The 61,683-nt window shown below is 41.9% G+C and overlaps 1 protein-coding gene across 1 annotated transcript; it reads right to left on the bottom strand.

Moving 5' to 3' along the window:
* Positions 1 to 13,722: 13,722 nt before the first annotated feature.
* LOC309803268 (aromatase) lies at positions 13,723 to 46,895 on the bottom strand (the record flags this gene model as incomplete). The annotated part of the gene is made up of 9 exons (XM_082619275.1): positions 46,730 to 46,895; positions 40,784 to 40,934; positions 26,953 to 27,107; positions 24,244 to 24,420; positions 21,730 to 21,844; positions 19,498 to 19,612; positions 18,615 to 18,777; positions 15,190 to 15,431; positions 13,723 to 13,971 (listed from the first exon to the last, which is right to left on the bottom strand). Exons 1-9 carry the CDS (start codon positions 46,872 to 46,874, stop codon positions 13,723 to 13,725), a joined length of 1,512 nt encoding a protein of 503 aa, XP_082475401.1. The 5' UTR covers positions 46,875 to 46,895.
* Positions 46,896 to 61,683: the final 14,788 nt, after the last annotated feature.

Here is a 61,683-nt window from a genome sequence, read left to right as displayed (position 1 = left end):
CCATAGATTTTGTAAGTTTGGGTTTTCATTTTCATTTGTCTTGAGGTATTTTCTGAGTTCTTCTTTGATTTCACCATTGACCCACTGGTTTTTCACTGTCATGTTTAGTTTCCTTGTGTTTGTTCTTTTCCCATTTTCCTTTTTGTGATTTATTTCTAGTTTCAGACTGTTGTGGTCAGAAAAGATGCTTGAAATAATTTTTATCCTTTAAATTTGTTTACGCTTGTTTTATGATCTAGTATGTTGTCTATCCTAGGGAATGTTCCATGTGCACTTGAAAAGAATATGTATTTTTTTGGATGTAGTGTCCTAGATAACAATTCAGTCCAACTGGTCTGTAATGTCATTTAGGACCTCTGTTGCCTTATTAATATTCTCTCTGGATGATCTGTCCCTTGATGTCGATGGGTGTTAGTGTCTCCTACTATTATTGTATTCCTGTCAGTTTCTCCTTTGTCTCTGTTAGTATTTGTTTTACATATTTAGGTGCTCCTATACTGGGTGCATATATATTAATGAGTGTAATATTCTCTACTTATATTGATCCCTTTGTCATCCTATAATGCCCTGCTTTGTCTTTCTTTATGGTCTTTGTTTTAAAGTCTATTTTGTCAGATAAGAGTATTGCTTCCCCCTGCTTTCTTGTCATTTCTCTTTGATTGAAATATCTTTTTCTACCCCTTCACTTTCAGTCTGTGTGTGTCTTTCTCCCTCAAGTCAGTCTCTTGTAGGCAGCATATTATAGGTTCTTTGTTTGTTTGTTTTTTTAATCCAGTCTGACACTTTAAGTCTTTTGATCAGAACATTTAGTCCTTGATCTTTAAAGTAATTATTGATAGGTATGTACTTTCAGCCATTTTAAATCTTGTTTTCCATTTGATTTTGTAGTTCTTCCTTGTTCATTTCTTTTTGTTTTTCCTTTTGTGGTTTGAAGATTTTCTTTTGTAGTATGCTTGAGTTCCCTTCTTTTTTATTTTTGTGAGTCTTTTTTGTTTTTTATTTGTGGTTACCATGGAGTTCAAGTATGTTGACCCATAGCTGTATCTGTTTGCTTTAAGTTGGTAGTCATTCAAGTTCAAACCCATTCTAAAAGAGGTACATTTTTATACTTCCCCTCCCATATTTTGTGATATTATGTCCTATTTTACACCTTTATGCTTATCCTTTTACTACTAATTGTAGGTATAATCGCTTTTACAATTTTTGTATTGTTCTTTAGTATATGTATTGGCTTATTTAAGTGATCTTCAATCTTTTTATATATTTACCTTTCCTATTGTGATTTTCCCTTTTCCATAGTTACTTGCTTCTTTTCTATTTAGAGAAGACCTTTAAATGTTTCTTTTAGCATAGGTTTAATATTGCTGAATTCTTTCAGTGTTTACTTGTCTGAGAAATTATTTTTCTCTTTTTCTATTCTAGATGTTAATCTTACTGGGTAGTGTGTTCTAGTTTCAAGTATTTCCCTTTCAGGAGTTTTGAATATATCATGCCACTCCCTTCTGGCCTGCAAAGTTTCTGGAAAGAAATCAGCTGATAGCCTTATGGAGGTTCCCTTGTACCTGACTTTGTTTTTCTCTTGCTGCCTTTAGAATCCTCTCGTTAACTTTTGCCATTTTAATTGTGATATGTCTTAGTGTGGATCTGTTTGAGTCCATCTTGTTTGGGACCCTCTGTTTTTCCTGTACCTGGATATGTTTCCTCCTTTAGGTTTGTGAAGTTTTCACCCATAATTTCTTCAAATACATTTTTGATCCCCTTTTCTCTGTCTTCTCCTTTTGGAACCCCTATTATGTGTAGGTCAGCATGCTTTGTATTATCTCTTACATCTCTTATGTTGCTTCTGTGAATGAAAAAATGTTTTCTGCCATATCAGTAAACAAAGGATGTTGCAGCTATCAAGCCCCCCCACACCCCCACCCCTGACGGTGAGCCCTGAGGGAACTCAGGATGGAGACAAAAGGGATGCCCGCTGACAAGCCCTCAGCCACTGCAGCGACCTCCATCAGTGCACCCTGAGGAGACTCAGGATTGGAAAGAACAGGATACTTGTCCTAGATAGCTAAGGAGCATATCAAAGAAATAGTTTCAATGAGCCCAGACTCTTGCATCTTCCCATACATGGAAAATTCCTGAGTTTATTAACTTAAGGTATCTGGTTTTTTAAAAATTAATACTAATCTTTTGAAGTTCCAACTACCTGGTCTTTATTTCAAGAACTCCTATATATCCTGGCTCATCCCTTACTTCTTTGGAGCAGTCCCTTAGAGCTATCTGAGAGGCTGCGTCCTGGGCCTAAGTCCTCAGTTTTGTCTGCCAAATAAAACACAAGTCTCAACTTTTAGGTTGTGCTTTTTTTTTTAGTTGACACTCATTTTCTTTCATCTGTCTTTCTGTCTGATGTTACATTTGTGTGATTTTCATCATCCTATCTTTCAGATCACTTGTTTGTTCTTCTGTGTCATTTAGTCTGCTATTCATTGCTCCTAGATTGATTTTTAATCTTGGCAATTGAATTGCCTAATTTTGATTGGTTCATCTTTATAGTTTTTAGTTCCTTGTTACAGTGATCTGCTTTTCTATTGATAATCTTTCTTAATTACTTTAGCAATTTAATTACCTCTTTTTTGAACCCAGGGTTTAGTAGAATGGTGAGATCTGATTATTTGTTCTTCCAGGTGATTTCTCTTTTTCTTTTAATTAGTAGTTCCTCTGTCTTTTCATTTTACTTAACTTTCTCTGTCTCTGTGAATTTAGGAGAAACAGTTATCTATTGTGGTCTTGAAGTGGTGTTTTTATATGGGAGGATACCTGTGTAGACTGCGTGTATCTGATATTTTTGGTGTGAGGGCTGTTTTTGGTTCAGATGCCAGCCATGTCTTTCCTCAGAGTGTGCTGGCTGTTAGCCCCTTGATAGAGTATGTGGTTGATATTGTAGTATCGAGAGGCTATATGGATGTGAGGTGGGTATTCCTCTTTGCTCCATGGTTGTCACCACCATGTCAGGGGCAGGGTCTGCTCAATAGTTGTTGGAGTAGAAGCCCTGAGGGTTGGGTTTGATCAGGCTCCATTGCCCTTGAGTGCACCATTTGCCCTGCCCCAAAGGAGATGATTGCTGAAGCAAGTGAGGCCCACGTGGTCACAGAGGACTTATGTGCCACCTGTGTAGGCTTCTGTGGTTCCACTCAGAAGCTGCCCAAGGTCACGCCCCTTTCTGTTATGTTCATCCCAGATCTAGTACAAGGCTGTGGTGTGGAGTAAGCTGGGGTGGGGGGTCAGGCCATTGTGGCTGCAGGAATTGAGATGGCTGTGCTGCCACTTGAGATCTGGGTTGCCTCTGTGGAAGACTTCTCCCATGACCTGTCTGCTCCAGATCTAACACTAAGAGCCATGTTGTGGAGTGGACAGGCACTCTGCCTGGAAAATAACCACTGCATACTCCTTCCCAGTGCCTGTCTGCTGGAGATTTAGCACTTAGCTGCTGCACATTGTTGTAGTGCTACTCCATGTGCACTGATGCTGTCCACTGCATACCCACCCACTGCCCCATACATGTGCTGACAGTGGCTTTGCAGCTCCACCTGGATCACACCCCAGGCCCTCCAGGCTGTCTCTGCATAGCTGAACCTAATCTTTGCTCAAATCTCACATCAGGTTGTGTTGTGGAGTGAGTAGGGGCCAGGGTTTTTGCCTCTTCAGATTGAGAAGTACAGTGAGGCTTCAGCCACCAGTGCAAGGCTCTCTCTACCCTGATTGTTAGCAAGCCAGAATGTGCACACTCTTCATGAGTAGTGTCTAGGCTTCTCCAGCCTTTTTATCTGTCTCAGTGGATGTCCCAGCAGGCAAGGGGGCTTGTCTCCTCCATGTGGGATCCCAGAACTCAGATGCCCAGATTGTGGCTCAACCTGCTCACTCCCCTGGGTGCCAGTCCACCTGTGTGGACCTTCCATTCCTTACAGATCCCTCCCAGGAGCACAAGTCCCAATCCAAAGCCTTTTTATTCCATCCTACTCGGTCACGTGGAGATCTTTCTTACAGCTTTGGTTGATAGGAGTGCTTCTGCCAGGTTCCAGTTAGTCTTCCATGAGAATTGTTCTACATGTAGATGTGGTTTTGATATGTTTGTGGAGGGAGGTGAGCTCTACATCCTCGTACTCTGCCATCTTGATAATGCCCAATGGTAATTTTTTGGTGAAGAGGAGAGCTTTTTGCTGATTGAAGGTTTAGGGAATTAACAAAAGGCAAAAGGAGCAGAGTTTCTATAGGCTCTGGAAGAGAATACTAAGTACAGACCTCAGTTGTGACAATAAAATGAGCACTGGACTTAGGGTCAGAAAATCTGGATTCGAGTCCTTCTCATTGGGTCCCCTGGTTTCCACTCTTTTTCTTCATTCTTTTTTAAATGTTTTAAACTTTTTATATAATTTTTAGAGGTTAATTTCTATTTGCAGTTATTACAAAATATTGGCTATATTCTCCGTGTTGTACAGTACATCCTTGAGCCTATCTTATACCCAATAGTTTGTACCTCCCACTGCCCCCACCCCTCCCCACTGGTAACCTCTAGTTTGTTCTCTATATCTGTATGTTTCTTTCTGTTGTATTCACTAGTTTGTTGTATTTTTTAGATCTCACATATAAGTGATATACAATATTTGTCTTTCTCTGTCTGGCTTATTTCACTTAGCATAATGCCCTCTAAGTCCATCCGTGTTGCTGCAAGTGGCAAAATTTCATCCTTTATTTATGGCTGAGTAGTATTCTGTTGTATGTACACGTACCACATCTTCTTTATCCATTCATCTGTTGATGGACACTTAGGTTGCTTCTGTATCCTGGCAACTGTAAATAATGCTTCTATGAACATTGGAGGGGGGGTGGTGCATGTATCTTTTTGACTTAGTGTTTTGGGGGATTTTTGGATATATACCCAGGAGTGAAATTGCTGGGTCCCTGGCTTCCACTCTCATCCCCCCCAGAAACCATTCTCCACACAGCAGCCAGAGTGATTATTTCAAAAAGTAAATTAGATCAACTTATCTTCCTGCCTAAACCCTCTATTGACTTCCTGTTGCACCTAAATTGCACATAACTTCATTAGTGTTTGATAACTGGTTTTCTTGGAAGGGGGTTTTGGGAGGAAAGATAAGAGCCTTGATTTGTAGCATTTGCCAGTTTCCATGGTGTAAATACTCCCATTATGGCCAATATAAAGATACCAACTTGATGGTTAATAGCTCACTAAATTCCTGAAACCAGAACAATTCACTTTTATGAGCTGAAATGAGCTGGACTCAACATATCCCCTGCTGAAAACCCAGCTTCTTACTGTGGCCCTCGTGGCCCAGCATGGTCTGCTGTCTTGGTTCAATGTGCCATAGCCAAATACTACAGCCTGGGTAGCTTGAAAATCAGAAATTAATTTTCTTATGGTTATGGAGGCTCAAAGTCCCAGATCAGTGTCTGGTCAATTCAGTTCTTGGTGAGGAACCCCTTCGTGGCTTGCAGACGGCTGCCTTCTCACTGTGTCCTCACGTGGTGGAACGAGCTCTCTGGTATCTCTTCTTATAATGACAGTTATGACCTCACTTAACCTTAATTACTTTGGTAAATATCCTGTTGTCACATATAGTCACATTGGTGTTTAGGGCTTCCACACATGAGTTTTGGAGGGACACAATCCTGTCCATAACATCTTCATTCCTCATCATTTTCATGCTGTTTCACCTGTTTCATGCTCCTCTCTGATCATGAGAATGCAGTCATACCACCTGTGAGCCCTCAACTACTCCAAGCTTGATCCCACCCAAGGCCTTCTTACTTGCTGTTCCCTCTATCTAGAATTTTCTTCTCCTGATCTTGACTGGTTACTCTGTCAATCTGATCTTAACTTAAATATCTCAGATGATTTACCCAACCATCTAACACTAAAATAGAGCCCCGAAACCCATTATATCTCATCACCTGGTTTATTTCTTTCTCAGCTCTTACCACTATCTGAAATGGTCTTACTTATTATCTGTTAACTTATTTTCTGTTCAACATATAGGTAAAAGGAAATAGGCACTTAGAACAGGAACTGGCTACCTAGCGTGTGCTCAGTATAAGTTTATCAAAGAAAGAAATGAGTAATAGGGCAAGAATAAATTATTTTTGTTGCAAGACGGTAGTTACTTAAGCATTAGGAAAAACTTAATTCAGTTCTGGACATCTATAAAATTGGTTTCAGCGGTTTTGTTTTTAGTTGACATAGTTTAATTTTGATGTGGAAATGAGTGTAGATAGACCTCTTAGGACAAGATTAGGACCGTCTTTTCTTCAAAATGAACTATCTGAAAGACCACTGAGCCAAGAAGAGAGAAGTGGAGGAAGAAGAAGGAAAGATGCACCGGGCCATCCATTTTCCTAAGGGCCGTGGGAAGAGAGGACCAAAGGAAGAGCAAAGAAAGATCATGGACACTCTCTGAGACCCTTCGCTGCCCCTTCCATGTGTGGTTCTATCCAGTACTTGAGTCTCTGTCTAATCAAAGGATCCTGGGGGGCAAATGTTATACTCACTTTTACAAATGGGTCAAACTAGGCTCTGGGAAGTTAAGCCACTTGCCCCCTGACACATAGCTGGTAAATAGCAGAGCTAGGATTTTAGTCTAGGTTCAACTAGGTTCAGCCTTTGCCTGACTGTGCACGTCCACTGGAGGGAGCAGGCTCTTTTTCAGGGAAAACTCTCTGAGCAAAGAAACCATAGAAGTGATGATGGAAGATGCCTGAGAGAAGAGTTTTGTCGTGGGATCCTTCTTCTTAAGATATTGGGAGGCACGAAGGGACATATCGCATTGTCTGACTCCTTGTAAGAGTTTGCTGTGAGCATCAGAAGGGTGGAGAAAGCACATGGAATTGATCCCTATATCAGGAAGAAAGTCCAGGATTCCCAGGAGAGTTTTGTAGCACTTTCTCTGAGAAGGACAAGATGCCCTTTGGTAGCTTCTGTGAGCGTCACAAGTGCTGTGGCTCTTTGGAATCATACAGCGTGGTATTCACAGCCTTGGGGCAAGTGGCTGCTTGGCTTGGGGCTTCAGTGGACTGTTTGTGCAACAGAACGAGTACAGGGGAGGACGGGGTGCATTTTCTTCCAAGGCCTTCCCCTCAGGGTCCGAGGGGAGTTACAGCCATGCAGGGAACTGAAGACCTGACCAAACAGGAATGAAGAATCTATAAGCACAGGTGCAGAGTATGGTGAGTGAGGTCTTGGATGTGAAGTAGGAATATAAAACCCTTACCTGATCAGTGCTTCTGGAATTTTAACTTGCAACCAAACTGCTTGGGGATCACATTGCAATGAAGATTCAGGCTCGGCAGGTCTGGGTTGGGCCTGAGAGTCTCCATCCTAACAGGCTCCCAGGTGCTGCTACTGCTTCTCCATGAACCTCACTACTATACTCTTTGCTCACCTTGGACCACCTAGGTCTGCATCAGCATGACCTGGGAGCCTGTTGGAGATGCAGAATCTCAGCTCCACTCACATCTACTGAGTCAGGATCCCACACACGTACTTAGTAACAAAATCCCCAGGTGACTCAGATGTTCAAGTTTAGGAAACATTTCTCTAGAAACTGAGAAGTGCCAGTCATGTGCTGGGGAGTGGGGCGTAGTGGGTTGAAAAATGACACCCAAAATACATTCACATCCAAATCTCTGGAACCTGTGAATCTTACCTTATTTGGAAAAAGAGTTTTTTCATATGTATTTAAGGATCTTGAGATGAGATCATCTTGGATTACCTTGGTTAACCCATATTTACAGATAGATCTACTGAGGTTCATATTGCTGAGAAGACACCCAAATAATTTTCAGAATATGCACAGCTATGAAGGGAAGTTTGGCCAGGTGATATCAAACAGCTGCTGGATTTGGAGCTGGAATCCCTGGGGGGCAATCCTAGATGTGGCACTTATGGTGTGACATTGGACAAACCATGCAACCTCCAGTAGTTCAGTTTCCTCATCAGAAAAATGGCGACTTCTCTGCCTTCCTTACTTAGTGTTCGGGTGACTGGGTGCATAGGGGTACAAATGAAATGATGGATGTGAAAGGGATTAATGTTAGAGACTGTAAATGTCATGGTCCATGGTAAGCCCTTGGAGATGGAAAGCTATTAGTTGTGGCACATTAACCATTTATAACAATTCTTTCCCCTTCACACTTGCCTCAAAGACAACACACAAAGAAATATCACCCACACCTGCGTCATCATGGGCAGGGATTTCTCCAAAGTGACAGTTGATTTCTATTTGCCTGTTTTTGGTTGTTTCTAGAGCACTATGAGTAGTAAAAGCAGCAAGCTCTGTTTGGGGAAGATGGTAAGCTTGCCTAAGGGAAAGTGTTGGTGTCTAGGGAAAGTGTTAATTTCCACTGGGAAGGGAGGTACTAGTGAGCACAGTCTAGCTCATGGATGACTTTGGTTTGGGTGACACTGTATTTTAGAACATTGAACTTCAAGGCCTTTGGGTGAGACATGCTCCTTTTCTCCCACAAGCTCTGCTTACAGTTGGCCTGATCATAGGTGCCTCACTCCTCTAGACACCACTGTATAGGTAGCACCAGCTTCATGTGTGGGTGAAGTAGGTGCTATTATTTTAGGGGTATGTGGAAGGCAACACCTCCTTTCCTCCCTCCTCTCCATCCACAAGCCCTGCTTGCTGGTGCTTATAATTCTTTCAGGCAATGCCTTGGAAAAACAAAAACCTATGTTGGAAGGGAGGAAAACATTTTGAATATTAGCTGTGCTTTATAACATGGGTAGATAAGTTTAGCAGATCAAGAAAAAATTGGTGGGGGCAGGTTTTGATAAGAGAACTTGAGACACTGAGCCTGTGTGTTGGGGTTTGTGTGGGTAGGTTTGAGAAACTCTATGAAGCAGGTAGCAAAGGAATATAAGTGGATGGAAGGTCAGAATTTATCTGTAAAATGGGGGTGTACCTGCCTCACAGTATTGTTGGGAGAATTAAATGAAATGATTATGTAAAGGACTTAATATGATAAGAAAGTAAGTACAGTTACTATTGTTTTTCTTGGTCTGAAAGAATGAACACATGTCACCATAAACTGGAATGGGAAGGAGGCAGAAGAGTGAAGTGTTCTCACCTCCTCATCCATCCAGGCTGCACTAGGCTAGAAGAGGAAGCCTCCGTGCCTGTGTCTGGCTGGGTCTCCTCCATGCCAAACACCTGGCCATTTGGAAATAACTAGATGAGGGACTGACTATTTCTTTCATAGCTGACATCCTTGCCAAAAGAAGAGATTGCCTAACAGCTGTCTCCATCATAATGGGCTTCTTAGAACTTGTCAGTTTGGCCTAAATGGAAAGAATTTTATGGCCACCATAAGGTCTGGTTTGCCCCCTGTGTGTTTATAGTAAATTACTACTTTTTTCTCCACTGTCTAATTTTTTCATGCAGTACCACATCTGAAATGAATTGAAATTGTGCAAAACTAGAAGTGTTCCTAGTGGTTAGGTAATAGCTTAATGGAATCTGATAATTTCCAGTTGAGGCAGCTGATGGAATCCACAAGTTAATACTACCACCTTACACTAAGTGAAGTTTTACAGCACTTTCCCATGCACTACCTCTCTTGAGAAAGAGCCTCCAAGCACTCATGGAAGTGGGTAAGACAGGTAAAATCATCCAGATTTTCTGGATGAAGAAACTAAAGTACTTCCTGACTTAGATTCCTTGGGTAATGAGGCAGGGAATGAGCAAGACTTGAAAGGGGTTTACCCAACGCCACATGGGGGAGAGCCAGGAACCTGGGACTACACTCCTCAGCCTTCCAGCAGTGAGTCCTGTTGCAAAGGGGTGGCATGATGGAGGGGCCAAAACTTTGGGATGAGAAATGGACTAGAATCCAGCTCCTTTACTGGCTGGGTCCTTGAGGGCAAGTCTCCCCAAATCCCTGGGCCTCTGTCTTGTCATCAATAATGTGGGGCTTCCTGGGGCAATCATACTAACGTGAGAGCTGTCATGAAGCTTAAAATGGGTTTGTAATGTTGAAGCATCTGGCGCATCTTCCACTGCACGAAAAGAGGTTTCCGGGTGTCATGATCAGCCTAATTACTGAGCATCATCATTATCCGGCCTAAGGCTTACTGAAAGGTTGCCCTATACCAGACACTGTGCTGACAGCTTCACATAAATTATCCCGTGTAATCGCCACATCAAACTTATGAAGAATTTATTATCCTCACTGGATTGATGAGAAAACTAAGGTATGAGAAGATTAAACAGTTTGACCAAAGCATGCATTTAAGAAAAGGCTGAGCCCAGATTCAGGTCTTCACCACCTCCTTATTTACAGAGTCATTGAGCTGAAAGGAACTTTAAAAATCACCTGGGCCACAGGCTGAACTTCCATGTCTCATAACTTAAGAACTTTGTTACAAGAAATGTTTTATTAATAAATTAAAATACTAAGGTTTGTGAAACATTCGCTTTGGTTTATAATTAGAGTAGATTTAAGGTTATTTTTGCAGTAATTCTTATATTCTTATAATAATTTTGACTTGTACTTTGAAATGCTTTCTTGGTGGAAGAGAAAGAGGCAGGTATACCTAATGGGCGGGGCTTGATGACCAAGTTGTCTTATGTAAATGTAGTCCTTTTGTCTCTTGACCTGGTGGAAACAGGGTATGGCAGCGACTCCCTAAATGTAGGCCAAAACCTGCTAAAAGCTGCAGTAAGGGAATGAGTGATACCTTGTTTGAGTTGAGCCATGGAGGGTTCAGCTCTTGACTTTGCTTTTTGAGCGAAGTCCAACTGAAAGTACTGCAAATTACATTCAACTCCTTACTTTGACAAAGTTTAATTTAGCAAGTCTTTTTGCAAATACAGGTGAGAGATTCAGTCCCAGAGACCAACTGATACAGGAGATTGAAGAGGGCCCAGCTAACATTCTTTCCAATGGGTCAATGCCACACACTTCTATGGAATATTAGCACCATGAATGGTAAGGGGTGCTGCTTAGAAATAAAAAGTGACAACTTCCAACTGGCATTTCCCATTATGTGGGATCTTTCTGAATGAGATGATTTTCCACTTGTGGGAGTGAGGAGTAAGATGTCAATGAAGGCAGAAGGGAGTTTATAGAACATCCAAAGACAGGAGACTGCAATTGTTCTCACAATTTGAAAATGATAGAGCCCTCATATGCATTCATTTCACTAATAATTTATACATCCTAGTTCTTTGAGAGCTGGTGAATACAGAATACACAGCACATTCAGAGTGACAATTACGTATTTAACAATGAGGCAAAATTCTGAAGAGAAAACAGAATTTTCAAATATATGTTCATCAGCCCACTGAAAAGTCAATGATATTCCAAAATCCTTAAGCCTGTACAAACATATGAGGTTTGTCAATACAGGACAAACAGAGTGACAAGTTGAACAATTGCCCAGATAATTTGTTTCTGGGAGAGTTTGCTTAGATCATGCAAACTAGTACTTTCCCTCTCTCCTTACCCCCCCACCCCTGTTTTCCCCTAGCGCATATATATATATATATATATATATTTTTTTTTTTTTTGCAGTACGCGGGCCTCTCACTGTTGTGGCCTCTCCCGTTGTGGAGCACAGGCTCTGGACGCGCAGGCTCAGCGGCCATGGCTCACGGGCCCAGCTGCTCCGCAGCATGTGGGATCTTCCCGGACTGGGGCACGAACCCGTGTCCCCTGCATCGGCAGGCGGACTCTCAACCACTGCGCCACCAGGGAAGACCCCCTAGCATATTTTTGTATCTGCATTTATCTATATACAACTATATCCACCTTCCATTTCACTTTGACTGTATAGACAGACTATGGCCTTGGCTACATATATGCACATTAAATACAGTAGTTGTTCAAGGGAATTAGATGGATGATGTACACTGGTCCAAAGTCTGTTTTTCTCTACTGTGCAGCTCCAGCCAAGGACAAAGCAAACTGTTTTTTAATAATCAACAAGTGAATTAATGAAGACACACTAAGTCTAAAATCCTTGCTTTTCTTTCAGGGATCTGAATTGTTTGGATACTCATCTAGACCTGACTACAGACATATCCAGATACACAGATATATTTCCACATATGTTTACATCATATAGATGATCCAGATAATTCCAATTTCAAATATTTGCTTCTTTACTAATACCCATCCTTGAATTCTTAGGATACCTGCTTCCCCTTTACTTAGTTTCTGGGTCAGTTAGAATCTCTGAGCCAGAGTGTCAATTCAGTGTTGATCTTGAAAGTAAATATGGGGAGAACGAATGGGGGATGGGCGTGGATTCCAAAAGAAAGAAAAAACCTCCCACTCTCAGGAGTTTACACTCTCATTTTAAACTCAGCTATTGCCCTATTGCAAAGCAGCAGGATAAGAAGAATATTGAGGTTGACTCAATGAAAAACATTTACATGTTTGTAAATGAGTTTAGTTTTTTAGTTTTTAAGTGGCATTCAGCAGATACACTCTTATAGCGATATCAATATAACACAAGGAAAGTAGTATTTGGAAATTTCACTCATCTACTTGATTCGCCCTGGAGAGAAAATTCCAAGGTGTGCATTTTTCCAAGGCTATATAGTGATCCAATAAACTAGATAAATGTTAGATCTCTAAGGTAACTGTTAAATCTGAGGTAGGATAAAATGTGATTGCAGGAGTTCTACCCTAGCCATGTTCTCTACTGATCTGTTGCTTTTGGCTTTTGGGGTCATGGAAAGAAAGAGAGGGGGAGAAATGTTGAGGGAGAAGGATAATGGTATATGAGGAGCACTCCTTAGAAGTTTGAACTCACTGGGTTATAGAATTAGGTATAGATTCAGAGACTTCCCCTCCCCCAAATCACTGAAGCTGTGGTAAGAATTAATAGATGCCATTACCTGAAGTTATTTCTTGGTTACTGTACTCCTGGACCTAAGTAACAATGCAAACATGAAAAAAGGAATGTTATTTTAATTTGAAATGCATTGTGTGAATTTTTTTTCCTACAGCAGATAAATGGTACTAATTATATATTTTACTCAGGCTATTAATAAGTTACTTTGTATTACCTGAATCTACACCTATTGTATCAGAGGTGAGTGGCTGAGGAATAAATTGAGAGACTGGGAAAGGGTAGTCTTCAATTTAACTTTTGCCACAGACAAATCACATGTGGATAAACAAGAGTTAATTGAATGTAATTCATAGGAAAAGTCAAATGCTAAATTTGTAAGCATTTCTCCAAGGGTATGGATATTGTAGTCCCCAACCCACTGAAAACCAAGTGAAAGCGCCTTTTGAACCTAGGTACCCAGATGTTGGCCTGGCCTTTGTAATCGAATTGAGTGCTTCTGCCCCAGTCATTACAGAGCTCCCATCTCAGGGCAGGACAGTGAGGAGTCAGGCATGAGTCTTGCTGATGGCTTGTCTTTTCCAAAGCATGTTTTGTGGAACTGGGCCTTTAGGGCTGCAGTTTCCTGCACAAATCTTGGCCTCCGTATTTTCTCCTGCAGTCTGCTTTCTGGTTTGGATGCGCTCAGATGACCGGTGTCTCCTGGCTCGCTGACAACCCACAGGAGGTAAGTGTATAAAAGGCCAGAGGCCATGGTTGTTCATGGGAGGAGGACTATGTGGCAAAGGTGGGTGGTTTCCATGTGGAATACTGTTGAGAAGTGCTCCAGGGCAGGGACTGACCAAACTTTTTTAGTGGTCGAGGCACTTGTCTGAATTTCTTGGGATGAAAATCATTCCCAGCAGGTCGCTGGTCTCATCCGGGTGCAAGGATAAGTCATGTTTCTTCTGCATCTTTTCAACACATCGACCTTGCAATGTCTGCACATGGAAGCGTCTCAGAAGTGTGACCAGGGTGACCTTCATCATCACCATGGCAATGTATTTTCCCGCACAGGCCCGGGGCCCAAAGCCAAATGGCTGAAAGTACCTGTAAGGAACCTAGGAAAATGATCAGACAGTTAGCCAGAGAAGTAAAGGCTAGAGTCATGCATATCTGTTTGATTCACCCTGAAAACACTGTGAGTCAGAATGCTCGGTTTTGGCGACTTGACCATACTGCTCCTTCACGGAGAGGAATGACTGTAACTCAGATAAGCCTCTTTCTCCCTCCAGTTTGATTCACCCTTTGTGATACAGACACAACTTCAAACAATCCCCTGTTTTGCTTTTCATGTAAATACTCAACTAGCTCTGTGGGAAGGCCATGGCTTTACTGCTGTTCTGCCAGTCATTGAGGCAAAGATTGTTTTTGTGCCAGGCTATATAACATGATGACAAGGACTAATGTAGGCAAACTTGTGGATTCCCTGTCTATTAGTGCCAAGGATCTAAATATTTTTAGATATACAAATATTTAATGGGACACCTCTGCCTGTCTTGTCCCCATTTGGACTCACATAGTGCTTGACACTTAATACACGCTCAGTAAGTTATTTTTGACCAATTGCCAACATGGTGTGGCTTGCTTATATAGAAATGGAATGAATTAGACAACTAGTTTAACTAAGATCATATTTCCATATGCAAATGGTAAAAGGGGGCACAGAGGGAACTATCTGGATAATTCAGGTTAAAAAAATCTTTGCCTAGAATTGACATAATGGAGGCAGAATCTCCAGTACACCTCAATTACAGAAAAAGAACAAGCTGAGGCTCTTCTAATTACAAAGTCTTATATAGAATGAGGCCTAGTGCTTGTGGAGCCATTTGGGAAACCAAAGGCCCACTGCAAAATCCAAATCTTTTCTTCTCATTTGATTTCCATCTGAAGCAGAAGTGGATTTCCTTGACTTAGATGATGCTACGGCTGAATCCACATGATGACAAGGTGATAAGTTTAAATGGAAAAGTTAAGTTTAAATGGGTTAGTTAAAGAAAATTTGCCTCATTTTAAGCAAATTAAGTGCCTGAATTATTCATCTTTTGACCTATTGTGTGGCCTCCATGATAACATTTCTGAGAGCTGGAGAGCCAGCCTCCTTGACTTGAGGACAGACATGGTGGTCGTGTTCCAAGCTAGGGGAAATGTGTTTTCCTGGTGAGGTGTGAAGAGAATGAGTAAATAGAATGAAATATACACGGTGCAAACACAGAAACAGGATTTAACAGTTGACATTTTCAAGAGTGGCACAGTCAGTTTTAAGGAAGGGCTCTTACATTCCTGGCAAAGTTTTCAAGAGTAAATTCATTGGGCTTGGGGAAAAACTCGAGTCTATGCATTCTTCCAATATTCAGGATAATGTTAGTCCCCTTTTTCACTGGGTAGCCATCGATGACATCATCCTCTAAGGCTTTGCGCATGACCAGGTCCACGACAGGCTGGTACCGCATGCTCTCATAAATAAAGTTTTCTACCACTTTTAGTTTTTGCATATCATCAATCCTTATGTCTCTTTCACCTGTAGAAGAAGATAAAAACGACAAAGCTCATGTTAGTTTCAATATACAACTTGTATTAAAAATCCTGCACTTTCCATAGAACAGTTTGCTCTTGGCTGAAAAAAAAATTATATCTATAATTCTAATATAAACCAGCAACCTGCATAAAATATGTTATGTTTGGTCCACAGGGTGTCTTATGAAAATTCAGATTTGAAGTCAATTATCTTAACACCTGGGCTTTTCATATAAAAGTCTAAATTTCTAGAAAAATAAAAAAGGTAAAATGGGACCCACATTCCCACATGGCTCTGCAGTATCATGTAGACCTACACAAACTGCTTCAAACATTTATTTCTGCTTCAAACATTTATTTATCTGCCACCTCTGTGGTTCTTGAGTTTTGTCCCCTACTCTAAATTCTAGAAGACATTCATTCCTTCTCTAGTCAAAGTGAGATGGTAAGTTTAATCAGGTTCAAAGAAATTTTCTCTTCTGGTATCCTGTGCAGTCATTTGTCAGAAAATATCACTGATAGTCTCTCCTCCTCATCTCATCAAGAACAACCTGGTGTGGTAGTGTGGCAAGAACCCCCTCTCCCCACCACAACAAAAGGGGTGCCTCAGATCAGCCCTGGGTGAACTGGGGATTGACGGATCCCTCGATGTCTCAGCTTGGACTCACACTCGTCAGAGAGGTTCAGATTACTCTCAGAATTGGCAAAACTTCAAAGCATCCTCAAATGGGGTACCACTTCTGCAGAATCAAAATCAACCCAGGGTCCTGAGGCAGCTCTGTCTCCTGTGCAACTATGTTATTCAGGAGTGGTCTTACTTAGAGAACTCTAACCACCCAGCCCCTCACATACTGCTCTGTGTACACTTAAGAGTTTAATGGGCTGTGCTTATCTCGGGTGGGGGGAGGTAGAGGGTAGATGATGGAGTAGGTAACCAAAGGTGTACCCTTGGAAGTAATTACCAGGCATGCAGGTCTAGAGGGAACATGTACACATGTGCTAGTGGTTGTTTGGGCTTTCCATCTGTGCAGAGGTCTGTTGAAGCATCAAGGGAACATCATGGGGCACAAGCACTTTTCACCTCTCAGGGAAATTGTGTCAAAGGTTTATTATCTCAAGAGCAATTTCCCCTGTGTTGCCTGTACCCCCATCAGTCTGTGACTCTCTCTCTCACTCCACTGAGCTTGTTTCTTGAATTCTGTTTTTCTCACGAGACTGAGAGCCCCAGGACTGCAGGGATGGCACTGGCTTGTTCACCGCGGTGCCCCTGCACCTGGCACAGGACCCATAACCTGAAAAGGGTGCTTGAGAAAACATTCCAGAATTTGAAACCCAGATGTTATTCTGGCTCCTTGCTATCTACCTTCCCAGGCAGTGGCCCTCCTACGGCAATGCGTCTGCAGAACCCTTTCACATGTTTAATCCTTGTATGAAATTTCCCCTTGTCATCTATTTCAAGCAGCACTCAAATGGTTTTAAAGATTAATAAGATAAAAAGTTTAAAAAATGCATAGTGCCTTTAAACAACAAAATAGGTTGTTTCACAGAGACCTGTAAAGTCAAGAAAGAAAAATCTGTATCATTACTGATACCCCTTCGCATGTGTCTGCAATGTGTCCTAAAGAGATTACTTATGTGAAGCACATTCCAAATAAGGGATTCTGTTTTCTCCGGAAAGCAATTCTGACTTCTTCTCAACGTGGCAGTGTCTCCAGGGAAGGGTGGGGATATCCGAAGCAGTGGCAGAGTGATGCTGAAGCGGAGGCAGAGCAGGGAGGGGAAAGAGTGGGGAAGAGCTGAGCAGGGACCTGGAGGCTCTCCTGCAGAGGAGGAGGGGAGGGTGGGGGAGGGAAACTGATCGCTCCCCTGCCTCTGCTATCATCACCCTTTCCTCCTCCCTCTGCCACCACCTGGAAGAACGGGCTGCTTGAAACCCAGAAACACTGCAAAAAATGATAGCCATTTCCCTGGGTGGACCCTCAAAAGCCTTTTGTCACTGATAAGGTAGTAAATCCTTGTGGATGATCCCATGTTTTTTTAAACACAGACAAATAAAACCGCATATAACTCTTTTTGAATTATGGTTTTCTCAGGGTATTTGCCCAGTAGTGGGATTGCTAGGTCGTATGGTAATTCTATTTTTAGTTTTTTAAGGAACCTCCATACTGTTCTCCATAGTGGCTGTATCAATTTCCATTCCCACTGAAGAGTCATGTACCAAAATGTTCATTGCAGCTCTATTTACAGTAGCCAGTACACGGAAGCAACCTAAGTGTCCATCAACAGATGAATGGATAAAGAAGATGTGGCACATATATACAATAGAATATTACTCAGCCATAAAGAGAAACGAAATTGAGTTATTTGTAGTGAGGTAGATGTACCTAGAGTCTGTCATACAGAGTGAAGTAAGTCAGAGAAAAACAAATACCGTATGCTAACACATATATATGGAATCAAAGAGAAAAAAAAAAGGTCATGAAGAACCTAGGGGTAAGACGGGAATAAAGACACAGACCTACTAGAGAATGGACTTGAGGATATGGGGAGGGGGAGGGGTAAGCTGTGACAAAGTGAGAGAGTGGCATGGACATATATACACTACCAAACATAAAATAGATAGCTAGTGGGAAGCAGCCACATAGCACAGGGAGATCAGCTCAGTGGTTTGTGACCACTTAGAGGGGTGGAATAGGGAGGGTGGGAGGGAGGGAGATGCAGAGGGAAGAGATATGGGAACATATGTATATGTATAACTGATTCTCTTTGTTATAAAGCAGAAACTAACACACCATTGTAAAGCAATTATACTCCAATAAAGATGTTAAAAAAACAAACTGCATATATGTGTTTATGTGCCCATCAAAAAAGACCTTGAAAAATACACATCAAAATATTAACAGTGATTCCCCCTGGGGAATGGGAAGGAGAGTGGAAGGGATCAGGAGATACTACTTTCTGCCTTATACATCTATTATTTGAATTTTTTCCAATGAGCGTGTATTTTTTTATATCAGAAAAACACAGAATCCTGTTCGGCATAATGAAAATATGACACAGTGACTTGCTCTATTGTTCTCTGGGTGGATTCTAATAAAGATTTTGACCTAAGATTCTTAGGACCTAGAAGCTGATATTCAGAAGGAATTGTTTTCTAATCTCTATTGTTTGCTTGATAAAGTCTTACCAACAACAGTCTGGATTTCCTTCATTATTGCCTCTTCAACCTGGTGGTGCTTTGCAATGAGAAACAGCATGAAGAACACAGAGACAGACATGGTGTCCGGTGCTGCAATCAGCATTTCCAGTATGCACTGGTTCACATTCTCTCTTGTCAGGTCACCACGTTTCTGAACAATTGAAATGAGAAGGAACATTGGAAAAGTGAAAGGTTCAAAACAGGAGGGAGGATGGCACTCAAGGATCAACAGACCTCAACAAAATGAAATTACAGAAATTACAAGTCTCTGGAATTGACAATGGACATTTTCATTAGTAATCTTCAGCTCAAAGCTGAACAATTTAGACACTTTTCTATGTATTTAGTGTCTTTGCACTCCCCGGTTTTCATATTTTGTGCAGACACAGAGAAGTTTAAATCTTAAAGTTCAGTCTAATCTGATCGTCTAATAGTGGGCAGTTTGGGTTGGGCATTGTAGAAATACTAAACCAAGGGCTTCCCTGGTGGTGCAGTGGTTGAGAATCTGCCTGCCAATGCAGGGGACACGGGTTCGAGCCCTGGTCTGGGAAGATCCCACATGCCGCGGAGCAACTGGGCCCGTGAGGCACAGTTACTGAGCCTGTGCATTTGGAGCCTGTGCTCCACAACAAGAGAGGCCACGATAGTGAGAGGCCCACGCACCGTGATGAAGAGTGGCCCCTGCTTGCCACAACTAGAGAAAGCCCTCGCACAGAAACGAAGACCCAACATAGCCATAAAAAAAAAAAGAAATGCTAAACCAAATATTTAAAAACAGAAACATGCAACAATTAATGAGGAAATTTTAAGACACCTATACACAGTCGTACATATATGTTGTGTGGGAATTATGGTTAGTGCAGGTCTGTACCTCGGCAAAAATCAACTCAGTGGCAAAATCCATACAGTCTTCCAGTTTCTCTGCTGTTGAAATCCTCTGTCTTTTTTCTTCTATCAGAATTTCCATGGCATCTTTCAAATCCTTGCTGGAAATAAAAGTAAAAATATAATCTACTTGTACTCAGTTAAGACACCTAAAAAAATGGATTCATTTGCCATTTGTTTAAATAAAACAATCTGTTTAAGTTGAAGCCATTAGTTCTCATGAATAACTGAATTTATACTTAATTCTTTGCAAATATCCATAAATTACATATACGTTACACTTGATGTTAAGGAATCGGAGTTAGCCAAGATGTCTAGACACTGGTAGCAAAATCAAGGCTGAAACCTATAGTTAAAGGTTAAAAACTGTTACTGAAAGGATAAATCCAATATAGTTTTTAAAGTATTGACATGATAGAGAAAGATGCATACTGTCTTTCTCACTTGTATGTGGAATCCTTCTCACATGTGGAATCTTTAAAAAAGTGCAAGATCATAAATAAATGGAACAGATTGTTATTTACCAAGGCAAGAAGTTGAGGGTGGGAGCAAAATTGGTGATGGGGATTATCAAAAGGTACAAACTTCTGGTTTTAATAATAAGTCATGGGGATGTAATGTACAGTATGGTGACTAGTTCATAATATTGTGTTGCATATTTTAAGGTTGCTAAGACACTTAGAAGTTCTCATCACAAGAAAAAAATTTGTAACTATGTATGGTAACATGTTAACTAGACTTTTGTGATGATCATTTTGCAGAATATATTGATACAAATATTTAGTCATTATGTTGTACAACCAAAACTAGTATAATTTTAAATGCCATTCATACCTTAACAAAAAACAAGTATTGGCACATTGCAAGGGTATTGCAAAAGAATTTCTCTAGGTCTTTACTGCTCTAGGTCATAGGAGATATTACCTAGTTCACTAACCATTGGCAAATGTTACAGAGAGAGGAAAGTTGCTAGCTAATTTTAAAGAAACCAAAGAGAAACTGTTATACAGTCTCATGCAATAAGTTTCTATGGGCCTGCTGACCATACTGAAGCTAAACTAATGACCAAGTTTAACTGCGGACCAATAAGACTCTTTAGACGACCACAAATTCTGACAGCAGTGAAGAGATGAACCATTTATCTTATCAATTCAAGTCACAGTAAGCTCTGGTAGAAACAAAGAGAAATGTTTAAAGGGACCAAGTGTCGGAATCATACACCTGATACTCATCATCCACTTGAGAATATATAAAGCAACATCAAGCTGACTTCCTGGAGACTAAGATTACTGAATTTCAAAACACACAAACAGGATGAAGTTAGCTCTTCAAACAAGTTTGGGAACTTTTGGGGAGAATTTAAGATAGGGACATCTGGGAAAGATACGAACAGAGGGATGGGGAAAGCTAACATGTTTACTGCCTACTATGTGTCATGCTTTGTGCTGATTGCCCTACACAGAGGATCTCATTAACCTATATTGCCACCACGGAGGATATGTTATATTTTATTTCAAAGAACTTCCCAAGGACATTTGGTTACTAAGTGGTAGAGATAGGATACAAACCAGGTCTGTCTACCTTTAGATCCCCTGTGCTTTCGACTGGTGGTTAGAGGTGGCATGTATAGTGGCTGGAAACTTACACTCTAAAAACCCACTGATTATCCAGTAGGCCATTGGGCATTTGTCTAGTCTTCTGCTAGACTAGTCTGACACCAAAGCAAAGCCATTTAATGACAATTTTAGGATGCCCCAAGATATAAGATGCATAACTAAACAACACGTCTTACAAAAGTTCATCATGAAAAAATTCTCTTGCAACTACTGTCAATTCTGACAAATTGAATTAAGTTCATTCAGAAGCAACACAACAATAAAATGATTGATTTTTCCAGACATGCAAAGAGAATTTTGACTAATAATAAGGATAGGTTCAGCCAACCCTTCTCTTCAACTCAAAATACACGGCAGTGTCCTAGTTCCAGAGATGGAGCTCTCAGCCTCCTAGGGGAAAACTGCCCTGGGCCGAAGTCTTCCTTTCCTCTGTGGTCTGGCCACATGCTGCCAAATTGCTGTAAGAAGTGCTTCACCAGCAACTTAACAGCTCCCGTGCGGTTCTGGAGAGGAGAAAGCTTGCCGAAGAGACCAGCAATAACTAAGACACAACACAGATCAATCCAATCTCAGCAATAAAAATTCCAAAATATGTTACTTACACAGACTTTTCATACTTTCTGCAGAGCCAAGAAATCTTAAAGAAGATGTCTGGTTTGAGAAGGAGAGCTTGCCATGCATCAAAATAACCCTGGATTTTAACCACGATAGCCCTTTCTGGAAAAAAAAAAAGATCAGAACAGATGAGCAAAAATGCGAGCCCAAGAATGGTACATTGCTCAGAGAAAATCCCCTGTAGACTCTCCTACCATCTGGGACTCTAAGCAGGGCAAGGTTCCACCTTCACTGGGTGTTTCAGCCAGAAGAATGCCACTAAACAAATCAACACTAATTTATTCTGCTTGGCATCTAAATTGGCCACGTTAACCAAAGATTTGCCAGTTTTCAAGTTTGTGCTAGAGACACAGCCTAGAATCTCACATCCTTCTCCATGGCTGAGCCTCCAAATCCCTCCTGTTTTCCTGACTATGGGAAATAAGTAATTAATGCTGTTATGGGCTCAATTCTGGCACCTGGAAAGGCAAAACGCCATGCTGCTCTGCTGTTTATATTTCAGTCCAGAGTGTAGAATTCATCTTGGAATTTTCAGTGCCTTGTCCTGAGTCTTGTGCACAGTCAGATCTTAACAGATGTTCTTGAATTAAACTGAATACTAGAAAAAAGAAAACCCCTGCTTTTTTCAAATTATATACAAGAGAAGGGAAGAGACATGAAGATGCAGAAACTGCAGTTCACAGAAATGAAGAAGCTTGCCCAGCACCATACAGCCAGAGTGGCAGGAAGTCCCTAGGCTGGAGCTCGATTCTGTTTGACCTCAGGGCCATGTCCTTTCCTCTTCGGTGCACTGAGTCCCTCAGGCCAAATGAGAGTTTAACAAGGACCCGGTGAGCAGAGGGAAATACACATAAGTCTGTATGGGTTATGCAGGTTCTTAGACTGCAGTCTGTATCCATAAGTTAACAGAGAGCTGTACAATTCCCTTTACTTGATCCCTCCTAAGAATCAAGGCCAGTGGGGAACCAAAGAGCAGGGACTTCTAAAATAGGTACCTGTCATACCTTAGGAGAGATGTGCGTGGAACAGGCAAACAGGACTTTCAGAGTCCCTGTGTGAAAGGGGATGAGGCAAGAGGCTGTGACTTTCAGAGTGAATGGGGCTCCCATCCTAATGTCAATCAGATGGGGTTCCTATGACTCTGGTAAGGAATCATTAAAGAGCTGGGGAGATGAGGCGAGGAGAGTGGAGCAGAGAAAGGGAGGGCTTGTCGCTTGTCTGCTTGTCCAGACGTGGTCAATCAGGGAGCAGGTGTGATAGCTCAGTTGGTCTGGGCAAGTGTGAAACTCGTGCCTTGTTCTTATGCCTGTGATGTTCTTCCCTCAGATCTGCACGTGGCTCATGGTCACACTTCATTTAGGGCTATTTTCAGACATCCTCTCCACAGAGGCCTTCCTGACCACCCTTTCTCTCCACAAGAGCTTCAGCCTCCCACTGACCTCCCCCTTCACTTTCTAGCCCTGCTTTGTTTTTTTTAAGGCACTTATTATAGCCTAATATATTATTAGATAGATAGTTTTTTACTGTCCATATACCCACTAGGATGTAAACTCTTTGAAGGCAAGGACTTCGTCTTGTCCACTGGTCTATCCCCAGAACCTAAGCCTGGCATGAAATAGGCAATCAATAAATATTAGTTGAATGAATGTATGAATCAATGAACACTGCTAGAAATCAAGTCAGGAGAAATTACATTAAGCTGACAGCAGCAGAATTTAATGGATCCACATGATTAATGTTTGTTCTCTTGTTGGCGGTAGAGTTGCATGTATGTGTTTAATATTTGTTTCTGTAATATAGTAAGGAAAGCAGTTTCTCGAGTGAGACATCTTGCCAGGATTGTTATAAGTGCTAAGTGACAAAGTTTATGTGAAGCAACTTTTTATACTACTTGGCACATAGTAGACCCTAAATTAATGTTAGTTATCATCATTTCCAGCAGCCTCAGTACCCTTATCACCGTATAGATAGAGTCAAAGTTTTAATACCTAGTGGCTTTGAGGGAGAGGTATGTATGTGCACTTATATGTATGTGTAGATAGATAGATAGATAGATAGAATGTGTATATGTGTTTGTGTGTGTGTGTGTGTATATATATATATATACACACACACATACATACATATATACATGTATATATCATGCCCAAAAGAATGGTTGGTAATGGTTAAATACATAGGTTTGGTGGTAGGATATATTTATGACCAAATCAAATGATCACATCTGTTAAGTTTCAGCTGTGGGTAGAATCCTGTTTCCTAGAACAATGAGGCAAGATAGATACAAATGAAATAGAAGATGGCCCCTGCTACAGATATTTATGATCATATAAGTGAACAATGCAGACATACCGGGCGGGAACAATATGTAGGAATACTTAGAAAGGTTTAAAGAAGAGCACTTTATGAAAGAGCCTATCTTTACTTGAGTCTGTTATCCTTCTCATGCCCTGTTTAATAAAGGGCCCAATGTCAAGTCACAAGAATGAAAATTTCAGTACCGTCCAAGGGGATCCCAAGGAAGAGCTTGTTAGAGGTGTCCAGCATGATGCGCCGCATGAGGGTCAACACATCCACATAGCCCAACTCATTGCAGACCTCCTCCAGCCTGTCCAGATGCTTGGTGATGGAATCAGCACAGACGGTCACCATGCGCACCAGGCCGGGGCCAGACAAAGCTGAAGGGTACACGTCAGAGTGAGCCGCCTCCAACTCCAGGGCACACAAACTATCAGGCAATTTTGGCGTTTTGTGTTTGAAGCTTAATTGTCCACATTTTTATTATGGGTGGAGATTTTCATATTCTTCTTTATACTTTTTCTGTATTCTCTTAATTTTTTCCATAGCAGGTTATCACATTTATGGTTAAAAATGAATGAATGAATGAATAAATAAATATTTTTAAAACTATTCAAGACTGAACTTTTCTTCATATGATGACATATCATTTGTGAGATTGCAAATGAAATATATAGTACTTATGATCATAAATCACCAATCAGCGATTTTCCATATTTATTATATACCTTTCCCTCTAAAGAAAGTTTGGATTTGGTCAGGATAATATTTTATGTTTCAGTGGGTGGCAGAATATTGCTATAGAACATTTCAAATTGGATCTTACCTTTTTGATCTAAGGTGCTTCCTGTTTAATTGTAGGTCATATGTGTAAAATGCTAGTCTTCTAAATTACCAAACATATCCTTCTCTTAATATCAGTTGCTCTTCAATCTACATCCAGATTTACTGTACTCAGTCAATGTCATAACAGCAAAACAAATCTTTGTTGTTTGAGCAGTCTTCCTCACAGGACTGGGAACTCTTTTAGGGCAGTGACAACCTGTTAGCGTTGTACTTCGAGTCTGTAGTACGTGGTGGCTCTCGATATATTATGTATTTGTCAGATAGAGGAATGAATGAATAAAACCCGGTAGAGTGAACTGGCTCTGCTCTCTTACTTTGCTCTGCTCCTGACCGTCTTAGCACTAGTGAGTCATGATGGTAGGTGGTCTAACATGAGTGTTAACTCTTAAAATCCTTTCTCTCCTTGTTCTAAGTTTAAGTTTTCTTTAGGAGTAATTGTTTTTTTTATGTCTTTTATTATTCAGACCTGCTGTTAAGAGTCCTCCAACAAAACAAATCAACTGTGCTGCAGAAGCCCCTGATGTCACACTTTGCAAATAAGAAAGGAGACCTGGTGAGTAGTCCTAGAGTCTAAGCATTTCCACACGTATAAAAAAGAAGTTTGGGTTGGCAGCATACTTTCTCACTTTAGGAAGGACTTGTAGATATGAAATGTGGGGATGCTGTTTTCCTGGGTGACTGTTACATCCAGAAGTGGGACAAATGATTCCTTCATGAATCAATCCTTTGCATGGAAGGGATGGCTTCGATTATCACTCCCAGGCTGCTGTATGATTTGCCTCTATGTTCAGGAGCTTGAAGCCACATTTCAAACATATAAACAGAATGTAATATCCCTGAAAGGGTCACAGGCCAAGGAATGTGGGCAGCCTCTAGAAGCTGGAAAAGCCAAGGAAACACTTTCTCCCTAGAGTCTCCAGAAAGGAACACAGCCTTATCAGTGCCTTGATTTTCACCCCATGAGACCCATGTCAGACTTTTGACCCATCAGACTGTAAGGTAATGAATGTGTGGTTTGAAGCCACTAAGTCTGTGTCAATTTGTTAAGCAGCAATAGGAAACTAAGGTAGTGGAATCTGTGCTAGAGTTGTGCTGAATCTTGGTGATGGGCAGCTCTGTGGAGGGGGATCACCACTAGACTGGGACAGGCATAGTTTTTCCCTGTCTCGGCAGCCACACAGGAGGCATCTAGGTTCACTGCAGAGGCTGGCTGGAGGGAAGAATATCCATGGTCCCTGGTCAGACCTACAACCCATCTAGCGCCAGATTCCATCAATGATAAGGTTTCTAGTACATGACCATCTTCTCTGATGTTAATGTCAAAGGTTGGTCATGATTATTTCCCAAAGGCTTCCATTCCAGCAGCATATAGTAAAGAGGGAAATCACTAGATAAGGAGGTTTGGGGTCCAGTTTCTGTTCATCCATATCTGGCTATGTTGCCTGGGGGAAAATCATAAGCTCTCTAGAAATGTACTTCCTTAAGTATAAAACTCAGGCTGGAAGAGATGACATATACAGCCCTTCTAGTTCTAAAATTCTCTAATTTATTTGCAAGTTGCTTTCTGTTAAAACATCTGGGAAGTCAGCCAATGATTCGGCAAACATGTTGGCTATGTTAAATCAAGGATATGGCTGACACATTAATTGACATACACACTAATTGAAGTGACCTCAAGTATATAGAGTGCTAATTCTTTTTTACATCCATTTCATGGATGTAAAAACAGAAAGAACAAAATTGAAGTGGTTAAATATGTGGGCTCTGGGGTTGTCTTCTTTGCTACCATTTACTAATGGTGGAAATTGGGTAAGGTACTTAACCTCTTTATCCCTCAGTTTTCTCATTTGTAAAATGTAAGTGATAAGAGTATTCACCATGCGGGGTTGCTGTGGGATTAAAGTATCAAGTGTTTAAAACAGTGCCTACTATCTATGTAGTATATGTATAATGAATGTTAGTTAGCTCTTATTATTTCAAAACTGTGAAGGAGCAGAAGTTAAAAATGATTTTAAGACAGGCATATTCATAGACAGAAGAGCAGACTATACCCAGCACCTGAATACCTTTTGTAAAGAAAGGTCGAACGGCTTTCCAGAGTGCTGGATTATTGTTAAATATGATGCCTTTCTCATGCATGCCGATGCACTGCAACCCAAGTTTGCTGCCGAATCGGGATGTGTAGTGACTGTGCTTCATTATGTGGAACATACTCGAAGACCTGCAGAGAAAGCAAACCTTGGTGTTGATTTTTAAGGGTCCAGAGAATTCACGGTAATGAGTTTGACTACCAGTTGGCTCTCATAGCAAATGCATGTTGATCTTGACAAAATGCACAAATTCTAGTGTTCAGATTAAATAAGCACTTGTGTTAGCACAAGAACCTCCTTCGGCAGTTGAAACATTTCTACCTACTAGCTCCCTGTTTGAGCATCACTGAAGATCAATACACACACACGCACGCACACACACACGCACAGTTATTCATTATTTCCCCTTCTTTTTAACTCCTAGTCTCTAAAATATTACCCACTACTGTGGTCAGAGCTGCAAGGCTGTAAGAAACTGAACCCTCCTCCACACCACCATATTCCTGACAGCCTCCAGCCTCCAAGCAGCCCCACTCCAGACAAGGCTCCCCAGGCAGAAGTGAGCCTCATAATCGGAAGTTGCTGGAATAACTGAAGTCTTACCTCTTTAGTTTTGGAAGCAGCAGTCCTGCCTTGTACCACACATCCCCCAGAGGCCCTAATCAGGCCTGGCCCCTCCAGGGGAGTATCATTCTAGGACTGAAGGACACCTCCTGGGCACCTCTGGCCCTGGGCTTGGCTGGCTGGGCTGGGCCTGGAAGGCTCTCTGTGGTGGTGACAGCAGCTGTCTTGGGGCTCTGCATCCATCATGATTCATCAGGGTCTCCAGGGTCACAGAGTTCTCCCAGGACATAGGACACGCTGAGCCATTAGAAAGCCCTTGCTGTGGCAACCCTGGGACCTTGCCAGGAACCCAGGCTTCCTTGAACTTCCTGGTTCCTCTTCCACTGTTCTGCCCTCTATTCCCACCCCCAGGCCCGGCTCTTAAGGCCTGAGCTGGGTCTTAAGAGCAACTAGGAAGGAGCAGGCAGCCCCTCCCCACCCATGTCCTCCTTCAGGACTTGCTTCCTGCCCCAAATCCTACTCTAACTGGGGCATGATAAGGCAATGAGCATTATTATAACATGTTGTAAAATCCTAGCTGAAGACGTCATGGGGCCTCCATGTATGAAGAGAATATTGTCTTCTTAGGACAGTGGTACAGAATTCTTCTGCAGAGGAGCTCACTTTGGTGTGAAGGTATTTTATTAAGACTGCTTATAAGTAAGGCTATGGCATTTGAAGGAAGAGTGGATAATTTGAATAATTGAAAGGATAGGGTTTTCTATGTATAGTATCATGTCATCTGCAAACAGTAACGGTTTTACTTCTTTCCAGTTTGTATTCCTTTTATTTCTTTTCCTTCTTCGATTGCTGTGGCTAGGATTTCCACAACTTTGTGGAATAAAAGTGGTGAGTGGGCATCCTTGTCTTGTTCCTGATCTTAGAGGAAATGCTTTCAGCTTTTCACTATTGAGTATGATGTTAGCTTTGTGTTTGTCATATATGGCCTTTATTATGTTGAGGTAGATTCCCTCTATGCCCACTTTCTGATGAGTTTTTTTCATAAATGCCCACTTTCTGATGAGTTTTTTTCATAAATGGATGTTAATTTTTATCAAAAACTTTTTCTGCATCTACTGAGATGATCATATGATTTTTAAAATATTTTTTTAAATGTTTTATTCATTTTATTTTATTTTTATTTATTTTTGGCTGCGTTGGGTCTTCATTGCTGTGCGCGGGCTTCTCAGTGAGGTGGCTTCCCTTGTCATGGAGCACAGGGTCTAGTTGTGCGGGCTTCAGGAGTTGTGGCTCTCGGGCTATAGAGCGCAGGCTCAGTAGTTGTGGCATGTGGGCTTGGTTGCTCTGTGGCATGTGGGATCTTCCCAGACCAGGGCTTGAACCCATGTCCCCTGCATTGGCAGGCGGATTCTTAACCACTGCACCACCAGGGAAGCCCATCATATGATTTTTATTCTTCAGTTTGTTAATGTGGTGTGTCACACTGATTGATTTGTAGGTATTGCAAAAATACACAAACAAGGAAAGATCAGAAAAAGAAATTAAGGAAAAAAACCATTTACCATCACATCAATAAGAATAAAACACCTTGGAATACACCTACCTAAGGAGGCAGAAGATCTGTACTCTTAAAACTATTAAGAGGGGCCTCCCTGGTGGCACAGTGGTTGAGAGTCCGCCTGCCGATGCAGGGGATACGGGTTCGTGCCCCGGTCTGGGAGGATCCCATATGCCGCGGAGTGGCTGGGCCCGTGAGCCATGGCCGCTGAGCCTGCGCGTCTGGAGCCTGCGCGTCCGGAGCCTGTGCTCCGCAACGGGGGAGGCCACAGCAGTGAGAGGCCCGCATACCGCAAAAAGAAAAAAAAAAAAAAAAAAAAAACTATTAAGACACTGACACTGATGAAAGAAATTGAAGACGACACAAATGGATGGAAAGATATAATGTGTTCTTGGACTGGAAGAATCAATATTGTTAAAATGACTGTACTACCCAAGGCAATCTACAGATTCATTGCAATGGCAAATTATCAATGGCATTTTCCACAGAACTAGAACAAGAACAATTTAACTTTGTGTGGAAACACAAAAGACCCTAAATAGCCAAAGCAATCTTAAGAAAGAAAAACGGAGCTGGAGGAATCAGGCTCCCTGACTTCAGTTTATACTACAGAGTTAACAGTAATCAAAATAGTATGGTACTGGCACAAAAACAATAATATAGATCAATGGAACAGGATAGAAAGCCCAGAAATAAACCCACGCACCTATGGTCAATTAATCTATGAGAAAGGAGGCAAGAGTATACAATGGAGAAAAGACAGTCTCTTCAACAACTGGTGCTGGGAAAACTGGACAGCTATATGTAGAAGAATGAAATTAAAACATTCTCTAACACCATATACAAAAATAAACTCAAAATGGATTAAATACCTAAATGTATGAATGGATACTATAAAACTCCTAGAGGGAAACACAGGGAGGTCACTCTTTGACATAAATTGCAGCAATATCTTTTTAGATATGTCTCCTAGATTAATGGAAATAAAAACAAAAATAAACGGGACTGGACTTCCCTGGTGGCACATTGGTTAAGAATCCACCTGCCAATGCAAGGGACACGGGTTCGAGCCCTGGTCCAGGAAGATACCACATGCCACGGAGCAACTAAGCCCATGTGCCACAACTACTGAGCTTGCGCGCCTAGAGCCTGCAAGCGACAACTACTGAGCTCGCGTGCTGCAAATACGGAAGCCCACGCGCTTAGAGCCCATGCTCCGCAACAAGAGAAACCACTGCAATGAGAAGCCCGCGCACAGCAATGAAGAGTAGCCCCTGCTCGCCCCAACTAGAGAAAGCCCGCGCACAGCAAGAAAGACCCAAAGCAGCCAAAAATTTAAAAAAGGAAATAAATTTAAAAAAATTAAAAATAAACGGGACCTAATTGAACTTAAAAGATTTTGCACAGGAAAGGAAACCATAAACAAAACAAAAAGACAACCTACAGAATGGGAGATAATATTTGTAAATGATGTGACTGACAAGGGATTAATTTACAAAATATACAAACAGCTCATACAATTCAATTTAAAAAACCCAATCAAAAAATGGGCAGATGAGCTAAATAGACATTTCTCCAAAGAAGACATACAGACGGCCAACAGGCACATGAAAAAATGCTCAACATTGCTAATTATTAGAGAACTGCAAATCAAAACTGCAATGAGGTATCACCTCACACCAGTCAGAATGGCCATTATGAAAAAGTCTGCAAATAACAAATGCTGGAGAAGGTGTGGAGGAAAAGGAACCCTCCTACACTGTTGGTGGGAATGTAAATTGGTGCAACCACTATGGAAAACAGTATGGAGTTTCCTTTAAAACCTAAAAATCGAGTTACCATATGATCCAGCAATCCCACTCCTGGACATATGTCCAGAGAAAACTATAACTTGAAAAGATACATGCACCCCAGTTTTCACAGAAGCACTATTTACAATAGCCAAGACATGGAAGCAACCTAAATGTCCATCGTCAGATGAATGGTTAAAGAAGATGTGATACATATATGCAATGGAATATTACTCAGCCATTAAAAAGAATGAAATAATGCCATTTGCAGCAACATGGATGGAGCTAGAGATTATCATAGTAAGTGAAGTAAGTCAGACAAAAACATATGATATCGCTTATATGTGGAATCTAAAAAAAAAAGATACAAACGAACTTATTTACAAAACAGAAAGATACTCACAGACATAGAAAACAAACATACAGTTACCAAAGGCGAAAGGGGGTTGAGACTAACATATACACACTACTGTATATGAGATAGGTAGCCAGCAAGGACTTACTGTATAGCATGGGGAACTATACTCAATATTCTGTAATAACCTATAAGGAAAAAGAATCTGAAAATGTATATATATATATATATATATATATATATATATATATAACTGAATCACTGTGCTGTACACCTGAAGCTAACAAAACATTGTAAATCAACTCTACTTCAATAAAAAATTTTAAAAAGACTAAAGTAAAAAAAACCCAAAACAAAACATATGGGTCTGCCTATATATATATGTATATAACTGAATCACTGTGCTGTACACCTGAAACTAACAAAACATTGTAAATCAACTCTACTTCAATAAAAATTTTTAAAAAGACTAAACTCAAAAAAACCCCCAAAAGGTATGGGTCTGCATCCTGGCCTCAATAGTTACCATATATATGACATTGGGGAAAACATTTATTCCCTTTATTTTCAATACTGACACAAATAATAACACCTATACTATAAGCTATTATAAAATGTAAAAATGCTAATAATTATAAAAGCCCGTGATTTCACATATTTTATTTTGCTTACTTTTATTAGATCTGCCAATGTATATATGTGATAAATATGCCTTGAATAAAATTAATGAATAATATTTAAAAATAATTGAAAGCATAAATGGATAGTTATTCTCTTCAGGATAAAAGGTGGCGTGGGTTTATTAGATAGTGGATGCAAGCAGCACAGGGAAGGCTTGAGAGTAAAGAGCTGAGATGAGCCTATGTTTATGAGGATTTGGGGAGGAGAGAGACTCCTCGTTCACTGCTCAGTAAAAGAGGGGCTTTAGAAGAAGAGAATGTCTGTTGGGAACTCATGAAGTTAAGAATCAGGTGTGGGTGGTATGAACTAATTTTCATCTACCAAGAGAAAAGTTAAGAAATTCTGCAGGTGACTGCATTTCCTGTGGAAAGGGGCTGAGGTTGGAAAAGGTTCATGCAGGGCCTAGACAGAAGCAGGCTACCTGGGTGAGGGCTAAGTGGTGTCTGTGACCATGATGAGCACGGCTCAGGAAGCTGGAAGTCCAAAATGTCCTCGTTAATAAGCTATGTGGTTGATCCTCCTTATGAGGAGTGAGATGGAGGGGGTATGAACAGAGACGGGATGGAGTTTATCAGAGCATAGGAAGGTATAAGCAGGACATGTGGTGTTTGTATGTCCATTGTTTTCATAAGTGCCAGTTTGTATTATAGGCGAAGACTGAACACCAAACACCCCTTGGAGAAATCAAACGAGATTATCTACAGGTAATGAGGAAAGTCAGTTCAGTGAGGATACACGGCAGACAGACCAGGGCAGAAGGAGGTGCAGACAGCCACCCCAAAATCCTTACCCACACGGGCACCTAGATATGGTGAGGGAGGGAGGAAAGAGGAGTCATGTCTCAGCCACCTCCCTCCAAGTTCCAGCCTTTTTACCTATGACCCTGGTAATGCCACCTCTGAGGTATGGGGCCCTCGACTGACTCTGCTGCTGAGTAGACAATAAGACCACAGGGTTTGTGCTCAGGCACAGACAGGGTCTCATGTATCACCCTCCACCTCCTCATGCTGGCAAAGCTGTTCCAAGCATGTTATCCAGACTCCTCTGTGGGGAAGGACGATAGGCTCTTCAGATTACAGGTTTTATGTCACAGTGTTTATACATGGACCACACGGCCAAGTGCAAATTCCCCTTAGTAACACGTAAGCATGGCAGTTCTGCAACTTCAAAAAATTTCCACTCAAGTAGCTTTAAATTGATAGGCATTTTTCTTGGAGATAATCAGAAAAAGGAAGTGGAGTTTGGGAATTAAAAAGAGTGGAGAGCAGAGAAGGAATAGAGGTTTTCTGCAGTGCAGCTACAGGAGACATGAAGAAAGCCAATGCATTAGTCTGTGTTTTGGCCATGCTTACAGGGCAGGAGCCAGAACGTATATAAAAGTTGCCCATCCTGTGTGCTCTGGTGAGGAGCTGCCATAGGCAGAGCTAACGTGATAGAACCCTTAACTTCGGGGCTTGAGAGCTAACCTGCTCAGGTCTGCTAGGGAAGTTAAAATAGATCTTCCAGAACTTTCCCACATGAGGATTACCCATTATCCCATGTCTCCAAGGCCAGAGTGGAGTTCAGAGACACAGATGATAACATCAGAAAGGAACCAAACATTTGGGGAGAGGAATAAACAGAAAATATGTACATTATAGCAGGAAAGTAAAATGTATTTATGAACATCTTTTTGATAACTTCAAATGAGGGAGAATCTGGTGTGCAGGGGATAGAAGATGGAAGGAATTGCACAGTGCTCAACTGTGCAAATTCAAGATGCATAACATATTTCTGGTGTTAGCTTCATTTTAGTTGTTATTTTTTCCCTTTTTTGGTGAAGTAAATATTGTACACGTTTTCATGTGTTCACTACAACTTTGGTTCTTCCTCGCCACTTCTGTACTAAAATTCTGTTTCTCAACTGCAAATTCTCCTACTTTGGGTGTCTTCTGAACACATAACCCTCAAAGATGGAGAATGGCTACCATAAGCTACATAACTGTTCTTGCACTGGGCTAGGGTGGCCATCTTCTCACTAGCTCCTCTCTATCCAAGTTGCAACTGGCTCCTAAACGGATGATTTTGCCTTAATGAGGTTGTTCAGTAAATGCCTGTGAGGACATATTGCCATAGGAGACCCTGGGCTAAAAGACCTCAGCTCTGGCTGAGTAGATAAAGCTGTGGGCTAAGTACTAGCTAAACCCACACATTTGTGATGGATTCCAAGGTCCCATTTAAACTTTAAAAGAAAGGCCCTGAAATAATGGCAATTCTGTGAAATGAAGACAGAATTATTATATGAATAAATTATTTACTTCATGTATATTTCAGGAAGAAAATCTTATTTTCAAATCAAAATACTTTCTACTAAGTCAAATATACTTTTGATATAATTCCAGATAATATTCAAATTACCCTAAGTTTTGGACAAGTTTTTATCTTCCTAGCAACTATAAAAGCAAAAAACAAAAATCCAGATGCTTCTATTTGTATTCCAGGGAATTAATTTGACCAACTAGCCAAAATTTTGTCCTGTATGGGAACATCATGCTATACAAAGGACTGAAATTCTTATTAATTAATAGATTTCAGGCCTCTAGCTTTTGTACCTTCCACTACCTCATTCTATAATTAAAGCAGAAAGTAAGTAATTTGTATACTCTTTATTCACAAACTCGGATCTACAAATTTTAAGTGCTTGGAGGACAAGCAGAATACTATTTTTCTGCTCTGACTGTTAGAGCTTTTGTGTATATCATAAAACACATTGGTCTGTCCATATGTTTTGAGGAATTACTGGTCAATTAAAAACTTGAACCCAAATTTAAACTCAGTTAAATGTTAGTTAATAAAGAGCTGCCATTTAAAATCAATGTGTTCTTTAGGGGGCGCCAACATCTCAGTTATCCTGAGATAGAGGCTCTGACTTGGCAAAGAACAAAATAGGCAAGACAGAAGTGATATACACAGCAAGCCAAGTGTGACTAAGGACAAGCAATTTAAAACAAGATCACTTATGAAAAGTAGGCTTTATCTCACTGGAGTAAATCAGGAAAGTGAAGTAGGGAAGGTTGGTGATGAACTAGGGATGCCAGCCCAGAGCACTCCTGACATAAAGGAGAACAGTAGAGACCTCCTTCCCACAATGTGGGCCAGCCTGTAACACCAGGTGAGGGAGATGTTACATTGACTGACTGACTGACTGACTGGCTGGGTGAGTGAGGACTTCTTACCTCTGAGGAGAGACAGAGTGAGTCCCCAAGCTCAGAAGGGACAGTGGGTAGTGTAAGATGCCTGATCCCTGGGGTCATTATTCTTCTTGGAATGTGACTGAGGTCAAAAGACATCTCCAACGATGGCAAACCTATTGTCTCTTCAAAATGAAAAGTAGCCAGGAAATAAGTCCTTAGGTGGTAAAGAAGAAGCCACCCTCCCATTCTGAGTTTAAAGAACTCACACACCTGTGGTCAGGTTCAAGATTGATGAGTACTAGGAATATAAGGGAGACAATGGAATATTTGGTACTAAAATTTTATAAACACGTGCCTTGTGTAGACCTGTTCTGTGCCTGTGACTTATACTCCCTCAATCCTACCATGTTTTCCCTGTCCTTTGCCCTCTATCCTTACCCAGGTTTGATATTGAGGTCTCCTCAAAAGAAAAAGAATCTCTGTAACAAAGAGATCTGACTGTAACCACCTGAAGCTGACCAAATTTAGTATCACTAATATGGGACCACCTTCCCTGGTCTCTTGATGTGATGCAGTGTGAACTGCCTAGGACTAACAGGGAAGTATTATTACACAACAATTAACCTGAATCGAATAGAGCCTAAAGACCTAGTGTTCAGTTTATAAGCAATACCAGGAATAGAAGAATATGTTCAATGACACCATAATGAGACAGTAAGAGAGATTTGGAATGTGGGCCATCCTGTAAGACAACTGATGTGGTCTTTTCAGAAGGTCAAGGTCATGGGGAAAAAGGGCGGAGGACTGCTCTTCTAACTTTCCTGTTCATTTGAACTTTTCTTACTAGAAAGTTGGAAAAATATTTTCTTGTTGATGATTAGAGTCTCTCCCTTCCATGCATCCTCAAGTCCCTTGACCCTCTGCTTACTTTGTCCTAATTGCCTGGTAAAACCTCAACCCTGGCTAAATCCAACTCTCAGTTTGCTTACTCTGTGCTTGCACCTGGCAGCTGAATGGGCCCGGGGAAAAAACCATACATGCACATGGACACACACACACACACACACACACACACACACAAGCAGGTCTCAGTTAAATTCAGGTGGGCCCTTAGTGCAGCTGGCAATTCTACTACATTTCTCAAGTCCAGTCACTCCCTTGCTTTCCTGGGTGACTGTTATATTCTGTCTCCTCTGTCCCCCAGTGTTGTACTTCTCACCTTTATTTCAACTACAGACTTCATTTCCTATTTTATTGAGAAAACAGAAGCAACTGGAACCTCTGCAAGTCCAACCACCAGCATCAGTGCCCATATATTCAACCTTCCCTCCTGTTACTGTGGATGAACTTCCAGGTCCCTTTTCAAGGCCACATCCACTTGTTACCTGGACCCCCTTGTCATCTCACCTGGCACACTCCTCCTGTCTGCTGCATCACCAGTTTCCTCTGTAACTCATCATTTCCATCAAAACACACATGTCCTAATATCTTGCATCTTAACAAATAAAAACTCCTTGGACCAAACATCCCTTTCAGCTCTGTTCTATTTCTCTGCCTCCTTTATGGCAAACTCCTGGAAAGAGTGTCTATACCTGCTGCCTCCAATTCTTCTCTCCCCATTCTCCACAGTGGTCAGACTTTTGCCCCCAGCACTCCATTGAAACTGCCCTTGTCAAGGTCACCCATGACCTCCCTGGTGCTAAATGCAATGCTCACATCTCTGTCCAGTCATGTTGCACTATCTGGAGAGTTGACTATTCCATCCTCCCTGACATGCATTCTTGCCTGGCTTTCAGACCACCACACTCTCCTGGTTTTCCCTTCTCTGTGTGGCTGTCCTTCTCAGCCTCCTTTGCTAGTTTCTGACCTTCCTTCTTAACTTCCCATTCAGGGGTACTAGGCAAGTCAAGTCAAAATATCTGAAATAGAATCCTGATTTCTCCCCATCCCAAAGTTGCTCCACCCACCTTATCTTCTGTATAGCCCATATCTACCTGCTAATAGTGTGGACAACCATCCTGGTCTATCTGAGTTTTAGCTTAAAAATCCCACAACATGGGAAATCCTCTGGTCCCAAGTAAACCAAGACAGTCATTCACCTTACTGCTATATTATGTTTTATCCTTTTATTGTCGGTGTATTAACAGCGTAACAATATATTCCTCTACAAGGGCAGGGATTTGGGGCTGATTTGTTCATGATAACCTGTTGTACATAATAAGTTCTTAATAAATATTTATTTAATGAATGAATGGAGAGCCAATAATGACTATGATAGATTAGGATCATCCAGTGCTTAGTATAAATTCTCAATAGTGGATGCTTACAAAATAAATGAATGAATTCCCTGTAAATCTATACATGATTAAAACAGGTATACAAATACTATAACAATAATTAGTATTTAAATGGGTAACTGATGTGCAAATTTGACCCCAATTAGCATGTTAAGTTCTATCTCCCCTTTATGGATGCTACCCACATTCTCCTTTTTGATACTATTACAAACAGTAATACATACACACGACATAAAGTGTCATGCATAACGTCTGTGGACCCTCAGTAATTTAGAGCATCCCCACCTGGGAATCTTGCACACTTTACGCACTTTAAGATGATCAGATGGAGCTCCCCCCAGAGCCCCCAGTTGCTCAGGCAGAATCCCGGCAGCACTCGTGCCTGACGTCCCGCCCCCTGAAATTCTGCAGCTCCCCCGACTTCAGAACTCAGCTGACTTGAAAGTTGGGGCATAATCTCAGCACAGTTGTAATGACTACAGATGTCAAACTTTTCAAAAGAGAAAAAGTCTGGCGAACTATTCAAAGAAAAAGCTTTCTGAGGTCCAATGGGGTCTTTTCAAGAGGTACCGGTAGTTCTGGAAGGACCTGAAGAGCAGACAAGGGAAGGAGATGGGGACAAACATGTCCTATTCCTGCGGGGAGCTCAGCCCTTAACAACAAAATTGAGCGGCTCAGAGGCAATTATAGAGAACACAGAGACTCCAACCAGAGAAAAACCTATGAGGACAGAACAGGGAAAGAACTGGGAGAGCTGGGGGAAGGGCAGAGTGGGTTGTTGTCCAGGTCCTCAGGGTGAATCAGCACCTGACCCTGTCAGGGTGGCTAAGGTCACTTTCCTAACTAAGACAGCAGAGTGATCAGATGCCACCTGTGCTGTAACGAGGGTCCTGTTTCAGGAATTGCCTTTGGGGTTCCTGGGAATTTATCTGGTGATCTAAGTATCTAGTGTCTAAGAGCAATTTCTGTCCTGGTTCTCTGGTCCTTTCTCACGTGCTTCATTCTTCCCTCCAGGTCTAGTCTTGCACTCCCACCACCTGAACTACACTTAAGGGTAAGAAAATTAGACAGAACCCCTCCAACCTGCTTAGGTGCTTCCCCAACCCCAGGGAAAGGCCCCCTGCCCCAGAAGCTTCTTACCTTCTCTCCTCCCTTAAACTCTGCAGCACATTGGAATCACCTGGGGCTCTAAACACTACCAGTGCCTGGGTCCACCCCATCAAGAGACTGTAACAGTTGGGTTGTGGCCTGGGCAGTGGGGTTTTGAACAGCTCCCTGGGTGACTTTAATGTGCAGCCCGGGTGAGAAGCACTGCTCTAGATCCTGAGCTGCAGGCGTCATCCTTTTGGATGAATATCCTGCAGGTCCCTTTGCCTGTATCTGAGGGAAAGGGGTGACAGGGAAGGCAGACACTGACTTGAGGAGGGCTGGAAGGCAACTTGCTGTGCTGGGGGATCAAAGAGCAGAAGGCAGTGTCCCAGTCCTCCAAGCCCAATCGCCATCTGTTCCAGGACATTTTTGAGGCTCTAGTCAGTTAAACAAGTGAGCAAAGTGTTGATTTTGAAAATGAGAGCATATCAAATTCACTTAAATTTGACTAGGCAGAGCTCCATAGACCAAGAGAAGTAAAAGCCAAGAGTAGCTCTGGCCTCGCCATTAGAGCAGTGGATCTGAAACTGGAGTGTGCCTCAGAATCACCTGGAGGGCTCGTGGAAACAGATCGCTGGGCCCCGCCCCCAGATTTTCTTATTTAGTGGGTCAGGGTGGGACCCAAGGATGGGCATTTCTCACAAGTTCCCAGATATGTGGATGCTGCTGGTTGGGGGCCACCGTCTGAGAACCACTGCACTGGGGTGTTTCACTGTGAACCCAATGAAATGACATTTCCACCTGAAGCTATTTATGGTTAGATGTGTAACACGGTCTGCCTTAGCTACTCTTCAAACTTTTACACCACCCAACTGAGTGAAATGAAAAAAGAAAAAAAGAAAAAAAACTGGCAAAACCCGAGATATTAGTTTGGTTGAAAATAACATTCTTGGATAGGTAGAAATATTTGGAAGGATAACATGTTTTTTCTCTCCTGCTCCCTTCCTTCAAGTATTTGGTTCAAAGAATTGGGCTTTGAGTTCACCATGGTATTTTCAGAAATGATGTATATCATCATGGCCTGAAAAAAAAATCAATGCAGTTTCCAGAAATGCTTCACTTACTTCTAGGCAATAGTCTGTGTATCTGAAGAAACAATTCTAATAAATCAGTAAAACACCCTGGTCAGTCTTAGTTTGTGGGTAAATCTCTGTCAGGGATTATAAATATAAAAACTCATTAATGAGACATTTTGGCAGATAGCTTTGCTAAAAATCTAGCAAAGATAGCTGAACATCTATGATATGTACTCTCTTTTAAGCTCTTCATTTTCCATGATCAATCATTAAGAAAACGAATATTTCACAAAGCTAGTTCCTTAGTCAATGCATATTTTGTTAACCCTGGAGTAAATTCAGTCTGCTAAAGTTATCTGGAAAATATTAAGTGTATGGGGAACAGGAGAATACCATTTCTTTTAATAGGCAATATTGTTCCTAATTTATATAAAATCACTCAGCAAGGACACTGGCACACAGTCACCAATAGGAGAGCATAGTATGAATGGCTTCCTCATCTGCTGTCTATCCTCCCAGAGTTTCTCAGTAGCCTGGCATTAGAAACACATCAGCGAATTGATACAGTCAGAATTTTTTTCTTCAGGTGTTTTTTGTTGTTGCTATGATTGCTTGTTTGTTTGTTTTGATGCTTACTTGTACAGCTAAGACCAAAATATTAGGAAATAGGAAAGCATAAAAGATAATACCTCTCCCTCAAGTGTGTTTTGTCAAAACCAAATCACCGGGCTTCCCTGGCGGCACAGTGGTTGGGAGTCCGCCTGCCGATGCAGGGGACACGGGTTCGTGCCCTGGTCCAGGAGGATACCACATGCCGCGGAGCGGTTGGGCTCGTGAGCCATGGCCGCTGAGCCTGCGCGTCCGGAGCCTGTGCTCCACAGCGGGAGAGGCCACAACAGTGAGAGGCCTGCGTACCACACACACACACACACAAAAACAAATCACCTGTAGTCTAAGTTTCCACATTCACTGCTCAGAGAGATTTTGAATAATTTTCAGTCTTCCCAGAGTTCTTTATATGTACCTCTGGCTTCAAGCAAGACCCAATTATTCTACTTGTCTCAAATGTTAGATTTTTACCTGGGAATCACTCATCTTTATTTAAGTAATGAAAACATAACTTTGGAAACAAAGATGGCAAAATATCAAAATAAGTTTGTTTTTTAATAGGAAATATCCCAGCCTTGATTTTTAAAGTATGTCACTGATTATTAACAGACTTACTTGCTAATAATGAGGGTTTCCTCTCCACATATCCAGACTCTCATGAATTCTCCATACATCTTGTTGTAGTAATTGCAGGCACTACCGATCCCCATCCAGAGGAACCTGCAGTGGGAAATGAGGGGCCCAAGTCCCAGAAAATAGCCAGGACCTAGGAAGGTTATCAGATTGCAATCAGTATTTCCGTAACACCAAAAAGACAAAGTACTTTAAATTACTGTTGTTCTTATTCCTTTATATCTACATGTCCTTTTACATCTTCTGATGTATATAGGTGTATCACATACACAAAATGATTAAAACAACAACACAAGTTAACATGAGGCTCTTCACAGCTCTATGAGTAAAAAGTTGTCCAGTTGACACCACACCAGTTCCATTTGGTCTCAATCACTTCTGTCTGAACAAACTGGAATAGGTGTCTAGTCTATTCTTGCTGTGTTAAACGGTGTCTATGGGTTTCAAATACAAGTCAGTCAGTCCCTCTGGTAACAGGCACGAAAACCGGGACAAGTGACAAGTTGACAGATCTGTCTGGCTGCTAGTTTTGTCTGAAAACTGGGTTTGAAATCACCAGTCAACGGAGTGGGTGGATTTGAATTAATTTGTGGTTTTGGTGTCATCTTTTTAACTGTGAGAAACATGGCCTGCAAAGACAATGTCCAAACAAAAAGCATGCATTCCTGGGGCTTCCCTGGTGGCACAGTGGTTGAGAATCTGCCTGCTAATGCAGGGGACACGGGTTCAAGCCCTGGTCTGGGAGGATCCCACATGCTGCGGAGCAACTAGGCCCGTGAGCCACGACTACTGAGCCTGCGTGTCTGGAGCCCGTGCTCCGCAACAAGAGAGGCCGTGATAGTGAGAGGCCCGCACATCGCGATGAAGAGTGGCCCCCGCTTGCCACAACTAGAGAAAGCCCTCGCACAGAAATGAAGACCCAACACAGCCAAAAATAAATAAGTAAACAATTGTGGGGTTTTAAAAACAATGTTTAAAAAATAAAAAGCATGCATTCCTTTTTTATTTCCTTCAAAAAGAATTTGGTTTAAGAAGAGAACCTTAAGCTAAATCTCATTAGACAAAATAAAGCTAAGCACTGAGGAATGAGGCAGTGTGTCTGATCTATGTCTAGACCAGAGTCTGAGTCCAGTGATATGGTTTTAGTGAAAAGCCATGGCCCTTACACCCTTGCTGACGTAGGCGATGACAGAATTGTGAAGACTGTGAATCTGGTGAGCAGCCAGGGGAGTTGCTGTTGCTTGTATCAGAGAACAAACTTGGTAGCTTGATTTTAGTGGAGGTGGTGGTGAAAAGTTCATCAAAAGCTTGTTGGAATGGTTTTAGGAGTTTCATTGTAAAGTTATACCATTTCTGTATCTTACTCCTTTAATTCCATTCTGTCAGTGAAATAGTCCTGGAGCCAAAACTCACACAACTGTCTGAGACAGTACAGTGCTATAATAATTTAGATAATCTAAGTTTTTGTTTTGTTTTGTTTTGTTTTCTTTGGCTGTGCAGCATGGCTTGCAGGATCTCAGTTCCCTGACTGAACGTGGGCCATGGCAGTGAAAGCTAGGGATCCTAACCATTAGGCCACCAGTGAACTCCTTAGATAATCTAACTTTTTGCATGACTCATCTAAAGTGGAAGTTCAGTCCCAAATTTGGCAAACAGGGTTTACTCCTTAACTTTGCATTAGCAGGATTAATGTAGCAAATACTACCAGGTTCTTTTGTCTTTAAAGGTCTTTGTTAATGTCTATAGAACCAATATAAGAATTTGAGTTCTTTGGATCAAGGGTTCTCAATCTTAAGATTGTTCTCATAACACTACATTATACAGTTATATAGTCAGATGACTGACTTTATATTAAACTAATTTCATTGAATTCTCAAAAAGAATTAAGCTGATTTGATTGTATACATATTTCCTTAAACTTTAATCAGACATACTGACCTTTTATCAATACAAATATGCATAATAACAAAACACTTTGTATTTACAGCTTGAAACATTGTAGATCCTCAATAAATGTTTCCTGAATGAATTTTTACAATTTATTAGACATGTGTAAAGAATGAAGTTTTAAATGTCATCCTTATTTAGAATATTTTAGGTGTATTTACATTTTGATAAAAATGGAAAAATATCTTATATCTCATACGTTTAATCCATGTGAAGTCAAACACCAGTCTATTTGGGAATAGACTTTTTCAACAAACATTTACTTCATATACTATGGCCATGAGGCACAAAGACATACAAATGAAAGGGTGCACTTTCCATGTTTTATCTAAATGTTTGTTGCTGTGTGGAAAGTCTTAGTATTTGGAAACCGCCAATCAAATTTAAAATATGACAGTGAAGAGCTGTATCTGTTGAAAAAGGGAGATTGTGATGAACTCTGCTAAGGCTGAGAACCGGAGTGTTTTAACCATAAGAGAATCAGAGTTTGAGTCTTCAGCAGTCAATTGTATTTCAACTTAATTCATCCAACAAACCCTGAAACCCTACTAGGTATAGACACTAGCTCCAAGTTAGGGACCCGTGATGGTATGGTAAGTATAACTAGGTCCCCATCAGATCCTGGGCAGGGAAAAGGAATGTGAAAAAAAAGCGCAAAATCAAATAATTATCACACAATATGATCCTTTCAGTTAGCGTGTATATCTTATACTTTCCGGTTGGAGAGAAGAATGCTCTGGGGGGGGAGAAATTTTGGTAGAATATTAGGGAAATACTCTGGTTGTGTCCACATTACACTGCTCTCTGCTTCTCAGATTTGGGAATGCTCATCTAGGCATGTGTGAGTGCAGGAGTCTCTTGCACACCTCAGAGGAGCAGTAAATACTTCACTGCATTTTTGTGCAGAGATGGCCTCCATGAAGCCAACAGCTGGGGCCTCCCACCCTCTGTCCTAATCAAGAAGCTGTTACGTTCCATGCTGGGTGTACACCCTAGAGAATCCTGTGCACACGAATGTTCATAGCAGCACTGTTCACAATAGCCCCAAGCTGGAGACACCCTAAATGTCCATCAACAGTAGAATGGGAGATTAAAGCATGGGGTGTTCATATAACTGCATACCATATGAACTGCAGCTGCATGCCACAACCTGGATGAAACCCACAGGCAAAAAAGAGAGCAAAAAGGCAAAACAAGAATAATGTAGGATTCTATTGCTAAAGCATGTAAAACCAGGCAAAACTAAAGTATGTTGTTTGGAATATGAAATTAGGTGAAAAATCTATTAAAAAGCAGGGGAGCGATCATTAAGAAATAGAAGATTGTTTATTTCTGGGGATGAGAGAGGGTATGATTGAAAGGCACAAGAGGAGTTTCTAGGATGCTGCTAACATCCTACTTCTTGTCCTGGTCTGTGATGACATGTTTATTTGTGCATTTTCTGTATTTTTAATGGGCAAAAGGAGACTATTGCCATGTCCTTTTTTTTCCAGTGCTCCCATAAAGAATGTGGTGCCCAGGGCAGAGAGGGCCTCTGGGGTAGAGGACCCATGTGCAAGGTTGGGCATCGCCCTGTATCCTTGGGGGAGGGAGAGCTGCCAGGTGCCAGGTAACTGTAATCCTGGCAGAGATCAGTGAACTGCGGCAGTTTCCCCAAGTTGAAGCTTACAGAACCCCCAAATAGGAACGATTCTTTCCTCTCCGAACCCTCACGGCCCTCGCTGGCACTAAGTCCTCTGCCTATGTGTGTCACCTTTGCACACTCCTCGACCCCCCTGTCCCCATCACCTGATAATGCAGGGCCTCTCAGTAAGTGTGGGTTTAAGAAACTTAGATTTGAGTCCCAGTTTCATCACTTACTAGTTATGGACACCTAGCCTCTTTAAGTCTCAGTTTCTTCATCTGTAAAATAGGCATCAACACACTCAACTCACCGGAGTGCCCAGAGGTTCACAAGAGAAAGTGGGTGTGAAACTGCTTTGAAAACTGTAACTTACTAGAGGGCTTTGGCTCATTGTACCCTCTCAACTCTTTGGCTTCACTGACCCTGAGATTCCCCATATGTATAAAGTTAAGAACCCAGAGAGCCAGTGATTGGAGGGATCTGGCCAAAGGAGTTCAGAAGTATTGGTCAGCAAGACCCATCCAACAAGGCCAGTGTCCTCACCTTCCCTTCCCCAACCAGGAGTCGCGGGATGTCAGCCTGGGCCAGAGGTTTCTAGAACTAGAAGGTTCTGACCAGACCTCATATTTTCCCAAGGAAAGCATGGAACTAGAAGCTCCCTGGGAGCAAAATGATCATCTACCTGGGATTTAGGTCTTCCTGGTGGTCCCCCTGCTCCCCCTATTGCCACTTTCCTTCCAGTTGAGATGCTGGCAAGCCGTCTCCCTTCTGTGGCTTTAACCCCTCCCCCGTGAAATGAGGAGTTTGAACTCCACAGTTACTCATACTTGTCACAACGGTTTGCCTGGACAAGGCAGAGCCCTTCTCTGAGGCTCAGTTTCCCCTTGTGTCAAATGAACGGGTTGGGCTCCATTCCGTGGCTCTCAACCCTGACTGCTCAGGAAAGCCACCTGGGAAGATGTTAAAAAACCAAAAACCCACATGGGGACCGTCCTCAGGCAGGGCTGAGAACCACAGGACTATGTGATAGTGTCATAGACTCTCAGTGTATGACAGCATGATGTCCCCAGCCCAGAGGTGGTAGACAGAGTGAGCTACCACCTAGGCTCCTGGTCCAGGGCTTCAAGGATGCCAGTTCTTGTGTTTGCCCCTCCCCAAAGGTCCAAGGGAGTTCTACCATCACCTGCAACATAAACATCTGGGGGGAGTTGTTAAAAAATACCTCCTCCCTCACCTCCACCTTTCATGGACCCTGACTTGGGTTCCCACTGGGGGAGGAGAAATCCAGTGAGGAAGGAGCAGTGGTGGGGAAGAGGTTCAAGTTAAAAGACTGTGGAACAGTCTTCCTTCAGACCCCCATCAGGAGTAGAGAACAAAACAAACTAAACATTCCATTCCATTGGGCCTTAAAGTAAACTAAAATACCAGGCTGAATTGAGCAGAGAGACAGACAGTTCTCTGGAAAACGATAGAGAATCCAGACCCAGGGCACTTTGCAGCAGCGCCACACTCCCACTCGACATCACTCTGTGAAGAGGCCCACGATGCTTGAAAGCGTGTAATGACTCTGCTCTTGAAATAAAGCCTTATCGGATATCTTATGTATATCTATGGAACTGGGGACAGATGCCTGCTATGAGGAGTTTTCCCTGAAAACTAAAAAACCGTCTGATATTTCTGAGAATTCTGAGTTAATCTGGTAGTGTGGAGTGATAGGGTTTCTACTGGAATTATCTGGATAATTATATTATACTCTACTTTTGATTGATCCACAGAGCTTGTGGAAGTTTTTTTTAGGTTTTCAAGGGAACTGTAGTGCTCCCCAATTTTCTTCCACTGTCCAGGTCCCATCCAGCCCTTATGGTGGCACCAACATCACCACCATGCCCAAAAAGAAAAGAAAAGTGAAGAATGAGATAAAGAGAAGGAATAAGTTCAAAAAGGAGAGAGGGCAGAGGACATGGATGAGGTAAAGTTAGAGGGAGACAGAAAGGAGTACAGAAGGCATTCCAGAGACATTTTCACCTTTAGAGCAAAACTGGAATGAATTTGAATCAAAAGAAAAAAAAAACCAATCCTGGAATTGTACCTTGCTCTACTCCATCTTGAACTTACTTTAAAGGATACTAGTGCCAAGTCTATTCTACCAAAGCAAAGTGGAGACTGGAAGGGATTATGTAAGATATTGATTGAATGTTTTTAATAAACATGTGCAGATAATTAGCTAAAAGTTTTTCACCTGAGTCCTCATTTTCCCAGGCTTGCTCTTCATCGTTTTGCAAAATTTCCTTTACCCTCATGGATCAAAAGCCCAAGAAAACAATCTTCTTAGGTACAGAAATACATGACTGACTTACCTGGTATTAAGGATGTGTCCTCATAATTCCAAACCAAGAGAAGAAAGCCAGTGAGCAGCAGGATTGCAATGCTGGCAACAGGCGCAACTTCGGTCACCATGCTGGTGATGTTATAATGCCTTGGGTTCAGCACTTCCAAAACCATCTTGCGTTGCTTGAACTCAGGGGAAGCAACTTAAAGTCCTGTGGAAATCAGAGGGTCAGAAAAATTAGAGAATCCCCCAAAATGTACATTTACGACTCCTGTTGCTTCAGAGGATGCTGTACTGTAGAGATGGGCGTTCTGTTTTATAATGTGATTGGACACTTAGACGAGACAAATTTGTAGTTACAAGTCAAAACAAGCAAGCCCAAGAGAGATCTTTTGGCTTGAAGTGCAGCATTTCTGACCTTGGTAGACTCTCAGGTTCGTTTAGACGCTTGGTCTGATAGAATCTTATCGTCTTGCCCTTGAGTGGGTAGAGTGACTGAATTCCCAATTGAGAGCCAAATTTCTTACCAAAATACATGAAAATGAAGCTCATTTCAGAGATGGAGTCATTCCATGACTTCATCAGCAGATTTTGTTTAGGCAGTCTTTTTCCCTTCAAGCCAAATAAATTTTTTAAAAAAGCATTCCCCAATATTCTTCCTTGCTCAAAATTACTTCCCCCAAAGGGTAAGCTTCTTCAGTAAGAAGGTGTTTCATGGGCATCACTGAGGCATTCTCAGGCTGTCTATTGAATTCAACATGATTCACTCAGGACAATCTTTTCCTATTGGCTTTGACGAAGCTTAAAATCTCTTGCACCATGGACTTGATGAGGCAGTACACATGGGCCTATGACAGAGGTAGTAGGAAAGAAGAATAGGAGAGGAAGAATAAAAAGAGAGGAAGATAAAAGAGTGGGGAAGCAGGAGGAAAAGGGAGGACATAGTTGATGCCACCAGCAGTAGGCTCAGGTGCCACTCAGCAACCGAGCTCCCCACAGCAGCTGGTCTCCTGTGCAGGACAATTTTCAGTTTGATTTGCTGATTCTGATGTGGTTTTCTCTTCTTTCTTTTTTTCCTTGGAAAGCATATTTTTTTCTGCTTTATTTAGATGTAATTGACATACAGCAGTGTATAAGTTTAAGGTGTACAACATAATGATTTGACTTACATACATCCTGAAATGATTATCAAAATAGATTTAGTGAGCATCCATCATCTCATACAGATATAACATTAAAGAAATAGAAAAAAATATTTTTTTCTTGTGATGAGAACACTTAGGATTTACTCTCTTAACAATTATCATATATAAGATGCAGCAGTGTTAATTATCTTTTTTTAAACATCTTTATTGGCGTATAATTGCTTTACAATGGTGTGTTAGTTTCTGCTTTATAACAAAGTGAATCAGCTATACATATACATATATCCTCATATCTCCTCCCTCTTGTGTCTCCCTCCCAGTTATCTTTATCATATTGTACTTTATCATCCCTAGTACTTATTTATCTTATAACCGGAAGTTTATACCTTTTGACCACCTTCATTTAATTCCGCATCCCTCCACCCCCTGCCTCTGGTAGCCACAAGTTTGATTTCCTTTTCTATGAGTTTGTTTGTTTTTGAGGTATAATTGACCTACAACACTATGTTGGTTCCTGGTACACAACATAGTGATTTGATATTTTTATACATTTCAAAATAATCACCATGGTAAATCTAGTTGTTATTTGTCACCATAGAAAGATATTGCATAATTATTGACTATATTCCCACACTGTACATTTCATACCCATAATTCACTTACTTTGTGACTAAAAGTTTGTACCTTTTAATCTCCTTCACCTATATTTTTCCTCCCCCAGACCTCTCCCCCCTGGCAATCACCTGTTTTTTCTCTGTACCTATGACTTTCTTTCTGTTTAGTTATATTTGTTTTGGTTTTTAAATTCTGCATATAAGTGAAATCATATAGTATTTGTGTTTCTCTGTCAAACTTATTTCACTTAGCATAATACCCTCTAGGTCCATCTATGTTGTCACCAATGGTAATAGTTCATTCTTCTTTATGGCTGAGTAATATTCCATTTTAGACACACACACACACACACACACACACACCCCACATCTTCTTTATCCATTCATCTGTTGATGAGCCCTTAGGTTGCTTCCATATCTTGGCTATTGTAAGTAATTCAGCAATAAACATACGGGTACATATATCTTTTTGAATTAGTGTTTTCATTTTCTTCCATAAATAACCAGAAGTGGAATTGCTGGGTCACAGGTATTTCTATTTTTAATTTTTTGAGGAATCCTCATACTTTTGTCCATAGTGGCTGCAACAATTTACATTCCCGCCAACAGTGCACAAGGGTTCCTTTTTCTCCGCATCCCCACCAATACTTATTTGTTCTCTTTTTGATGATAGCCATTCTGACTTGTGTGAGGTGATATCTCATTGTGATTTTGATTTGTATTTCCTGGATGATTAGAGATGTTGAGCATCTTTTCATGTGCCTGTTGGCCATCTGTATGTTTTCTTTGGAAAAATGTCTATTCAGGTCCTCTGTCCATTTTTAAATTGGGTTGTTTGTGTTTTCGATGTTGAATTATATGTGTTCTTTGTATATTTTGAAGATTAACCTTTGTTGGATATGTCATTTGAAAATATCTTCTCCCATTCAGTAGGTGGTCATTTTGCTGATAGTTTCCTTAGCTGTACCAAAGATTTTTTGCCGTAGTCCCATTTATTTATATTTGCTCTTGTTTTCCTTGCCTGAGGAGACATATCCCCCCAAATACTGCTAAAACTGATGTCAAAGAGTTTATTGTCTGTGTTCTCTTCTAAAAGTTTTATGGTTTCAGGTCTTACTTTGAAGTCTTTAATCCATTTTAATTTATTTTTGTATATGGTGTGAGAAAGTAGTCCAGTTTGATTCTTTTGCATGTAGCTGTCTGGTTTTCTCAATACCATTTATTGAAGGGGCTGTCTTTTCCCCCATTGTATATTCTTTGCTCTTTGTTGTAGCTTAATTGCACATATGAGTGCGAGTCATTTCTGCACTCTCCATTCTGTTCCATTGATCTATGTGTCTGTTTTTTGTGCCAGTACCATACTAGTTTTATGACTATAGCTTTGTAGTATAGTTTCAAATCAGGGAGTGGGATACCTCCTGTTTTGTTCTTCTTTCTTAAGATAGATAGTCTTGGCTATTCTGGGTCTTTTTTGTTTCCATACAAATTTTAGAAGTACTTGTTCTTGTTCTTTGAAGAATGTTATGGGTGTGTTTTTTTTTGTTTTTTAATTTATTTTTTATTATTTTATTTTTAACAATTTATTGGAGTATAATTGCTTTACAATGGTGTGTTAGTTCCTGCTTTATAACAAAGTGAATCAGTTATACATATACATACATCCCCATATCTCTTCCCTCTTGCATCTCCCTCCCTCCCACCCTCCCTATCCCACCCTTCTAGCTGGTATTGAATCTGTAGATTGCCTTGGGTAGTATGATCATTTTAACATTATTAGTTCTTCCAATCCATGAGCACAATATAGCTTTCCATCTGTTTGTGTCATCTTCAATTCCTTTCATTGGTGTCTTATACTTTTCCAAGTATAGGTCTTTTACCTCCTTAGTCAGATTTATTCCCAGGTATTTTATTCTTTTTTATGTGATTGTGAATGGGATTGCTTTTTAAATTTTCTCTTTCTGTTAGTTTCTTTTTAGTGTATAGATGTGCAACAGATTTCTGCAGATTTCTTGCAGAAGTCTCCTGCAACTTCACTGAATTCATTGATGAGCCCTAGTTTTTTTGTTTTGTTTTGTTTTGGTTTTGGTTTTGGTTTTTTGGTGGTGTCTTTAGGATTTTCTATGTGTAGTGTCAGGTCATCAGCAAACGGTGACAGTCTTACTTCTCCCATTCTAATGTGGATTCCTTTTATTTCTTTTTCTTCTCTGATTGCTGTAGCTAGGACTTCCAAAACTATATTGAATAAAAGTGGTAAGAGTGGGCATCCTTGTCTTGCTCCTGATCTTAGAGAAGAATATTTCAGCTTTTCAACATTGAGTATGTTGTTAGCTGTGGGCTTGTCATATGTGTCCTATGATGTTGAGTTATGGTCCCTCTATTTTCACTTTGTTGAGCGTTTTTATTATAAATGGATGTTGAATTCTGTCAGAAGATTTTTTGCTTCTATGGAGATGATCTTATGATTTTTATTCTTCAGTTTGGTAAGGTGGTGAATCAAATGGATTGATCTGCAGATATGGAACCATCTTTACATCCCTGGGATAAATCCCAATTGATCATGATGTATGATCCTTTTAATGTATTGTTGAATTTGGTTTGCCAATATTTTATTGAGGATTTTTACATCTATGTTCATCAGTGATTTTGGCCTGTAATATTCTTTTTGTGTGTTATCTTTATCTGGTTTTGTTATCAGGGTGATGCTGGCCTTGTAGAATGAGTTTGGAAGTGTTTCTTCCTCTGAAAAGTTTTGGAATAATTTGAGAAGAATGAGTGTTAACTATCTTCTAACTCTTTGATAGAATTCACCTATGAAGCCATCTGGTCCTGGACTTTTGTTTGTTGGGAGTTTTTTTTTTTTCTGGTTCAATTTCATTAATGGTAATTGGTCTGCTCATATTTTGTATTTCTTCCTGATTCACTCTTGGGAGATTGTACATTTCTAGGAATTTGTTCATTTCTTCTAGGTTGTCTGTCTTACTGACATATAATTGTTGGTAGTAATCTCTTATGTTCCTATGTATTTCTGTGGTGTTGATTGTAACTTATTTTTATGATTTATTGATTTGGGCCCTCTTTGTTCTTGATGAGTCTGGCTAAAGGTTTTCCAATTTTGTTTATCTTTTCAAAGAACCAGCTCTTAGTTTTATTGATATTTTCTATTTTATTTTTTAGTCTCTATTTCTTTCATGATTTCTTTCTGTTTTCATTTTGTTTCCAGGTATTTTTAAAATTTCCTCTTTGATTTCTTCAGTGAGCCATTGGTTGTTTAGTAAGATATTGTTTAGCCTCTATATTGTGTTTTGTTTTGTTTTGTTTTGCGGTACGCGGGCCTCTCACTGTTGTGACCTCTCCCGTTGCGGAGCACAGGCTCCAGACGCACAGGCTCAGCGGCCATGGCTCACGGGCCCAGCCACTCCGTGGCATGTGGGATCCTCCCAGACTGGGGCATGAACCCATGTCCCCTGCATCGGCAGGTGGACTCTCAACCAGTGTGCCACCAGGGAAGCCCTATATTGTGTTTTTTGTAGTTTTTTCTTTGTAGTTGATTTCTATTCTCATAGCTTTGTGGTGGGAAAAGATACATGATTTGATTTCAATCTTCTTAAATTTACTGAGACTTTGTTTTGTAGCCTAGGATGTGATCTATCCTGGAGAATGATTCACATGAACTAGAAAAGAATGTGTGTTCTGCTGCTTTTTTTTTTTTTTTTTTTTTTTTTTTTTTTTTTTTGCGGTACGCGGGCCTCTCACCGCTGTGGCCTCTCCCGTTGCGGAGCACAGGCTCCGGACGCGCAGGCCCAGCGGCCATGGCTCACGGGCCCAGCCGCCCCGCGGCACATGGGATCCCCCCAGACCGGGGCACGAACCCGTATCCCCTGCATCGGCAGGCGGACTCCCAACCACTGCGCCACCAGGGAGGCCCTGTTCTGCTGCTTTTTGATGGACTGTTCTATATATCTGTTAAGTTATTCTGGTGTAATGTGTCATTTAAGGCCAGTGTTTCCTTATTGATTTTCTGTCTAGATGATCTGTCCATTGATGTAAGTGGGGTGTTAAAGTCCACTACTATTATTGTATTGCTGTCAATTTCTCCCTTTATGTCTGTTAATATTTCACTTTATGTATTTAGGTGCTCCCATGTTGGGTACATATACATCTATAATTGTTATGACTTATTGTTGGATTGATTCCTTGATCATTATGTAATGTCCTTCTTTGTCTCTTGTAACAGTCTTTATTTTAAAGTCTATTTTGTCTGATATAAGCACTCGCTTTCTTTTTCTTTCCCATTTGCATGAAATATCTTTTTCCATCCCCTCCCTTTCAGTCTGTGTGTTTCTTTAGATCTGAAATGAGTTTCTTGTAGGCAGCATATATATGGGTCTTGTTTTCATATCCACTCAGCCATTCTGTGTCTTTTGATTGGAGCAGTTAGTCCACTTACATTTAAACTAATTATTTAAAAAAAAGGGGGGGGGCACTTCCCTGGCGGTCCAGTGGTTAAGACTCCATGCTTCCACTGCTGGGGGCAAGGGTTCGATCCCTGGTTGGAGAACTAAGATCCCACATACTGCGCAGCACAGCCAAAAAAAAGATAAAAAAATAATTGTTCATTGGTATGTACTTATTGCTATTTTGTTAATTCTCTTTGGCTTGTTTTTTGAGGTGTTTTTGTTTTGTTTTGGTTTTGGTTTTTTTTGGTTCCTTTCTTCTTTGCTCTATTCCCTTATGATTTAATGGCTATTTTTAGTGTTATGTGTGGATTCCTTCCTCTTTTTTCTGTGTGTATCTGTTATAGATTTTTAGTTTGTGGTTACAAAAAGGTTTGTATATGGTAATATATATATATATATATATATATATATATATATATGTATATACGGTCATTTTAAGTTGCTGATTTTTTAAAGGCTTGAATGCCTTTTAACAACTCTGCATTTTCTCCCTCCCCTCAACATTTATTGTTTTTGACATATATTTTATAGCCAAATCCTGACATGGCTGGCTGAGGGGCTCAAGGTGACCTGGAGCTGCTGTAGGTCTCCTGTTGGCCAGGGCCAGGGCCCGGGGCATCCTGAGGTGGTGCCTGCCTGCTGGTGGGTAGGCTGGGTCTTGACATGGCTGGCTGTGGGGCTGCTGTGATCCTGGAGTTGTTGTTTTGCCAGCTGGTGGGTGGGGCTCAGGCACAAGGTTTCCCAGGGCTGGTACCCACCCACTAGTGAGGCCAGGTCCTGGACCTACTGCCATCCCACTGATGGGCAGAGCCAGGTCCTGGGTTCTCTGGCTGTAGGCCCAGGGGTCCCATAGCTGGTGTTGGCCCCTTGGTGAGTACACTGGATCCTGACACAGCTGGCTTCAGGGCCTTGGTGGTCCCAGGGCTGTGGCCCAGAGGGCCCTAATGCTGGTGTCCACCCACTGGTGGGTGAAGCCAGGTCCTGAGTTACTGCCAGTTCACTGGTGGGCAGAGATGGGTTCTGGGGTCTCTAGCTGCAGGGCCGCAGGGGTCCCAGAGTTGATGTTGGCCTGTAGATGGGCAGGGCTGGGGCCCAAGGGATCCCAGGGCTGGTGCCTCCCTAATGAGTGAAGCTGGGTCCAGAGCTAGTGCCAGCCCATTTGTGGGTAGGGCCAGATCCCAGGGTTGCTAGAGGCTCAGGGTTTCCTAGGGCTGCTGGCCTGCTGGTAGGTGGGGCTGTGTCCCGACCCAGCTAACTTCCTAGCCTGGGAGGTTCCAGGGCTAGTGCCAATGCGCTAGTGGGGATGGGCTAGGTCCTGGTGCTCATAAGCTAGAGGGAGGATTCCAAAATGGTGCTTACCAGCACCAGCGTCCTTGTGGTGGGATGTGCTCCCCAAAATGGCTGCTGCTGGTGTCTTCATCCCCAGGTTGAGGTTCAGTTGCCTCCTGCCTTTCTAGGAGGCTCTCCAAGATCAGCCATTGGGTCTGACCCAAGCTCCTTTCAAATTACTGCTTCTGCCCTTGGTCCTAGAGCATGTGAGGCTTTGTGTGCACTATTTAAGAGTGGAGTCTCTATTTCCCACAGCCCTCTGGGTCTCCTGAAAGCAAGCCCTACTTGCCTTCAAAGCCAAATGTTCTGGAGGCTTGTCTTCCCAGCATAGGACCCCCACCCCCACCCCAGGCTGGGGAGTCCAGTGTGAGCCCCAGACCACTGGTTATTGGGGGGCACCTCTGCAATTGTAATTATCATCCTGTTGGTGGGTCACCTACCTGGTGGTATGGGTCTTGACTATACTCCATATATGCCCCTCTTACCTGTCCTGTTATAGTTCCTTCTTTATATCTTTAGCTGTAGAGATCTTTTCTACTAGCCTTCAGATCACTTTCATGGATAGTTGCTCTGTAAATCCTTACAATTTTGGAGTGCCCATGGAAGGAGGTGAGCTCAGGGTCTTCCTACTCCATCAGTCTTGGCCACTCCCCTTTGCTGTGTTTTTCCACAACGGAATGTTGAGTCTTTATTTTCAGTAAGGTTTTCCAATACCTATACTCTCAGAAGAGAGTTTCAGGGATGGTGGTTTGTTGAAGAGACTTAGATCGAATAGCCTTGTGTAACAAGGAAAGAGCAGCCATTCCATTCAGTTCCTGGTGCCAGGTGACCACTCCAAGAATTACCTTCTCTTGGAAAGTGCTCTAAGTTCCCAAGACTTGTAATGTCTCTGAAACAGACTTTGGCTGGGTTTTACCTAGTAATAGAGCTCTAGATTCTTAACCAGGACTTCTAAGTGGATTTCGGGGGCTCTGTGAACTCCCTGAAATGCTGCGTAAAATGTTGTATCTGCTCAGCTGCACTTTTATGGGGGAAAGAAGCCATAACTTTCATCAGGTTCCTGAAGAATATATAATTACATTTCTCTTCTGATTTATATGAGATCTTAGATACACAATCAAAGATCCATTTCTGGCAAGTACAGAAATTTCATGACATAGTTGAATTCATTCAGTTGCTTGATTCATTCTATTGATTAATCCTATTATTCTACCATTTAAATAATCATTAACAGTTAAGTGCAAGGCACTAAAACTGCCTACACATATGTTGGACAGTTTTTTTCTTTTTTAAAATATATATAAGTTGAGACTGAAACATCAGCAATATGTCTGCTATCATCTGGTTCCTTTGTTAATGAACAGCTTCTTTGAACAGGTTGAGTTTTTAGGTTTTTAATTTCCAGAGTGGAATTTTCTGTCATTCTGAGTAAGCTCCTTGTGACTTTCTGCCAGTCAGGACCCTCACTGTTTCTGTTTATATTGATGAAACCTGAAACCAGTGTTAAAAGTGTTAAGTGAAGAAAGTGGTTGTGACAAAAAGGAGGAAGATGTCCTAGAGGAAGTGATGCGGGCAAAAACTTCACATTTAACAAACTCTCAGAGAGATGTTACAATGTTGAAAGCACAAAGTATAAAATGTTGGAAGCTGATGCAACCTTATAAAGGAGTATGACAGTTCACCAAGGCATAGAAAAGATGTTCCCTCAGTGTTCTAAGTTCTACAAAAAGAAGGCAGCAAGAACTGTTCAAATACTCTTGCTGAGTGTTTTTTACAAAGAAAAAAAAACACTAAGAATTGTAATGTTTCTAATGTTTTAAATTACAGTGTATTAAAATATTGGTTTTACTATTTTTTTTCACTTCCATATACACTTAAAACCTATACTAAGAGAGTTTTTCATGTTTCAACAAAATTTTTAAAGGTCACAGTACAGTTGTATTTTTTTTCTTGATTTTTTTTTTTTTTTTTTTTTTTTTTTTTTTGTGGTATGCGGGCCTCTCACTGTTGTGGCCTCCCCCGTTGCGGAGCACAGGCTCTGGACGCGCAGGCCCAGCGGCCATGGCTCACGGGCCCAGCCGCTCCGCGGCATATGGGATCCTCCCAGACCGGGGCACGAACCCGTATCCCCTGCATCGGCAGGCGGACTCTCAACCACTGCGCCACCAGGGAGGCCCTTTTTTCTTGATTTTTAAGATTACCTTGCATAGTTTCAGTTTGCATGGTCATTTTTACTGTCCTGCACTACTGTGCAAAGTTAGCACTGCCTGTATTTCTAAAAGTTTGATTGGGCAAAGAAGCCTGGTTCCTCATGTTGCTCAAAAGTATGTCATAAAGATGCCTAAAAGAGCACTATTTAAAGACCCAAAAGAATGAGAAATTTTTTTTTAACGCTTACATAGCATTTGCTGCGTGTCAGACATTGTTCCCAGCACTTTACAAATATTAAGTCATTCATCCTCACAACAACCCTGTGAGCTAAGTATGATGGTACCCATTTTACAAATGAGGAAACTGGAGTGTGGGTACGTATTTTGCCCTTGGGCACCGAGCTTGTTTGTCGTGGAGATGGGATTGGAATCCACGGAGTCTGTCTCCAGAGCCCATGCTCTGAATCATGCCATTTGGTGCCTGTTATGGGATTCATTTGGTCTCAACATTCAGGGATCTTTCAGTCATTTATGTTCATTTCTAGGCTATTCAGAATGACTCCCTTTAAAGGAGTTAGCTTTTCAGATCTCTGAATGCACAGCTGGAAAGATCCTTAAAGAGCCTCTCCTCCTTGCACATTGGTTTTCCTGTCCAGTAGAACATTCCAATGGGCCACACAGACAGGTTGAACATAGGCCTTTGAGGTGTGGTACAAGAATGGAGGAAGGTCCTAGGACTTCAGAGAGGTTACTTATATGTCCCCTGTGCCAGGAATACCCTCCCCTCACCCTCAAACACACATCTACACACGTGTGGCCCTAAAGTGCCACAGGCCTTCAAAAGCCATCTCAAATACCTGGCTTTCCAGGCATTTGTTTGCAAAGTGGTCTCATTCACTGGGGCATCCCACGCTAGGTGCCTGGCCCTAAGCAGGGGCTTTGGCCTCCAGATGAACCAGGCCTGTGCTCCCATGCTACGTGGACCACAGATATGCTGACACCTTAATGCCCCACAGCCTCAGGATAAGGAAATGCCAGGCCAGAGTCCCCAGTCTGAACCAGGGCAAAGTCCGCTGGGGGCACAGCAGAACCCGGGTATCCTAGTGCTTTGGGGTCAGGATGTACTCTGGGCCTTGCAGTACCAAAAGGGGCTCCCAGATGCCCTGATACAGCCCTGACCCTCTGCCAGGGTGGGAAGGCAGGCCCTCACCTTGCAGAAGTGCTGCCCGGCTTGGCCAGACCCTACCAAATCCTGCCTTGCAGCATGGAGGCGACCTGTCCAGCAGGGTCTGAGGGCCGGGCGCCAAGCCTGCCCTCCTTCTCATTCTCTCCAGTACACCTGTTCCGTCTCTCTTTCTTGCCCCCCACTCCCAGAGGAACGTGACCCAGCCACCTTGGTTCTCCCTGCCACAGTTTCTGATTTGGGTCCCCACAGACAGGGGGTTGCCTCCTGGGGCTCTCGCAAGGAACAAGACAGATGTGATCAGCCCCCAGGGGCTAACAGACAGGGTCTTGGAGGAGGAGTTACAGATCTTTACTGAATGGTTCCCCAAGTGAGTGAGAACATCCAGTTGGGGGCAGGGAGGCCTGTGGCTGCAGAATGTCCTGTCCCAGGGAGGGGCTGTGGAATGGAACTGGTAGCCTGGGACGGATGGGAGCAGGGGGAGGGTGAGCATGATGCAAAGCAGAAAGAAGGGTCAGCAAGGAACAGGAAGAAAGCTGGTGACCTGGGCCCCAGAGAGCAGGGGCAGTATGGGGTGTATTGGGGCTTGCAGTGGTGACAGGGGACACCTCTGCAGAGCTTTGCAGGTGCATTAGAAATGTTAGAATTTGTCTTAAGAGAAATGAGAAGCCAGTGAAGGGCTTTAAGCAGGGGATCAGCAAAGTCATATCTGCATTTTAAAAATCTGAATCACTTTGGCTGCAGTGGGAAGAATATGATGGAGGGAGGGGTATTGGAGTGGGTGAAGGAGAGCAGCTGGGAGGCTTCCATAGTTTTTCAGGTAAGAGAGGGAGTCATCATGGTCTTAGGAGGTCGAAATAGAGACAAATAGACAGGTTCACTAAGTTGGCATGACTCTCATGATTTAAATCTAATGATATAAGGAGAGAGGAAAGTGTTAAGTATGTTTCCTGAGTTTCCAGACTGTGTACCTAGAGGGGTGGTGTGCCGTTCTCTGAGCCTGGAGCAGTTTTGAGGTGTGGAGAATTCTTTTAGATTTTGGAAATTTTGAGTTGAAGGAATTGTTGGAACATCCAAGTGGTGATATATGGTCTATAACTCAGGGGAGGTGTCTGAGCTGACATATGAGCTATGGAGACTGTATAGACTGAGAAGGATGTCTTAAGGGACACCAAAATTTGATTACAGAATAGAGGAGGATAAATCTTGTAAGAAAAGGTGAGTTTATAAAGAAAGCTGGGGAGGGTTGGCCCAAGAGCTATCAGGAGACCAGAAGAGGCTGATCATGGATAAGTGCCAGCATCTGTAATGAACAAGGAGGCATGGCTGGGATGCTACAATAATAGAGACAGAGAGGAAGGTAGAAGCTGGAGAATGTCCAAAAGGTACGAATCTCCAAAAAGTAATTTTTTCTTTTTTAAAAAATATTATGACAACCGTTACTGCTGTTTTACAAGGGGAACAAACAACCTGGATGTGGTGTCAACAGTCCCTTGAAGAGTGTGGCCAAGACCTGATGCCTGTAGCATCAGTTTCACTCTCACCTGGAACGTTTCACCAAGTGCTCTACATGCATTAGGGCTCAGTCATCACAACGATCTTCTGGAATGAGTTCAATACATTATACCTCCATTTTACAGATGAGGAAACTGAGCCTCAGCATCTCAAAGCAAGTGGTAAAGTGGGAGGTGAGCACCAATCTGTGGGAGCTGAAAGCCCATTCTTTTAACCCAAACCACTTTCTGCTTCCCCTCACTACATGCCTGGTTCCTTTCCTGGCTGCCATGATACAGGCCTCTCCTCATTTTCCTTCTGTATCTCTGGCTTTCTCCTCTCCTCTTTGCAGGTTGACTTCTTTTTCTTCCAAATAAATAACCCATGCCTACTGTTACCATTTCCTTTATATCCATTGCCTCTTAACTTCTGGCTTCTGCTTTAACTACACTCGTGATACCAATCCCTCAGAGGTTACATACAACCTTCCCACCTCTTAATCCATACTTTTTCCAGCTCCATCTTTGTTCTTCTGATCTCAGTCTGTGGCTTTGGACCCATTTGGCCATTCCTCCTTCTTGTATCGGTTTGCCCATGGCTGATGTGATAGGCTTTTCCTTTTCTCCCATTGCTCCTTCTTATTCCTCTGTACCTGTTCCTAGCTCCCCTGCAGTCCCTGAACCCTGAGCATTTCCCAGCCTAAGGGCTTAGCCCTCTGCTTCATACTCCTTTTGAGGACTCATTTCTTTTCCTGTCTTCAGCTCTTGCTGCTGTGTGGGTGCCCCACCCCCAATTCCCTTCTTGGCCCAGTCCTCTTTCTTTAACTCCATATCTGAAGCCTCAAGTGCCTATGAAGATAAGCACTTAGATGCCTCACCATCACTACACACTTATGGTTAAAACCAAAACCATTGACTTCCTCCTAACCTCCTCCTCCCACCCCAGCCTTCTCATGCATCATTTTCCCAGTCATTCAACTTCAAAATATTGGGGGTTTTTTTTGTTGTTGTTGTTGTTGTTTTGCTTACTCCTTCCCCTTACTTTCCGACCCCCTAGAATATTCACCCGCTGTCCCAGCCTAAATATGTCATCACAGGACTTCCCTGGTGGTGCAGTGGTTAAGAATCCGCCTGCCAATGTAGGGAACACGGGTTCGAGCCCTGGTCCGGGAAGATCCCACATGCCACAGAGCAACAAAGCCTGTGCGCCACAACTACTGAGCCCGTGTGCCACAACTCCTAAAGCCCGTGTGCCACAACTACTAAACCCCGTGCGCCTAGAGCCTGTGCTCCACAACAAGAGAAGCCACCGCAATGAGAAGCCCGTGCACCGCAACAAAGAGTAGCCCCCACTCACAACTAGAGAAGAGCCCACACACAGCAACGAAGACCTAAACGCAGCCAAATATAAATAAAATAAATAAATTTTTAAAAAATGTCATCACAAAGTTCTAGGGATATTCCCTAAAAATGTCTTATCTCTGACACAAGATTTTCCTTTGCCTTCGGGCCCATATCTTAATTTTTGTAGTGGACCTTAACCCTACCCTCTGCTCCATTAATGATCAAAGACTATTCTCAGTGGTCAGTTGAAGACAAATCCATATCTGCCTTCTAGACTTTTTCCAAAACTTACCTCGAAATCTCTAATACCCAATTGTTTTCAAAAGCCCCTGTTGGGAAAACTCCCCCCAAATTGGGGATTCGTGGTGGACCCTCATTCCACTCTTGGCATTCCCAAGGTTTAATGACTTTAAGTGCTACACGGGTGACACAGCTGTGGAGATGGGTAGACGTTATAGAGCCCAGGACTCCTCTCAAAGTTTCAGGTATGATGCCAAACAAAACACCTCTCCGTGGGCCCAATCCAGACTCCAGCCCATTCACAGCCATTACTAATTATCTGAATCAAGTGCCACAAACTTCAAGGAGCTGCACGCTTGGACCTGGTGTGGGAGTCCTTTCTGCAGCTGCCTTTGCCTAGTTATGCTCTGGTGCCAGGCCTTAAGCTGACTATGAGTGACTTTATAGGATCAGCCCTACACAATTCATTGTTTCATCTAAAGGGATGTTAAAGAGAATAGATTAAATCATTTATATTCATCCTTCTGAGTTGGATGTGTATGTTTCCTCAAATCCCTTACCTAATAAAATGAGGCATTAATTCTTAAAAGTCATCTCCTTCCTCCTCTTTCCTCTCCTGGAAGATGAGTTTCCCAAGGCTGGGGATCTGGGTCGACCTCCCTCACAACCGTTTCCCGCTCCTAGATCAGTGTCCAGGCCTTTGCATATGCTCGCTACAAACCTGTTGCCTGAGTTTGTACTGTCCAGATTTTATTCCCCATTGTAACCTCTCTGATGTTCTTCCTCTCAGACCTTCCCTTTCAGTTCATCCTGCACACTGCTGCCAGATTGTTTTCCAACTCAGTTTTCATTACATCAATCCCCTGTTAAAAACCCTTTTTTGCTTCCAGTTACTGCAAGGCTTCCAGATTTATCCTTAGTCAGCCTTATTTCTTGGCTCTCTTTACCCACACTCTGACTCCTCACTGAACCACAGGTATCGTATCTGGGAGTTCTCATGTCTCCCCCATGTCACCCCAGCTCTGCT

This window comes from Mesoplodon mirus (assembly GCF_964341445.2).
Source record: "Mesoplodon mirus genome assembly, chromosome: 4".
NCBI lineage: Eukaryota > Metazoa > Chordata > Mammalia > Artiodactyla > Ziphiidae > Mesoplodon > Mesoplodon mirus.
This window is presented reverse-complemented; position numbering and strand designations above follow the sequence as displayed.